This window comes from Pavona decussata, unplaced genomic scaffold (assembly GCF_977016875.1).
Source record: "Pavona decussata unplaced genomic scaffold, jaPavDecu1.1 SCAFFOLD_91, whole genome shotgun sequence".
NCBI lineage: Eukaryota > Metazoa > Cnidaria > Anthozoa > Scleractinia > Agariciidae > Pavona > Pavona decussata.
The window spans coordinates 842,811-905,001 of NW_028145508.1; the positions used below are offsets into that span (position 1 = coordinate 842,811).

At 39.7% G+C, this 62,191-nt stretch overlaps 4 protein-coding genes across 12 annotated transcripts in view; 1 reads left to right on the forward strand and 3 right to left on the reverse strand.

Annotated features, from left to right (window-relative positions):
- The window catches only part of LOC146474095 (uncharacterized), a 30,074-nt gene extending 28,303 nt beyond the window's left edge, over positions 1-1,771 (reverse strand). Inside the window, exons 1-2 of the mRNA XM_085117348.1 lie at positions 1,654-1,771; positions 960-1,323 (exon numbers count right to left, since the gene is read on the reverse strand). Of these exons, the coding sequence (XP_084973474.1) occupies positions 960-1,218 (259 nt within the window). The 5' untranslated portion in view covers positions 1,219-1,323; positions 1,654-1,771. The remainder of the gene's footprint in view (positions 1-959; positions 1,324-1,653) is intronic.
- A 3,794-nt stretch (positions 1,772-5,565) lies between these two features.
- LOC146474096 (major facilitator superfamily domain-containing protein 6-like) lies at positions 5,566-14,991 on the forward strand. The gene is made up of 3 exons (XM_085117349.1): positions 5,566-5,661; positions 8,948-10,628; positions 13,254-14,991. Exons 2-3 carry the CDS (start codon positions 8,960-8,962, stop codon positions 13,499-13,501), a joined length of 1,917 nt encoding a protein of 638 aa, XP_084973475.1. The 5' UTR covers positions 5,566-5,661; positions 8,948-8,959; the 3' UTR covers positions 13,502-14,991.
- A 3,469-nt stretch (positions 14,992-18,460) lies between these two features.
- LOC146474097 (asparagine synthetase [glutamine-hydrolyzing]-like) lies at positions 18,461-24,699 on the reverse strand. 2 transcript variants are annotated; one of them, XM_085117358.1, is made up of 3 exons: positions 24,579-24,699; positions 21,919-22,844; positions 18,461-20,324 (listed from the first exon to the last, which is right to left on the reverse strand). In XM_085117358.1, exons 2-3 carry the CDS (start codon positions 22,829-22,831, stop codon positions 19,564-19,566), a joined length of 1,674 nt encoding a protein of 557 aa, XP_084973484.1. In that variant the 5' UTR covers positions 22,832-22,844; positions 24,579-24,699; the 3' UTR covers positions 18,461-19,563. The 2 variants fall into 2 exon arrangements, with proteins under 2 accessions (XP_084973484.1, XP_084973485.1); XM_085117359.1 differs by having other exon boundaries at positions 18,461-20,320; positions 21,915-22,844.
- A 3,996-nt stretch (positions 24,700-28,695) lies between these two features.
- Positions 28,696-59,286, reverse strand: LOC146474098 (insulin-like growth factor 2 mRNA-binding protein 1). Of its 8 annotated transcripts, XM_085117364.1 has the most exons (19): positions 59,204-59,286; positions 58,446-58,514; positions 51,662-51,745; positions 50,996-51,098; positions 49,164-49,213; positions 48,324-48,360; positions 41,499-41,641; positions 40,564-40,650; positions 40,021-40,063; positions 37,164-37,258; positions 36,537-36,592; positions 36,278-36,344; positions 35,469-35,661; positions 34,545-34,643; positions 34,022-34,096; positions 32,788-32,973; positions 31,846-32,013; positions 31,249-31,362; positions 28,696-30,663 (listed from the first exon to the last, which is right to left on the reverse strand). In XM_085117364.1, the coding sequence occupies exons 5-19, from the start codon at positions 49,193-49,195 to the stop codon at positions 30,586-30,588; spliced, it is 1,473 nt and encodes a 490-aa protein (XP_084973490.1). In that variant the 5' UTR covers positions 49,196-49,213; positions 50,996-51,098; positions 51,662-51,745; positions 58,446-58,514; positions 59,204-59,286; the 3' UTR covers positions 28,696-30,585. The 8 variants fall into 8 exon arrangements, with proteins under 8 accessions (XP_084973490.1, XP_084973491.1, XP_084973488.1 ...); XM_085117365.1 differs by lacking the exons at positions 58,446-58,514; positions 59,204-59,286 and adding an exon at positions 57,842-58,062; XM_085117362.1 differs by lacking the exons at positions 58,446-58,514; positions 59,204-59,286 and adding an exon at positions 57,599-57,760.
- Between the last annotated feature and the right edge of the window lie 2,905 nt (positions 59,287-62,191).

Below are 62,191 nucleotides of genomic sequence, written 5' to 3' on the forward strand. Positions count from 1 at the left end.
GTGTTAATTGTAATTAAGTTTGAATTCTATTTAGTATGATATTTGAAATTTCATTTTTTCTTCTTCACCCGGCCCAATTAGTTAACCAGGGTCTGGAAGGGGGAGTTCTGATCCCGCATTCCCGCTTCTTTTTCACGAGAATCCCCAATCCCGCACTTTTTTTCATCACTATCCCGAATTCCATTTTTTCTTTCCCAAAAAATACATTAAAAAATCATTCTCGCAAGATCTAATTGTAAGATCGGATGTAGGGATTGGCCCTTTCATTGATAATTGCTGCCATTGCTTCCGATGATCTGATGGTTGAACCATGCATGTTCGAGGTTCATGCAGAGTTAATGATTAGCCAATTGTGAAATGTTTAATTGTAAAATACTGTAAATCATTAATCAATGAGTCTGTTGACAGACGTAACACCAGCCTATTACCGGAAACATGCGGTAATAATAATAATAATAATAATAATAATAATAATAATAATAATAATACTTTATTTCTATAGCGCTTCTATCCTATGTTCAAGGTGCTTTACAGTCATGTAAACAACATTTTTGAATTGAATTCAGTTCTGGGAGCCACTATTAGATTCTTGGTTTTCACGAAAGACAGGCAGGCAAAAAATCCTGCATCCAGTACCCAAATTTTGGCGAATCCCGCTTCCCGGGGAGCAGTCAAATCCCGAATCCCGTCAAGATATTTTGTGTTTTCCCGAATCCCGCACCGTAATTGGGTCAAATCCTGGATCCCGAGAATACCCTTCCAGACCCTGGTTAACTACTTGCAGGTGGAAGTATTTTTGTATTAACTTATTTGCTTGTAATATATTTAAGTTTTGTTGCTGTTTGTTCGTTGCTGATATAAAGTAAGTTCACCAAAACAAGCCCTTGCAGAGATGTGTCCATACGTAACAAAATTGATATCAATGATATGATGATAGGGAAAATTGTATCGCAACTTACTCGGGCCGACACTTGCGGGGCCTGGTTTTGTGGATACCAAAAGAGACACCTTTTCTTCCAAAGATTTTAACCTCTCTTGAATCCGAGTCAGAGCAGTTTTGATTTCCTTGTCGTTGCCAAGACTGACTGCGTTGTTATTGCCTTCTACGATGACCGTTTTACCATCTTTCGTTGAGTTAATTTTTGGTTTGTTGGCGTTGACACCCAACAACAAAATCACAAAGAAAACGATGGAATACATCCAAATTCGAACAGCCATATTAGCAAGAAACGTGCCTCAAAGAAGCCTTTTCTCAAAATGATAGTCTTCAGCTGATTCATGAGTCATAGGTACATTCAATGTTTAGATTCAAACGCGTTTTTTCTTGGCGAAAACAAAGAAAGGGAAAGAATTAGGAATAAGCTTAAACTTATTGTAAAGCTTTAATAAGCCTACAAAAACTAGAACTCACTCAACTGTAAGTAAAAGTTAACAGAACCAGTTTTATTCTTATTTCCGACCTGCAAATTCGCCCTAAGACTTACATTCTACAATCGCTTAATATACCCTTATTAAGCTTAAAAGTGTTTTAAAATAATTCCAATTCCAATTTGTTCCTAATTTCCATTGACTTTTCGATCACATCAAAATTTATAAAAAGGCGTACAACCTCGACGGGGATAAACGCTAGGGTCTGTAAAGGAAAAAGCTTACCTTCAATAATACCAATATTCCTGGAGGCTCCTTTCCACAAAAATTGCCAAACAGTTGGGTCCCGTAAATCATATTTTTTCTCCTACTTTCTCGCGCCATTTTGTTTGTGATCTCGTCCCAGGGTCCTCTCTTTGCGGATTGTCACGTGACTACAGCGGACGCAAAACTTTTCGGGCCCGATTTCGGGGCGCTTTTCGGGTCTCGTTTTAAAATAAACTTTTTCCCAGATAATAGTAACGCAATACAACCATTTAACTGAAAAAAAGCATTCCCGAAAACGCATTTCGGGAGCTTTCTAGCACCCGAAAATTATCAGGGGAAAATGACGCGACTTTTCTCGGGTCCGAAATGTTCGCATGCCTTGAGAGACACCAGAAATCGTTTTCGGGAGCTTTACGGGGAGCTTTTCGGACCCGAAAAGTTTTCGGGAGTTTTGAGAAACGCACGCTAGGCCCCAGTTGTTCAAAGCCCGAATCCTGGGTTAACGTCAACTTTGATTCGATTTTAAAATTGCTAATCAGTGAGGAGTCTCTAAACAAATTTTGTTCCTTGCTTTTGACGTAGACTCTAGCTTAAAATAAGCTTTTAAAAACAAACATTTTAAATGAGCGAGATGAAAACATCAGATAACTTTTAATCGGGGATCAGCGTTAATCGGCTTTCGAACAACCGTCTCCAGAGGGCGATGGGATGATCAGGGCCAAGGTGTGGCTAATTGTGAAGAAACTGGGGCTGAATCAATCAGTAACCCTGAAAAATGGAAAATTAGGTTTTATAAAACTACGGAAGCAAGGATCGTAGCCTTAGCTTAGGGGCAAAAGTACAATCTTCTGCAATGGGTAACTGTGTAAATAAGGACCAAAGATCCGTACCGGATCGTGACAGTGTACGCAAAGTTAGAGACGTATATCTCTCGGAAGTCAAACTCTCGAACCACTTACTATAATAGGACTGAGATATGAGACATGAGCTGATATTTCCCCGTCTTTCATCCTCCAATGTTAGGTTGCTTTCTAAAATTTCTTATTGTTACGTTTTTTATTTCTGTTTTCTACACTGTAACGTTAACTATTTTGCCACAGCCTATGTAACAAATGTTTCCGCTTGAGGAATTTGGGCGTTTTTCGCTTTTTGACCGCGCGGATATTGGGACGAGAGAGACTGTGGCTCGCCCGCGCTCGCCTTTCACTTGCCTCCGCTCGCCTGAAAACACAATCGTTGTTGCCGCCATTGTTCCCGCCATTGTTCCTAAAGGCCATATAGGGTCAATTTTAGGTTGTATAAGAAAGCCTATTGTTATCAAAGTTGATCCGCTTTTCTTGATACGCTATCTGGTAAGGATTTTGTGCCTCTTTCTCTCTCCCCTTTCCCCAGTCCTCCCTTTCTTCTCCGACTTTTTATTGCTCTCCCTTTCCCTTCCTGATTACGCCTCATCCACAAAGTACAAGCAGTCGTTCTCATATAAACTAAGTATAAAGAGTGTACTTAGGCTCATCCCGCCGCCCGAACAAAAGGAAATCAGTTTATGCGACAGCTATTGAAAATTCCTCCCTGGGGGTATATCCATGAAACCTTTTGTTATCGTCACTCGGATCACAAGTCTGCATTTTTAAGCCTTATGATTCTCCCTAATTGCTTTCCTGTAAAGAAAGATGAAATATACTCGAATGATTTCTTTGACGAAACTAAAGTAGTTTATGTCACCGAGGACTTTCATTTCAGTACAGTGTCTCAACAATTAGCTACCAAGATCAGGAATTTTCGGAGCTGGAAATTTGGCCGTCTCTCTTAGCTATCAATAATATTTGTTTCTGATTGAGTGAACACGGTAGCATATGAACAATAAATCAATGCCTTTAAAAGGCTTAAGCAAAATATTTAAATTCGTCGCTGGACATCGCGGTGATTAGACAAAACTGACTCAGTCTTTCTTTCGGATCTGTCATCTCTGAGCTGAGTTCCAAATTCTACTGGATTATCAGGTAAGATTTCACTAACACATCATCCGAGCGCTTTGGGACACGATCTCTAACCATCTCTTGCATGGAGAGCACATTTTCACTCAGTCCACTCCAATAGCTACAAACTGAATGCCTCCATGTTTAACCACAGTAAAGGTCATGCTTTTTCTGCAAGTACCAGGAAAGAACAAAATCCTTAATAAGTTAGTTTAAGTTTGTTCACATCGGTACCAACCTTCAAAGCCGAATATATCGAATTTGCGCCTCCATCAATGCAGCGGCAGGACATAACGCCTGCTTTCTTTGTCCTCTATGAGGAGAACCTTTTTCAAGCACATAACGCGCCCTCCCCAAAACCTCCTGCATTGCAAATGTACTATCACTGCGTGGAAAATGATTTGCGCAAAATATATTTCAGCATACGCGCCATAAGGAAAAATGACAAAATAATAGTAACGATTTGCTATCTTCAGAATTGGCACGAAAACGCCACTAAGCAGAGAAGTGTTTCATGCCTAGTAATTGGACGTAAATAAGTTGTTTTCACACATATCTCGCAAGTACAGTAAAACTGTGTCCATCCATTCATTCTCCGAAAAAAATTACTTCTGTTTCTTTCTCAAATTCTGTTTTAGATATGATTAAATGATAACATGATGTGGATATCTGCATTGCCATGAATAATATAATAGAGCATGTACATGTATGTAATTTATTTGGTTGGGATGTTTTATAAAACGTCGGCTTGAGGTCGAACAGCGGAAGCCTGAAAAGATCGGGGCTAAAAATCCAGCAAGAACAGTGACTATTGGTAAGATTTAAATTTCCCTAACCTTTTAACTTTGTTTTAAAAAAGTACATAGACATAAACTATACTACTTCGCAGCTACCGAGCATTGAAGCGGAAATTAACAGCTCTTCCACTCTTGCTTGTTGGATGCGAGATGATTACGGGAACCAGCTCGGCGCGCTTTCTAAATTCAGTATTAATTGTAGTCTCCTCCCGCAATTTTTGGCAACTAAACCGGCAAAACGGACCTGTTCCACTTTGATGCCTTTTTACGCCATGTTGACCAGCACAATCATTGTGCTGAAAAAAGCCTTTCAAAAGCCTATCCGGTAAGGATTTCGCGCCGGCAGAAAAGCTATGTGGTATAAATATTCAGTGCTTGAGAAAAGTATTGGACAATAACAACATTCGTCCTCAGAGCTACCCTCCCTACCCCTACGGTAACCTCAGCAACTGGCTTCAACTGAGCTGTAAAACTGAAAAGAAAATTTGGAAAAAGGTAAGCTACTCTGTAATTGTGCCTTTCCTTCAAAACCGTTAATATCTTTAAATAAACAATAATACTTTATTCAAATTCAAATCAACTTGAAAAGGAGAATCTTCAGGTTATCCCTATTTAAAGGTTGCATGTTATAGCTCGGTATTCTGATGATAAGTTTATCATTGATGTTATTTCTAACAAAGACTCACTTTGGTAGCTCGATATTCAACCGAGATATTCAGTTCAAGTGAAAGCTCAGCCCACCAGACAAACACAAGAAGATCAATTTATGTAGAAGGTTATTGAAAATTCCTCCCAGGCCAATACATCCATGGAACCTTTTGTTTTTCTCACTTGCGTCACCGATCTGCATTTTTAGGCTTCAAATTCTCCTTAATTACTCGGCTTCTGTAAGGAAAACTGCAAAATGTACGAATGATTTCTTTGACAAAACTAAACTTGTTTATGTTCCTAAAGACATTCAGTGTATCTCAACTGAAAAGCTGACAACGTCGGTAAATTTCAGGGGAGAAAACCTCGGCATGACAGCCTTTCCTATCAATAATATTTGTTTCCGATTGAATGAATACGGTAGTTGATGAACAATGACTTTAAAAGACTTAAAGAAAGCTATTTAAATTACTCCGTCTCTTTCGCATATTTAATGTATGGTCCGGGTGATTAGACAAAGCATTCAGTCCTTCCTTCGCATCTCCCATCTCTAAAATACCTGAGTCGAATTCCATCTTCTCTGAAGTCCATAACTCGATTAGCAGGTAAGATTTCGTTTACTAAGGTATATGCTGAAATATTTTGCGCGAATTCATTTGTCCTGGCGTGGTGATAGTACATTTGTAATCCACGATGTTTTGGGCAGAGCCCGTTATGCCGCCGATTAACATGTGTGAGAGAATTGGAAAGGTTCTCCTCATAGAGGGGAAAATTGAGCATCACCATGCATCAGTAATTTATTTGGTTGGGAAGATGTTTAATAATGAACTGTATAAAACGCTTGAGGTCGCACAACGCGCACGAGAGGTTGAAATCCCTGGGCTAAAACACAAGCAGCAACAGTGACGGTGGTTTATATATTCCCCTGGCCCTTTAACATCGTTTTAAAAACATTCATTTGCTCAAGATCTCCCTTAATTGCCTTCCTGTAGGCGAAATGAAATAAAATGCGCGAATGGATTCATCGAACGAATGGAAAGTAGTTTACGTCTCTGAAGACTTTTATTTCAGTGTATCTCAAAATAAGTCTCCAAGATTTGGAAATTTTGGGGGAGAAAACCTGGGCATGACGGCCTTAGCTATTTGTTTTCGTTTGAGTGGGCAAGGTAGTAGAAGAACAATAACTTTAAAAGACATGAGCAAGTTATTTAAATTCGTTGCTGTCGCATATTTAATGTATAATGGGGGAGATTAGACAAAACATTCAGTCTTTCTTTTAGGATCTCTCAACTTGACGTGAGTTCCATCTTTTTTGTAATTCCGTAACTGTTTAGATTTCATTTACACATCCGCGCGTTTTGGGAGACAATCCTTTACCATCTCTTGAAAAGAATCTTTTAACTTTCCACTCCAATAACTTCAAAGTGAATGCGCCCAGTTGTCACCAAAGAGAAGCTTGTGCTTCTCCTCAAGACCGAGATGCTTCTCCTCAAGACCGAGAAAGAACAAATCCTTTATAGTGTTTAAGTTGGTTGACGTAACCAGTACCATACATAGAACTTAAGGCAATGGTTATGAAGTCTGACAAAACTTCTTTGTTATATGCGTGTTTTTATTAGCCGTTTTTGGCCTTGACCGTGCCCAAACCACAATAGATTTTGAAATCTGTTGGAACAACTGAACAATAGAAACGTTCTTCAGTTAGTAAGATATTCAGTTAAACTGTAATGTGAATGGTTAAAACAAAGAATTGTGTACGGTCGCGGCCCTTCCAACATAAATTGCAGCATAATTGTTTCCATGGCAAGGTTTCATAACCTCAATATTATTTATCTTTTTGTTATAGCTTGACAGATGTGCTAGATTATTATTTCTCCAATTTCAGTACTGAATTGTCCCGTAACGATAGCACATTTGCAATACATCGTGTTTTAAGCAGAGCGCGTTATGCGTGTTACGCTTGGTGAGGTTCTTCCCATACAGGGGATTATTATAAACTGGATCATTGTATAGTACAATTCTAGGAATTTGATTAGCTTAGCGGCCACGGTATATGCATGAGCCATTATACCATGCCAAAGAAATAGCGAGCATTAAATTGTCTTCTGGTTGTTCTTGCGAAGCGAAATCGGCGAGATCTAGCAAAAATTCTTCATAACAAACGCTTGTTGGAGATGAGATGATTATACCATTCGGCGCCGACGCGCCTCGCTGGCTATCTACCATCTCATATTCTAATGCGCGCTCGTGGAATAATTGTTAATTATCCCATTACCCAGAAATAGCGGCCAATAAACCGCCTTCTTGTCTTTTTAGCAACTGATCTAGCCATATTACATTGTCAGACTCAGTTCAGATGAAACAATCCACTCACGCTTGTTGTCTCCATGATTATAGCCAACTCGTGCTCAATCAAATAATCGTTGGACCGTGAGGGTGGGTCGATACCAGATTTTTAAATCGATCCGACACGAGTATGATATTTAACGATATTTGGCAGTTTTTCGATATCAATATTCGATACCGATGTTGTGACGTCATGATCAAAGACGTTTCCGTGATCCCATTCTAGAAACAGTCTTTATTGTCCGTAAAACCGCCATTCAACAACAAACACACATCCCCAGCAACACTGTTTCAACTTTAATTTGCGATACTTCCTTCAAGCTCAGTGCAACACGAGCGGAATCGAAAGGCATCTAAACAGAGGATATTTTCTTGCAAGCATCGATATCTTCAGGAAACCTCAGTATCGATTATATCGAGTACTAGGTCAATTGGTATCGGCCCATCGTTATTGCGCCCTAAGGCCTGGAAAATCAGTGTGGCGCATAATTATTTTGATGGCTGTGAAGACCCATTGCAAAGGGAACAGTGTGATTGGCATTTTAAATTGAATTCATCTTGATCCATTATTATTTTAAAACATCGTTGGTAAAGTCAAAGATAATAACAAATTTCAATGAACAGCTGAACGGCTTCACAAACTTCCTTTCACGTTTCTCTCTTACTCAATGTTAATTAGTTCACAAATAAAAGGGCTAGTGAACGTGGTTAATACAGGATAGGTTCGAAACTTGTTTCATTTCGAGTGAGTTTCGTTCGACATTGTCGCGGTTTTAGATTAGGTATCTCTGGCGACGCCCCAATTCAAACAAACTGTAGACAGTTGAAAGTTTTGGTTAAAACTTTCGTACCAAAGATTTGAATAACTTTCCCGTTGAACGAAATGTAAGATAAGATGTAGTTTCTGAGCAGACTGGCAAAGTAATTAATATTCGATTTTAAAAAGGATTGTAAAAAAGCGATCTCTTTATCATCACAAAAACACAAAGTCAGTACTTGTATTTTCAACGAAGTTCTACATCGTTTGTGCACACTAGAAAAATTGGCAGTCGTATGGTCTCCATGCGAACAATTCTAGAAAGTTTGCGATCGTGGGAGAGCTCCTTTCATCGTAAACTTGTCGAAGAGACCCAAATTTAATTATTCCAGCGACACTAACCATCACTACGAATGCAAATATTTCTTTTTCTTCTTAAAATAATTATTTCAAGGACTGAACCAGTTACGGTCGTCTGGGCAATGAAGCATAAAGACAAACATCTTGCATAATTATAGTTGGCGGGATAACCAGAAAAATTATCACGCAATATCAACGTATGAAAGGCAATATTTTATTTTAAGCTTATGCCATTCTGCCGAACTGTTCAACTGACCTCAACATATTGTAGTCTTTTAATATCTCGCACGAGCGTTTGGCATTCCCGGCAAAGTGGAAAGATTTCGTGCGGGTGTAATTGCTTATAATAATTGCAGTATACAGTCTAATTCAAAATATTACATTCAAATAATTACTGAGCGCATTTTACAACAACTGACTGATTTCAGGAGGCAATACTGATGGAGAGTGAAGAAGCGATGACAGAGTCGGCAGAAGCGGTCGAGAAGCCAAAGAAAGCAAGAGACAAAAAGAACAAGAAAAGGCGAGGGCAGCAGTCAAGTCTCTTCAAATGTTTTTTTGAGGCAGACTACCTTGTGTTCAAGGGATTTTGTTTCTTCATCTATGGCGCCTATGGTGGTTTTATTCCTTATCTTCCTCTGTATTTTAAACAGCTGTTTTTACGTGCAAGCCACGCCGGGCTAATCGTCGGTATTCGACCGCTAATACAGTGTGTTGGTGCTCCTTTCTGGGGGGTTTTAGCGGACCGCTTCCACGCCGGAAAAGTCATATTTCTAGGTAGTATAATAGCATGGATTGTCAAGGCATTCCTTCTGTTGGCCGTTCGACCGAAGCATCAATACTGCATTGAAATGTACACAAACCAGTCAGGGAACGTTAGTTATGTGTATGCTTATGATCTGTGGGATAGTGAAGCGGAGATAGAACCTGAATGGGTTGTTCTTCCTCTTCATCGTCCTGTTATCGTGGCGAAAAACAAAATCGCTGTGGTTGACAAGACCGCTGAAGAACCAGAGCCCGACCCTCTACCAGAACAGGTGCTTAAGCAAGGCGGGCCTATTATTGATAGCGCCAAAAGCAAGGAAGGAGAAAAACAACCAAAAGAAGATCATCAAGCAGATAATACGACTGCAAAAGACAATCGATCAATTCGCAAAGGTAGAACGAGAAACCTTTCCAAAAGGACTCAGAAAATAACGCCAAAGGAGGTTAAGAAAGACGAAGCAATAGAAACGACACCAAAGGCTAAAATAGAGAAACTCAGTGAAAGCTTAGATCTCAGAATAGAGCACCAAGTTTCCATTTACAGCGAGGAATTAAATGCACCGGTAAAATTCATCACCGAAATTGACCAAAACGAAATTGACTATATGTTCGTCTTGTTCATGTTTATTATTATCATTGGGGAATTTTTCGAGTCCCCAACTTACACACTATCGGATGCATCCCTTCTAAAGCGGCTCGGGGAGGACAGAGAATACTACGGCAGAATTCGTATGTGGGGTTCTCTGGGCTGGGCAGTAGCAGCGGCGATGGTTGGGCTAATTGTAAGCTCTTCCACATTCAAACTCTGCGAAGTACTGCAGAACAATTACATTATCGCATTTTATGTTTTTGTTGGTTTTGTTGCCGCCGCGTTTGTCAATGCGTTATGGTTCCGCTTCACCTACGATGAGGAAAAACAGTTTGAGGACATAGGAAAGGTGGCACCCATGCTTGTTAGCCTCCGGCACCTATCGTTCCTGCTGGCCACGCTATACACCGGCTTCTGTTACGGCATTCTGGTGCACTTTGTAAACTGGTTTATCGACGATTTGGGCGGCTCTAGTGCCATTATGGGAGCTGCAGGAGCCGCCAGAGAAATAGCAGCTTTAATCATGTTTGCCTTCAGCGCCGCAGCCCTGAAAGCGCTTGGAAACGTCAACATGATGGTGTTCTGTCTCATGTCTTACATCATCTGCTTTATCTGTTACTCTATCCTTGAGGATCCGTGGATGGCTGTGGCTTTGGAAGTTCTAGATGGAGGCACGTATGGACTGGTGTGGTCGACATGTGTTAACTACATGAGCGGTGTAGGATACCAACTTGGTGTGATTGAAACTACTCAAGGTAAGAGAGCAGGGATGAATTTTGGCACATGAGCAAATATTTTCAAAAACGTCCCACAGTTTCGCTAGTTCTTTTTTCTTTCAATAGGCCTGGTCGGTGCAGAGATCAGCGAGAAAAACTTAAAGGCTAGTTTTCAAACCTTCGAGTATCTTTCGTCAATTTTTTTTCTTAGACCAAAGGGGCTGTACTCAGCTTGATAGTCTCTAAAAGGAGTAAAAGCGAACCCCCGACCAGTATAAGAATCAGTCATGCCCCAGGCCTCTCCATTAAATGAAAACAAAAAGAAATAAGAGAAAGAAAGCCGAAGAAAGGGTACGAGAATCTAAGCCCTCAACCGCCGATCTGAGAGAGATGTACAGTTGACTCCCGATAATTCGAACCAAAGTCGATTTCCAATGGATTTCCCGTCCATACATTGACTGCAATTTTTGCTTAAACTCGAACCTCCGGCCCCGCTAACTCGAAGCAATTTTCCTTTCCCTTCAGGTCATTTTCTACTTGATATAATTTACGGCCCACGATAACTCGAACCATGTTTGTCAAGACGTGGCAAGTCAAAACAAACCGTCACTGTAGTCCAAAACACTACATTTTAAATTTTGAGGAAGCCTTCGCATTCTCTGCCTTTTTTGCATTAACAAAAGGAGTCAATCCAGTTTAAGTTCGCAGTACCTTAGTCTTCAGTCCTGTTGCTTTGCTTTATTTTGTTGTGAACGTTACGTTCTGATTAACAATTTAGAAATATTGTTCAATTTTCACTCGACTTCTCTACAATTAAATTTGATTAAAATGTACAGTGAATGAATAGACTAATAGAAATGCAGAGTAAACACCGCTTTTTCCTTAGTTCTGGTCGTTTGTTCTCAAAAAAACTCCAGATAACTCCAACTTTTTTGAATTGCCGTTGAAAGTTGGAGTTATCGGGAGTCGATAGTATTCAGCATTGAATGATTTATTCATATAAAGCCAGCAACATGTTACAAGGGTTATGGACGTCGCACATCATGCCACCGATCACGCGGTTTAAAGGTCGTCATTCTTTCTGTTCTGCCTAGCAACGACGAGAATTGTGAGCATAATAGGACTTCAGCAGCAGAAACTTTAATTCTGGTAGAATCCGGGCAGAGTAGGACATTTTCGAGCAAAACGTGAGCAGAATTTGGGGGCGGAGAACGAGTCAAGGTAGACATCCCTTGCTACTAGAGACAGAGGACAAAGCAATTGATAAAATACGGTCGTGCCAGGCTGTTAGTTCCAGTTCCAATTGTAACATAAGCGCATTTTTTTATTTAGGTACAAAAGCGTAGCTCATTTTTTTTAAAAATGAGCGGAAAAATACAAACTTAACAAATCGACGGCCATGGTATATGAGCAATTATACCATGGCCGAGAAATGGCGACCATTAAATTGCCTTCTGGTCGTTCTTGCACAGCGAAATCAGTAAGATCCTGCAATATTTCTCGGTGTTTATTAATAAAACAATTATTCCATTTGCGCTTGTTCTCATATCCAACGCGCGCTCGTGGAATAATTGTTAAATAGACCATGAAATGACGTCAAAAAATTTTCAAAACTCAAGTGGAACCACGAGCCGCAGGCGAGTGGTTTCACTGCCAAGTTTTGGACATTTTATGGCGTCATTTTATGGTCTATAAGATAGCAGTGGCGTTTTCCGATCAAACCGGGCCAACCAAGAAGAATGGTTCTTAACATTTTTTATTCGGATCCTTTCATCAATTGCCCAATGCCCCCATCAGTAAGTGAAAATCTTCTGAAGAGAAGCAGGCAAATTTCGAACCGACTGGTGTGATCGGTCAAAGTGGACCTCCTTCAAAGGTAGTCCTTTTTTTCCGGAAATTTTCCGTTCGGAACGAATCGTTCCATTTGATTTCCAACCGAATTGAAATTTCCGGAATTTTTGGCATAATGGAAGTACCCAGAGTTCTCGCTAAGTGCCTCGTCTGTTTTACGCGTCCCATACTAATTTTAAAATGCGTCTCAGACGGCGAATTATTCGTCTTCCAGGATAAAGACGTACGGTGTGAATGTCTCGTTTCGGTCGTTTTCGTTTGTTTTTGGCACTATCCTTCCACTTATGTCCAGAAATGCACCTAACCCTGAATTTGAGTGCTTCATATAAAACAGGCCTTTTTGTCGTTTTCATATGACTTCATGCTTGACAGAATTATATGTGTTTTGCTGAGAATTAAGGTTAGGGGACACTTTGTGATGTCTATCATACAGCTCACGAATCTCATTAGCGTGCATTTCTGGACATACGGGGGTAAACTGGTCCGAGTATCTGTGTTTGCTATACTTTAAACAGCTTCAAACAGACTCAAAAGACTTGAATGAAATCCCAGGTTAAAATGGATTATGTTGTACCGGAAATAATTTTATCGCTGAACACTGAACAGTTTTGTGCTTGTTATTCCTGCTATCGACTTGTTTTAAGAGAATTTGTCCTCGTCCATGTTACACTTCACTTTGGTATAAAGCTTTTTACACGTTATATTTATTTTTCTTCAGAAATAAAGGATAACACATTTCAAAAAAAAAAAAATTCTGAGTACTGAATACCAGCTAACACTGAATTTCTTTCTTTCTTTCTCCTTTTTTTTCAGGGATTCTCCAAGGTATATTCTGGGGCTTCGGAAATGGCGGGGGTACGATGATTAGTGGAGCTCTTATTGAAGTTTACGGCGTCTTTAACACTTTCCGCGCCTTTGCCATAGCGGGAACTGCCGTTCTAATTATTCTCGTGATATCACAGTACACAGCTGGCCTGCTGGAACAAAGACGGCAACATGGATCATATGACATGTTATCAGATAGTGATGAATCGAAAAGTGAAGACTCTGAGCCGAATTAAGATTAATGGAACATCATTGTATGAAAATATATTTTCGGAATAAGAATATGAGCGAATAATAGGAACATTTCATGAGTTAGAGACACATGAAAACGACCGATTCATTGGGATTTTCCGCCGAAGTTCGCAATAACAGCAAATTAAAAATATTCGTAACAAATTCATGGTCTGCACTGAAACAGTAGGATAAATACATGGACTTTATTTTAAAATATGTAAAAACCTTCAGTACCGCTAAAAACTACTATAAAGAGATCCGATTGTCGATAGAGAGGCCTAACGACCTTGCTAACGACTTAATAGTGCGGCGATCATTTAAGTTGTACAATTTTGAATTTTGTTTTCGCAACATAAAGACAAAGCATGTTCCCTCGGATTTTAGCCAGCAATTGAGAATTGAGATTATCAATGGCTTTATTTCATTGCAGTCTTTCATTTTCTTTCCCTCCCTCGTCGCGTCTCCTCGTGAATGCCGATGATTTCCGAGCGCGCTCGTGTTTTTTTCTCGGCTCTGTAAGAGACCACGTGTTGTCTAGTCGTGTACCCATGCCACAGCCCGCGTCCCGCTAGCTACAGCTCAAATAAAAGGCGGGAAAGGCGCTGTTCTAAGTTCGGTCGTTGCGCATGCCATAAGCAGTTCTTTCCGTCGAGCGCGGCGCGGTGTTGGGGAATTGTGCCTTACATGGTCAAGGTGTCCAACGCTCAGGGATGTAGTATGAAATTTCCAACCTCTAAAGACTAAGGTGAAGGGTAGGAAAAATTGAGAACTGACAGCCACCTTCTTTGGCATATATAAATCAGATTATAAATGTGACCTTATTATTCTTGTCTGCAAAACAGCTATTGTAGATATTATTCCTCTAAGAGTCACCAATTGTTGTATATGGCAAAATAAATATTGTATTGTATTGTATTGTATTTGTTTACTAAAAATGGGTTAAATTAAGTTTTTTTTTTTATCCCAGATGAACAGGTTTTTCATAGAATCACTCAAGCGGCTTATCACACAGTATTACGGAGAGCTTCGTAACTTTCACAGCCAAAAACTGGCGATACATTGGGAGAAAAAACAATAAGAAATTAACCTCTTACATCGTTGTTTCGGTGGGGTTTAAAAACCCGTAAAAATCGTGCAAATTTGGGAGACAAAATTTATTGCCGATAGAATTTCCGCAACATTGGGTAAATCACATGTAAAATTTGCCAAAATGTATATAATTTCGTACGGTTAGGGTATGCAAAATGGAAACGTCACAGAAAAGTGAACAGGCTATAAAATTGGAAACTTTTTTACATCTGGAAAAATTGGGTCGACCGAGCGCAGATGGGATCGAAACATTTTATTGGAATAGGAACTTTGGGGTGGCTTTAATATGTATTATAATACAGGAGTATTTCGTTTAAAGTTTATTTTTGTTTTGATTTTTCTGGAGACTTCTTTTATAACTAGTCAGATAAACGAAGTGAATAAAGGTGTGCTCATTAATAGATTCTCGTTTTTTGGAAAAGAAACTCATCTCCCCTGAATGAAGGTTCGCCAGCGAGAACCACTACCTTGAGCAGCTTAACACGTCATTCCCGGCGGACTCAGAACCACTGGGAGTATCTTACAGGAAAATTCTCACGGCCATGCATTTCGGAAGAGCCGAAGTCCACTTCTCTTGAATACCGTACCGACCCACAGTAATCAGTTTACAACTGGCTATTTCCGGTACTTCTAACAATACAAATGATTGCTGCTGCGTAGCACCCTGTTCTATTGTGGTGAGAAAAGTAAATGCCACGGATCATGAACGTTTCAGTGCTTAAACTGCTCGTCACGCAATCTTCCCCTCAGGGAGGAACGATTGCGTGACAAACCAAAAAATACTTTTGGCGCGGCCGCCTGTAACCCCTTCATCACTGGAACAAATTCAAGAGTACCAAGAACCAAAAAATTTACATTATTTTATTTATCTTGAACTTCCTCGAAGTCTGGTGTCTGAGGCTGGTGAATTTGAGGTCACTTTCAATGGTCTTCTCCAGGGTTTCTCTACTGCTAGGAAACTTTGGTGGGGACTGAAGCCATGTCAGTTCCCCCGATTTGGGGGTAAAAAGTCTTTAGTCTTTTGGGCATAACTCCAACACACCAGATCCTGTTTTTAACCAGTCAGGAATACGTTTTTTGATGAACTCTAAATAATTAGTATCTTATAATAGGTTAGCGTTGAAATTCCAATATGATGTCCCATAATGTTGTTTTTCTATGTTCTTAAAGTGTCGAACAATTGCTGAGTGATCAGAGTCAATATCGACGGAATTATGTCTGCTTTTTCTACCTCTTCTTGATAAGTGTCACTCGCTTAGCCAGTTGTCTAGTCTTCTTTGTATGAAAGTGCTTTTTTGCCGCCATGTAAATTAAAGCGTTTGCATTCAGGGTTTCTTTAATACCCTCCAAATATCCACTAAATGAAATCCGACGTGATTTGAGGTCAAATTGTCCCTCACAAACACTAACACCCCACATCTGTGATTGAGAAAAACATCTTACCTCTCCATTGAGTATTGGTATTGTAGGTTTCTTGAAGGAATATGATGTCTGCGTTTTGTTTGTTGAGAGAAAAAGCGCTTTCCTCTTAGAAGAACGAATCCCTCGAACATTGAAAAATAATAAACTAAAGTCAACGTGGTCTTTTTTTGAAGGATTATAACATACAATGTCTACATAACTTCTCAAAACGCGCAAATAACGAAATAATACCAAATCAATAATACTAACACATAACCAGTTAATAAAACAAAGAAACACAACACAATGACATTTGACAGAATGTCAGTTTAGGCAACAGAAAGGTTAGTTTCTCAAAGGCCCGAAGAGTCTTCGGGCCTTTCGGTTTTTCTACTTTGTTTTCTACTAATCGGTGGTAATTTTTCGGGCAAACTAGTATAGCAAATCTTGTAGAGTTTTCAGCGGTTTGGCTTTCAGAATTTAAAAAAAAAACCCTCAAATTTTTGGTAATAAGCATTGTGCATAATATTTTTTTCACCGATCCCGAAATGTTTTCGGTAGGCTAGTCTGGAGAAAGGATCACCTGGCCAGATTTCAAGGGCGTTCCAAGTCACTGAATCTCACACCCCTTCCCCCACCCCACAGCCCAAGGCAAATTGACCTAAGTACACCCTGTTTGCTGAGAGGTGCGAGTCGGAAGTATTGGAAAGAGCCCCTAAAAAGGGCAGTTCCTTTCTAGATTAGAACGGTGGGCGGGCTCATCACACCGCCAGGACCAAGCTTGACGAGATTGGAGTGAGTGAACCAAAGTGGGAGCTTGGAGCTTGGATTAGTTACCATGGTAACTACCGAATAGTGTGAATTAACACTGGGCATAGGAAACCACTATGTAGAGGCACCCTTTCTATTCCTACTTTCTCTCAACCTTTCAGCAGGTGAGGAGGGTTGATCGTCCTTTCCCGAGGGGGGTGAATAGGTCTACGGATCGGCGGATTTGGTAAATATTTTAGCCCGGATTCTGGATTCAGAGCAAAATTTTAACGGATCTGCGGATCCTATGATCACAGTGGATCGCGGTTTTATCCAGTTTTGGGGCCCGGATTTTGGATTTTGGTGGTTAGGAAGTTCAAGTTTGCTCTTTTTTCTCGTATCTGCAAGATTTTGTTTCGATACAGACGTTGGTTACATAAATATTTCGTTGATAGTCATCCTCAACGCTAAAACACAATATCACGCAAGGCAACTCCAACAACTGAAGTCGCTTTGTATCTCGCGTATCATCTAACGCGGCAAACAATTTGCGGATTCGGATTTAGTTAATTTTTTAAGCGGATCGACGGATTCAGCCATTAATTTTAGTGGATCGGCGGATTTACATACCCCTATTCACCCCCTCTTTCCCATCCACCCTCGCGCACCCTTTTCACTGCAGACTGGGTTACTAGTCATCACGCAATCTTTCCTCCCCAAAGTTGGGCCTGGGGAGGAAAGGTTGTGTGACGCGCTACAAGAGCGTCCGCGAGGGTAGCCTGCAGAACAGGGGTTACTAGTTTTGCGTAACGCCTGTTCTGCAGGCTACCGCGAGGGAGGCTAACTTGCTCCATGCAGTCTTCCGGAGCTCCATTTCCTCCTTTACCTTCTCGTGTTAGCTTTCTTATCTTCACGGGCTGTAAGCAGCCTGCATAAGTTAAATGGGCTCCTGGTCACAGAAATATTCGTTTGTGGGCGTTTGATGAGTTTTTCGCCTCCAGCACTTCTAACAAGTGACGTTGCGTTTTCCGGTTTTGCGTTGAAACAGCAAAAACGATACCAGTCCACAAATTTAACTTCGGAAAGGTGCAACAAGCACCATAATCAAACCGCTCTCTCGGGTCCAGTATTCCTCCTCGAGAGAGGACAGAGCGGAGCAGCACAGGTTCGTTTCCTCCGACAGCAGCTGTTGATCGACCGACGGTAGGCACTTGATATATAGTAATTGTTGTCTCCAACAATTTTGGTAATTATCCCAACTTTTAATTGTAATTACCCGACCCACGGTTGGTACGTTGTATATGGTAACTTGGAAGTACTTGCCAAGCCTTCTCTAAGGAACCTTATAAAATTGTTTCAGGGACGGCCCATTATGCTTCATTCGACCCCACAATGTGATCAAAATCATGAATAAATACTGCAGCCACACTCCACCAGCTTTAACAGTGATCAGCATCAAATTTCTCTTCGTGATATCAATGCTTATTCAACCCCTGAGGGCATGAGAATTGAGGACATGATCACCCAAGGTGGATTTTCTTGATATATTTTTACAGTACTTTTATAGGAAAAGTGTGAGAACAAGATAGGAGATGAACTTGAAATTGTTTCCATAGGGAAAAAAAACCTCTAGAAGAATACGCGATGGAAGTAAGCTGCTAATATTACCTTTGAATACAAAAATTACTACATCTACATCATGTAAACTCCGATACATAACATTGTTTTAACATGTATTAAACGGTCAATTTATTTCTTACACTGTTTATAACTTAACATTAACTTAGCGTCCAGTAAAATACATTATATTTAGGGTGTTTTGGACATACATTGGTAACGTAAAAGCAAGCGTCAGACTGAGAAAAGACAATTATTATATTATGTCATGTTCAGTACAATGAGCAAATGACTTAGTCCACAGTTGAAATAAACAGGGCAAAAAACCCTGAGAGAAATTTCATTAGGCATGCTTCATTCCATCAAATTTATCACATGAAGCCCCCTGCTGGGGGGAGTATATTGATGATGGAGAGGTGCAAAAGACCCTTTTGGGTTTGAAGGTAACACTTGGAGGCTGCTTGGCAGACCTTTCTTTTCAAGTGTGGGGGGGGGGGGGGGGGGGAGGGGGGAATTTTGGCATGGTCTTTTTTTAGGGTTTTATACAAAGAAGGGTTACATTCCAAGGCATAGAAAATTTTTGGGTCCAGTTTTAGTCTAAGTGGACTTTGTTTGGGCTCATTCCTGGGGAGGGGGGGAGACTTCCCTATTTGGCATATAGGTGAGGTGTGCTGCTGGATAGGGTACAATTTTTGGCCCCTCTGCCCTGTATCTAAATAGAGTCTTAACCCTTTAAGCCCTAACAGTGATCAGCATCAAATTTCAGCATCATCATTATTAAATTTCTCTTTGTAATATCAATACTTATTCAATCCCTGACGGCATGAAAATTAAGGATTTGATTAACAAAGGCGAATTTTCTTGATATTTTGATAACTTCTCCCCAGTACTTTCATAAGAAAATTATGGGGACAAGATAGGAGAATTTTCTTTTTGATCATAGGGGTTAAATGGTTAAAATAGAAGGTGCTGTCCTACACAGGGTAGGCATTTAGGATTATTTTTGTCCTAAACAGGGTCAGGGTTTAAAGCCCCCAGTGGCACCACTATACCCAAATATGGGTCAAGTACCCCCCCCCCCTACTCTTCCCAGGGCTCATTGACACCTTCCTGTCACTAATATACTTAATCCCCCCACACACACCCCCTCAATCTGGGACAAGAACTATCTTTTCTCAGGCAAACACACTTGCTGTAACTTGTCAGTCTATTCTTTGTAATGCTCCAAGGTTCTGGCTGATGGGTCTGTTGCATTAGTCCACCTTGGCATCCACAAGTAAGGAATAAAATGGCTCTGGCCTGGAAAGAGCTCTTCAAAGATCTGTCTGTAGAAGAAGCCTTCTTTGGTCTTGGGGGTGTTGTATGGGTAGAGTTCTGCTGCGTTAGCCATCGCCTCGTCAGGAACTTGGTTCTTGACATGCGCCTGCAAGAGCTCAAACCATGACTGCCCTGGTTTGGTAGATGACACTCCGTCAGAGAATGCCTCCTTTGCTCGCCACAGAATCTCCTGGGGTAGGGCATCCGTGTCATCAAAGGAAGCTCGCAGGAGCCACTTCTCAATGCCATCCTTTGGTTGACGGATCTTTGGATCTAGCGACAGGAAATAGGATGTAAAATGAACATCCAGGAAAGGAACTCGGATTTCCAACCCATGGGCTGCTGTGGAGCGATCACCTCGCAGAACATCATAGAGATATAGATCTTGTAACAGTCTGTGAGATTCTTCATCGGCTTCCTCTGGGCTTGGAGCCTTGTGGAAATAGATGTACCCCTGGCACAGTTCGTCTGAACCTTCACCAGAATAGATGACGACTGTGTCTGTTTCTGTGCTGATGTACTTGCTCACAAGATACATTCCCACAGAGGCACGGATGGTTGTGATGTCCCAAGTCTCTAGGGCATAGATGACGTCACGTAATGTTTGGATCCCTTCCTCAGCTGTGAAGATGACCTCATGGTGTTCACTGCCTGAGAGAAAAAATACATATGCAAGAATTCATCATTACAGTCGTGCAGTTCTATAGAAAGAAAAAAGGACTAGAATAATACCTGCCAACCTTACAAAGTCAGAAATAGGGATTACACACCCCCCCCCCCCCCCCACCAGTGAAAGGAAACATTTTGTCCCGCACTGCTGGTGAGCCATGTCACTGCTCTAACAGCAACAATATTACAAGTAACAAACCTTTTTACTGATATCATGCAAATTGCAAGCACAGCAAAACAGTATCAAACTACCTTTCTGACTTAACCTATTCAATTAGTTCAATTGGCCCGAAGAAAAAATTTAACAATCCAACGAGACATATGGTAAGAATAATTGAGGCCCCTGATAAGCCTTATTTTTTTTTATTTATTTTTTTTATGATAACAATTTTTATTTGCCTTACATGACAGCACATTTACAATACTGACCCTACTAACATTTCTTACAATACTTACAATACTAACCACAATAACTATATCTACATCATTAACAATACTTACTTTACTTACAATACTAAAATAACTTACAATGACCATGCTACATGGAAGAAAAAAAATACACTTATTTAAGTCTAGAAAGGAAATTAATTGTTAATAGGTAGAAACAACAATAATAGTAATACGGGATGGTGTGATAGAAGTGCGACCACGTCAGACTGTGCCAGAAATAAATTTTTTTTGAGATGAAGGGTTGCCATTTGTTGTTAAATACAGTAATAGTGTTGTTTTTGGTTGCTATAAATTGTTCCGTGAGAGCTTTCTCACGTAGTTGTATTTTATAAAGCTCGAAGTCTAAGGATTTCTCGTTTAAGAAGGACTTATATATGAAATATTTCGCCACCAGTAGTGCGAGATTTGTTAAACCTTTAAACTTGCAAGAGCGAAAATAACCGTACAGGATTGACTCGTTTGGTAGATTGAGATTTACATTTGTCATTATAAACCACCATGCGCGAAAGGATTTCCAAAAATGTTGGACAAAAGGACAGTCAACCAGCATGTGCTGTAAAGTATGTGTGTCAAGATTGCATAGGTAGCACGTGTTGCTGGTAGCCTTTTTAGCTTTCATAAGTTTATCCTTGGTGTAGACGATGTTATGATTTATCTCAAATTGAAACAGTGCTAGTTTGACTTCCTTTGTCATGTCAAAGGGGCATCGATAAAGTTTTGAGAGCTCCGAGGCTCTGACGCCTTGGCTTAACACTCCTTCCTGCGTATTGGGGGTATGAATTTGTTTTTGCCAAAAATTTTATGGAGCGATGCATTTGTGATGCTTTTGAGGCTATCGTACCAATAGAGATTGGAGTTCTGCTTATTATAAGCCTTTATGGCTTTCTGTTTACATTTGGAAGCACAAAAATCGGGAAAATTCCCGATTAAATCAGGACCATTGGTAGGTATGCTGGGACCTCATAAATTACTAAAAGTCAAAAAGTCGAATTATGCAATTTTTCATGGATTACACTGTACATGTATACCATCAGATGCGATTTGAGGCCTATTACATGAAATCACAGCAACGCATAATATCAGAAGCCCTGAGTCTATAACTCGAAGCCATATAATATTAACTTACCAATGTGCTTTGCTACTTTACGTGCTGCTGCTACATCTGTACTCCCTTCCATTCCAATTGAGAAGGTCTGAATGGGGTAGTCAATCCCACTCTCCTTTGCAAGTTTGGTGAGATAGGATGCCACCAAACTGGAATCCAGGCCACCTGAAAGCAGACAGCCAATCCTACGTTCAGCCATAAGGCGCTTACGCACAGCTTCGGTGAATACTTCACGGATGTTTTCCATGACGTCTGGCGAGTCGGGCTTCACGTTGGTTTCAAACACTGGCATCTTTCCTATCTCTGTGTAGGCCTTTTGCTCAATAAAAGTAGTTTGTCCATCAGGTGACAAGCTGTATGATGCATACTGCCCAGGAGGGAAAGGTTTTATGACAATTTTATCACCATTTTTCTCAAAGTTTTTGACGAACGGAACAAGAGCCTTGGCTTCTGAACTCAGAGCCAAAATTCCCTTGTTCTTCCCGGCGACAGACAGAGTGAACATTGGACGGATCCCAAAAGTATCTCTGCCAATGTGCACTTGTTTTTTTGCAGTATCAATGAGACAAAATGCAAAAACACCATCCAACATCTGTGCCATCTTCTCTGCTCCAAACTTGTCGTAAAGATGAAGCATGACTTCGCCATCGCATTTTGTGAAGAAGTCAAAGTCGTATTGCTTTCCCACTTCCTTATGGTTGTAAATCTCGCCATTGTATATAAGGTACAGGTGCGGCAGGGCCTTGATTCTCATTGGTTGCATACCGTGGAGATCATCAACAATAGCTAGACGATGAAATGCCAAACAACAGTTTTGGAAGTGAGGAATCGTCTCCATGCGGAAGACATCAGGTCCTCTTCCGCAGATTTTCATGGCATAACTGGCGTACTTTGAGTACTCTGGGATTCCAAATATTGCCCAGATGCCACACATGTTGACTTCTTACCTGACATCAAAACATTAAAAACAGTGAATGTCACTGACCAATATATTTTACTAATGACAGTAACGGCTTATTTTCTCATACCAATTTATTGGCGGATTAGTAGGTTTAATCGCATGGGCAATTTATATGTTACAATTTGATGGCCAATGTTCCTTTAGAGCAGGGTGAAAAATTGGCCCAATTACAAAAATCTATAGCACTGCAACAGATTTTTACAAGTTCTGCCGATTTTCCGCAGCTCACTATTTTCTATGTCAAATTGAGCAAAACCAGCCCGGTTAATTGGCATGTGTAAATAAACCTTAAATTTCACAGTGTAAGTTAGTACGAGGACTAATATCTGAGTCTAAATATTGAGCTTGATTATAAATCTTGTTACACATCTGCAGACGTCAATGTTGAACGTGACTGAAAGTAAAATACATAACTGCTTCACAAATATTACGAGTTAAATCACACAGTAAAAATTAAGAGGGGCGCAGGCTTGACTCCGTCACCTGCTCACACATCTGAAGATATGACGACAGTACCCTTAACTTGTATGGTTTATCCTATAGTTCCAGGAAGCCTATAGTTTATAAGCCCCCGGCTTCTATATAGGCTTCCTTACCTTTATCACATTTGATCTTGTAAATAAATAAGAAGGAATATTGTAGCAGTAGGAATATTGTGTATCATCTTTAATGTATTTATGTTGTTGTATTTCTGGTAAATGGCAAAATAAATGAATGAATGAATGAATGAATGAATGAATGAATGAATGAATGAATGAATGAATGAAGGAAGGAAGGAACGAATGAACGAACGACAAACGAACGAACGAATGAATGAACTAACATGGGTGATATAGTGTACTAGTTTTAAAATAATTTTTATTTTTAAAATGTAAATGTTTACCCCTTTTAATTTCATCAATGTAAAGGCACAAAACAGTGTTAAAGTACATAGGATAGGATAACATCTGTAGAAATACTCTGGAAACAACTCTAGACCTGTAGTTAAGGTTCACCACCAACACCCCCCTCCCCACCCCCCTTCCTACCACCACATTGCAAAAAATGTAATTCATCCCGAATTTCTTTAAAAATGGAATAACATCAGAACAAATAATTTCGAAAACCCATTTCAAAAATTGCTAACTGGTTTCCAGCGAGAACGTCAGAATGACTTGTAGAAGGTGAGAATGTCCTCTGCGTTTACCACGACCACCTTTGTACCCCTCGTGAAAGAGCAAGAAGATTATCGACTGTACCCGACGCGCCATATTGGGGGTAAAACAGTAAGAGCTAGGACAATTTTCTGAAAGTGTGTTAAGCCACGAAATGAAATTCCACTGCAACCCGCTGGGGAATTTGAAATTTCAAACTTGTCTCAGTCTTTCTATGTTGAACCTGCTCAATATGATTCTTCGGCAACCGATTCGTAAACAAGTTTTAAGTGTCTTAAGAGTTTTGTCTAGTGGGATTCGCTTTAAGTCTTAAATACAGACCAAAAGCGCTAGCCTAGCCGAGGTGACAACACATTGTACATTATTTCAGGTACTTGTATACGTGGCACAAAGCTACACACATGAGAGAAGCTTGAATACCGAATCATCAGCTTTGCGTGCGAATCAAAAACTATGGAGACACGCCACCGGCTTTCCGCAGACAAAGGAAGCGTTTCAACGGCGTCTTAAACTTCTGTTCGCATATTCTATGCTAGGTTTTCGTACTGAAAATGCAATAAACTTACCAAATTGACTCCAAATAACAGCGACACCAAAAAAAGCCCTCCGTCGCTTCCACCAAATAGCGGAAAAGGAAGAATGTTTTGACTGACGCAATACTATCCATGCTGCGCACGTGAAAACAAGCATGGCATCACATGATTGGTCGAGACCCAAAATCATCTTTTGGACTCTCCAGGATTCGTTCGAGGGCGTTCGGCTCGGGGGACAATATTCACGAAATTTAATGATCCGATACGGCGTGTTTGTAGCAGTTTTTTCAGTCATGTGACTGTGATAACTGTTTTATTTTGTGTTTAAAGAACTATCAAGTATCGTATTTCAACTGTCGGTACGAAGTCATGCGAAGTCTGTAACAAAAGTCACGCAAAACGCCTACTCTACTAACACAGAAATAGTGTGACAGGAAATTCAGTAGCCTGCAAAGCAAGTGTTTCCGTGAAGATTTCTGCTTTCTGTATTTTAGATGCGCGCGAAAGCGAAAACACTGCGCAGGCGAAGGAGAGTTTACGGTTTTCACGCAACGCTTGGGGGGCGGGGGAGGGTTAAAATTCCGACTAAAACGACAAAAAAACCTTTGGCGCCATACATACGTATGTAGCTTATGTAGTATGATTTTTAAAGACGGCCTCCAAGAATAGCAGCCTGTATTGTTTTAAATTTTATTATTTTATAATTGTTATCGGCCTCTTTCCGTCTCTTGAGTTGATGGGATGCGCCTTGTTGCAGAACTACGTCTGTGGTGACTATATATGGCAATCACTGCCTAAGTACAGTTGACGCAGATGAAACTACGAAAGCCGAGACTTCCGACTTCTAATTTCGACTTCGGACTTCGGACTTCTGACTTCCGACTTCCGACTTCCGACTTCCAACTCTTTTTTTAAAATTTTTAATTTTTGATTTTTTTTTAATTTTTAATTTTTTTTTTTTTAGTTAACTCTCGTGAGCAGCACACAGCAACAGATTTTGCAACTTCTTTATTATCTCCTACCGGTTTCGTCTGATAACACAGACTTCGTCAGTGAGTTAGAACAAGACACTGCGGGAACATATTTTATACCTAATCATTGTAGTACAAATCACGTTCCAACAAGGGTGTGAACAGCGAAAAAACACCCAAAAAGCATTCCTTGCAGTATATGACGGAAATCCTGCGTGACGCTGAAAATGCGCAATGTTTAATTTTGGGGCTCACGGATTTAACGTTAAATCTTAACGTTAAATCTTTAATAGAAAAAGCTACCTCCAAAGACACGGGGCCGCAATGGGTACAAAGATGGCAGTATCCTTTGCCAATATTTTCATGGCAGAGATCGAAACAGAAATAATTGGCCGTAGTGCTACAAAACCGCTTACATGGAAGAGATACATCACGGATGATGCCTTCTCTCTATGGAACGTAAGCAAAAATGAAATCCAAACTTTTATAGAGCTAGCCAACAACTATCATGCGACCATAAAATTCACGGCTGAAATTTCAGATATTGAAATCACTTTCCTTGACACATGTGTATTCAAGGGCGAAAGTTAAAAAAAGAATCAAAGCTTGACGTGCGCACGCACTTCGAACCGACAGAAACGTTCCCGTACACGCATTTTTCTTCTTGCCACCCTCCAGGCGTCAGGAAAGGCTTTATCAAAGGCGAAGCCTTAAGACTTCTCAGAACAAACTCTTCAAAAACAAAATTTGAAGAAAACATCACTCTATTCAAACAGAGACTACGCAACAGAGGTTACCCCGATAACCTTATAGATAAAACTCTCTCAGAAGTCAATTTCAGCGAAAGAATGTTGGCACCACCAAACAAACAAAAAACGCGCAAAAACATTTTGCCGTTTGTTACGTCACTAGAGTTTATTTCAAAAACAAAACTAAATAAAATTTTAAAAAAATTAAAACATCAGGGCTCCTGAAAACATAAAAAAATTAAAAAATTTAAAAAAAAAGTTGGAAGTCGGAAGTTGGAAGTTGGAAGTCGTAAGTCGGAAGACGGAAGTCGGACGTCGGAAGTCGGAAGTCGGAAGTCGGAATTCGGAAGTCAGAAGTCAGAAGTCGGAAGTTGGAAGTCGTAAGTCGTAAGTCGTAAGTCGGAAGTCAGAAGTCGGAAGTCGGAAGTCGGAAGTCGGAAGTCAGAAGTCCGAAGTCGGAAGTCGGAAGTCGGAAGTCCCTCCTCGGCTTTCGTATGAAACAGAGTCATACTGTGGTGTTTTAGCTATCCATCTACTTTAAGTAGATAGATAGTTGATAATGAAGTTAATAAGCTGATTGATACCGTGTATAAATAAAGTAAAGTTAAATTCTTAAATAGGGCAGTCCCCTCCCCCCCCCCCCCCCACCCCCGCCTCGGGACTGGACTCAGTACTACTGCATACTGAGCACTGCAAGGTCATTGGTCAGGGCCGGGCGAAAATTGGTGTGGAAGAAAGTTTTCATTTTTGTCCCGCTGACTTGTCCCGTGTCGTCTGTATGTAAGGGACTTAATTTTAAAAGCAACATCAACGGCAATCGTTGAGCGCCAAGGAATGTATAAATAAGGTTAGTAAGTTAAACTTCTTTTCAATTATTTCACTCGTTCAACTTGTACAATGTGGACTGACTATTGATGGAAACAGTGCTCAAAATCACGAGGAGATTGTAATTTGTTTACTTTCTAAAAAAAAAAAAAATCTAGAATTGGTCATTTCCTGTTGGTGTTTTGCAAAGGAAGGCGAACAAATGTGCCAAAATTATAACGCACGTGCAGAGCCTTTGGTTTGTACGTTGAGCGTATTTAATCTCAAAAGACTTTTTTCGCTGTTGCCATAGTGACTGTTTGGGCGATAATGATGCGAGCTCCCTTATCACGCTTATGTCCTAACGAGAGAGGACAATGGACGAGTGAGTGTAAAAAATCTCCTGCGATAATGAGTGGGAATTCGTTTCGGTGCGAACGCTTGACGCCGAAAGGCACAAACCACTCCCAGTCCTTTGTAGATGGTTCAATTTTACCATCCTAAATTTCTCCTTGGAATATCAATGCTTATTCAATCCCCGAGGTCATTCACCCAAGGTGAATTTCTTGATAAGTATCGAGACAAGATAGAAGAATTTGTTCTTTGATATTAGGGGTTAAAGGTCAACAGCCCGGGGATTTGCATTGCGACTGTTCTTCCTTGGGACTCAGTCTTTAAATGCTTCGTTTTACAGAAGCATCAAAATATTTACGTTTGTAGGTAAAGAAATCCTCAAGTTTTACAACAATTACGAGATAACTTCTGAAGAAAATATTCGTAAAGACCGCTTCAAAAAGTCCCCACCCCCAGCCGGAGGGGCCGGCTTGGTTCTGGGGGATGGTAACAATACAGTGCGCTGCTTCGTGAGCGGTGAAGAACATTCAGGGAAAGCCTGTGGCCGTTCCACAGACCTTTCGGCAGAAGAACGAGGTAGAGCATTGTTTCTTGGCTATCGGCGAGGAACAGGTGGAGCAAAGGCGGGTGCAAGGTTGGTTTTGGGAATAGGATCACGTTCATGGCCTGACTTTCAGATGGTAAACTCTAACCACTGAGATATGAAGACTGCTGGGTCTCGAGCATCCTAAACCATATATGTAAAGGTGGGTGTATGTGAACTGTGCAAGTCAAAATTTTGTATGCTCGAGGTCTTTTGTGCGAAACGAGAGAACAAGTACCGAGAGCGGGCGGGAAGATTTTCAAGTTACTGTAAAAACAACACGAAAGAGACAGGTTCAAAATAATTTAATCTGGAGAAAAATATGGGCGTATATGGTCCATTAAATTCCAGATACGTATCAAGAGGAGTAGTGTACAGTACAGACAGTAGTATCAAGGCTACCAAGTGTAGAGTCCCTCAGCCAGCTTTGGAACACTGGTCATCTCAACTACACAGTAGTCATAAATACATACATTCAATAACAATCCCACCCAACAAACCCATAATCATTTCACTGTGCGAATCAGAAAACCAGAACACTTTTAAGTTTACCCCCAGAAAAGCAAGACAACAAGTTTGCACGCGGCCGTGCAAGCAAAAGATGACTCCATCACCCAAGGTAACATTGATTCAGCTAGAAAGCCGATAATAGACCCATTCGACTAACACAATGTTGTACCCAAAAAAGCCTCAGCAATCAGCGAAACAAACTCCGCGTCACAGAGTCGACACACTGGTTCCTGACCTCTCTTGTAATCTAACCTCAGATGCGATTGGCTAACACAATTGACAGGTTTTCAATCCAATTCACGGTTATCTGATTCGCACAGCAAGTCTTTCTACGCCTTAATTTGAGTTTGGAGTAGACGATACCAACGACAAATTCTTTGATTAAGAAACGGAATAGGAATCGACGAATAAATTCGGTCTAGTTCAGGAAAAAAAAAAGGAGTTTACATATTGCCGAAATATGGACAGTTCGGAGTTGACTGGATTAAACAAAGCAACTCCACAACCTTTCTGGATTTGCTCTGCAGTCTACACAAGAGAAAAGTTTAAATACGTGACAATATTCTCTCAAACTCAAACTAGAGTAAAATTTAACCACCATGCTGAGATATACGTTATCAACTGCTGTTCTGTGAACTATCAACAAATCAATAGAGAAGCTTAGCACCGAAAAAGACTGCTTAATAAGGAAGCACCCTACACGGGGAAGCTCAGAAGCTGTCATGATCAAATAAGAAGACACAAAAAAAATACTCTTCCCAATCAGAGGACGGAGCAAAGGCAACAATAGGCATGCTTAGTAAAATTCCACTTAAAAATTACAATCTTAGTACACAAATCTACCGAATGTTAACACTAATGCAAACAAAAGAAAGTGCCTAAGAAAGCACAAAGCAACTTAAATAATATTAAAAACTATTGGCGTGGTTTTCGGACAACTAAGTCCTAGGTCATCCCAATTTACACAGAGGGGCTCAACGCAGACTTGGTACCCAAACATGTGAAAAGGTGGGCACTTCCCCTCGACATAGGTGCCGAGTAATGCTATGTCAACATGTCACAAAAGTTGTCTGAAAAGGACCTCGCATTACGTCAAGATAAGAAACCTTTCCTGAACAACATTTCAATCACACACAGTTGTCGAAAATTCTACACTGGAAGAATTCAGAAATATGACTTTCTACTTGTTTCAGGCACCATCTAGCATGTGTGCATTGCACAAAATTGTTCAAGCAAGCGTGGGTACCAAAGCCTGGCCATAGCACAGGGTAACAACTACAGTATCTGTTTTAAAACAGCTGCATGCAATAAAACTACAATCAAGTGAGTAATGGCTGCCACATGTTTTTCATTGAATCAGTTTTTCCTGACAGTGTCATAACAAGGTATTGGGGTTGGGGATCAAAGGGATGTGGTGGGAATCACAGGTAAACACCCTGGAGAACCTGGGGTCCACTTCTCAAAACCCCTAAAAAGGTTTCAGTCCCGAGAAGTAGTTTTCAAATCTGTTTTGTACTGCTTGAGGACAGTCTTTCATGCAAACTAGCCCAGTACGTTTGGTTCCCTAATCATGTGAAGTTGAAAATCAAATTTCTGGTAATGAACATCGTGCACGTTAAGTAGTTTTTTGGGCCTGAAATGTTCTTGGGAGTTTTGAGAAATGCACGCCTGGCATCACAAGGAATGACGGGTTCAAAACTGGACTGGGAAATTTTTAAAGGATCCGAATTTGGTGTAGAAAAAAACTGGTAATAGTAGTAAAATAGTAAACCTTGTAACAGCCTAGTCATGTACAATCTTGCGGCTGAAAATGCTTCTAAGCAATGCAGTGTCCAATAGAATTATCACAAAGATGCTCGGTGCTTTACTGGGCAAGAGATGCGTGAGTAGCAAGTACCAACAATACACCTGGCACGCCACAATACCATAATAGAATTTGGAATAATACACATCGGTGAATGGGTTCAACAGATACAAGAGGCTATGAGCAGAAGTCAGTTAACCAGATTGATGAGAACTTCATTTGTCACAGGCATCTATACATGTATCCTAGAAGAACTTTTTGGTTTTCAGCTGTAGTGCGTCTGCCTTCTTGGGGGTGGCGATTGACAACGACATATAGCATCGAGAATTTGCATCTGGGCACGCTGAGAAAAGAAAGAACGGATAGCATTTAGTCATTCTTCCATGACGTACGTCTTGTAAAAGAAGAGAGAACCGCATTTGACCTTTGTGTAAATATGGGCAAGAAGTCTAGTGTTAAGCTGAACCCAAGAGACAGCCACACGTCCCTACACACGACAGCCACCACTCTCATAAAACTCCTAAAACTGACAGAACAGGTGGAATGTTATGCTCTTTGCCCTAGCTGAAGCAAGGAATCTAACTTTTTATAGCTTAAAATATATTACGCTGCAGCCTCCGTTCTTTCTTAGCGGAGAGTAATCATTACTAAATTTACTTTCATCTGCACATTTTGAAAGTAACTTTATCGATAATAATCCTGGACCCAGTTGTTCAAAGCCCGATTAAAAGATTTTGTCCCTATGTTTTGCCTTAGATTTTTCTTTACCATTAGCTTAAAACAAGCCTTTGAAATCATTTTTAATGAGCGAGATGAAAACCTTGGTTAACTTATAATCGTGGATTAGAGTTAATCAGCTTTCAAACAACCCGGCCCTGGAAGACACAACGCATGTTGTTTACACTCACGTGATAACACAGTTACTTACCTGACCACTGGCAAAGCTTTCTTCAATAACTATGACAGCTTCCTTGGTTTCAGAAGTTTCATTACTTGATGCGACTTTTATACGCACTCCTGTTTGTTTTTGCAGTTCTTTCACCTACCAAGAACAAAAATATTATGCTCTTCACCAAAGTAACATTTCACCTCTTCAGGCGAGTGGCTGTAACCATTTTTCCATAAAAAAAGAACACATTTAAGTTGACTACCCTGCAAGGCAGAGCTGCAGCAATCCTTTGCCTACTTTTTCAAAATCTAAATGAAACCTGCAACTAACCCTTTAACCCCTAATATCAAAGAACAAACTCCTATCTTGCCTGTCTCAATACTTTTCTTATAAAAGTAATATTAAGAAGGGAGAAGCAATATTAAGAAAATTCATTCACCTTGGGTGATCATATCCTTAATTCTCATGACCTCAGGGGTTGAATAAGCCTTGATATTACAAGGAGAAATTTGATGCTGATCACTGTTAAGGCTTGAAGGGTTAATACCTCATTTCTCAGGTGTTACATCAAACTATTGCAACAAACATAATTGTAATTTCTCTTTCCAGGGGACATGTGATGATCACTATACTTACATTATGGCCTTCCCTGCCAATAAATCTTCCTATTACGTTGGGCTGGTCCTTGCTTCCACCCTTCAAAGGTATGAAAATTTCTGTTTTCAATTTTAGCTCACCAACATTCTCCCCCGAGTTGGTTTTATAACCTTCTTCGGCGAGTTTACAATAGACACAGTGTTGAGCCTGAAAAACAGAAGGAAAACGGACAAATTAAGATCAAGGTAAATTTCATCATCCACGTACAAAATAATACCTCTCTCTCCATATTCATAGGGTCACTTCAAAGTAAAGAGCACTTTCAGATTACATGTACATTGATCAACAAAGCAACTACACAGTCGCCTATTTACTAAGGATCACGGTATTTTGCAAAATGAAATGAAACAAACTCATGAATGAACTTGCAAAGTTGAAGATATCAACTGTCACACCAGTCTGATTTTTAACCCATTCCCTAAATATTCCTAGCTTTCATTTTATTTTGTTTCTTCTGTTTTGCAAAATAATAATATTATAACAAGCTTTTAATAGAGGATGGTTTCCATGTGATCAACAGCGATTGCAAGCAATCCTACATTCATATAAATATAAATCATTATTTTCTGTACAAGGTAAAGAAGTTCTATTTACGAAAGAAATTAATATTCATCTACTCAAACCTCCAAAGTCAACACCTGCAAACACCTTTCTAAAGCTACCACCATCAAAGCAATTTGGGTAGGCATTACAAAACCGTTTAACTAAGCCCTAATACCCTAACTGTGCTCCATACATTTCCTATAGTATTAGTTGGAAGAATTTGTTCAACGATCAAGGCATTTTAACCTTGGTAATTCTTTTCCTTTGTTTTCAAGATCTTTCTGTTGCCTCAAGGAGCAATTTTGTAAGGAGAAAAAATTGGGTAATTTTTAACGGCGTTGAAAATGGTGCAAGAGCTACAAAATTAATAATACTCACGAAGTACTGTTGCAAAGGTGTGCCGATGATCTCAATGTATCTCTCAGGAGCTTCGCGATCCTTGGGAAAGACATGGATTTTACTGGCTCCACTAAACTTCTTTATGTGGGCAAGGTTAGAGGCCTGTTTACCAATCAAAGGACCAGCAAATTTGGAGGGGAATGAAAGGTGAACTTTGACTTGCATCTGAAAACAAGGAAAAAGTAAATTAGAAATCCCCATTTCTTTACATTTAATAAAAGAAGCCCACAGTTATATCCAAGACTTGCACTGGTTTACTGTTGCACATGCAAAGGTATTACATGTCATGCACTGATTTAGAAATAAAAAAGATATCACTTTTTTGCTGTCTTTCCACATTACTGTGCACATTGCAAGCAGCCTAACCATTAGACATACCAGCTAACTCATACCCCCTTCCCCACTCCAACAAGACAGAAGGGAAGAAGGGAAGATGTAGCCGCTTCCCCTACATTTTTCCTGTGTGACAATGATTTCAAAAAAAAATTCCAGCTTTGCTAGATAACCTGTGACGTATTCTACAAGGTAAGGTTCATATTCTTGGAGCCTTTGACATACAAACCCATCTTTGATTAAACTCAAGATTGAAATTCATTGGATAAGTTCAGAAATTGTAAGTAGATCTGTGCATAGACCTAATTTAAAAATCGCCCAACTTACTTCATTCAGGGTTAAACTATTCTTTTGCTTCTTAAACTGAAAAACGAGGTTAGTTGGGCCTATTTGAATGCAAACAAGCCATTTTGTGTAGGGTCTATATGGTGGAACTTAACACTGCTGTCTTCCGTTGACATTTTATAATTTCTAACCAAAGAAAGGTGAAAAACATTTTCAGTCCAACATGGCTATCAGTGCACTCTAACCAAACTTCCCCAACTTCCCTGCTGAAAAGCAGCTTGCACTTATGAAAAATCCTATTGAAATCACCAGAGAAAAACCTTATAGGGGTGCATGTCCAAGGGTTAATGCCAAGTGTCACTTTAGAAAAATGTCTTAAATACGACAGCCATAAGCACACAAGACCTGCAGTATAAGAGTCATGTGTAAATACGCTTAGTTTAAGCGAGACAGCTCACCAGCTAGTTTTCAGGTATTACACATGAAAATAAGATTAAAAACAATTTTTTGGTTCAAAACAGTGGTTTCATGTATTTTGTAATAAATACTATTCTCAACTGAGATATTGATACTAAAGATAAACGGACAGAATTACCTGTGCAAGATGCATATACCCGTGGAAGCTGCTTCCAAATGCTCCTTGGAACCAGTTTGGAATGAAGGGATTGTTCTGCAATAATAATCAAAACACTTACATGTACTAAGATGTGGCTGACTTTTCTTTCCCAGAATTATAATCCCTGTTCCTACATTGTGACAACTGAGGAGTACTTTCCTTTGTGGCTGACCCAAAATCTACAGCAGTTCAGAAGAAAATATCTTTCCAATAACAAAAATGACCAGAACTATGAATCCCAATTTGTAAAAAAAAAAAAAGTGTCATTTTCATGAAAAAACAGTAACTGACTGAACCTTGCCAAGACATGGTGACAGCAAAGCCTGCCTAACTTGACGACAATGATTACAATAAAACAGTAAATGTAAAAGTCATTTATTTAATGTCAATACCACGGGCAGTGCTTGTGAAATCTCACGGCTCATGATAAAGTGTTTAACAATAATCCAGATCGAATTGAAATTTGACAAGTCCTGATACAAACAGAAATGTCTCTACTCACAGGTTGAGGACTTTGAGAGTGTGCTCCCATTGGAAGCCATGGCGCCTGCTGAGGTTGCATATAAAATTGTTGAGGATTTGGACGGCGATGCTGATGAGCCTGGAAAGTAAAACTCAATACAGTTACAAACCTGACAAGGATTTAACCATAACTGCAGATCATGATGTATACAGAGTTTACTGTTATATCAGGAAAATGCAAAGCACTAGGATAACTTTCAAAAGCAGAGGGAGTCAATGAAGAATTTCTCGTGGCCCACTTCTGCTGGTTTTTATCCACCACTGTAGCCAAAGTGTTAATCCTGAGGACCTGAGAGTTGTAAAACTTTACATTTGCATTGTAAGGGCTAAGTCATGGAAATATACAGAACCTTTTCTTAATATTCTTACAAATAACCTGCACACTAAATTATGAGCAAATTGTTGCGTAAAAAAAGAGAAACCCTTTTACCAGTTTTTATGGTACAGTCAACTCCCTTTATTGCAGACACCCTTGGGACCACAAGTTAGTATCCTCAAGAGCAAGAGTCCCTATTAAATAGCGAGAATTTATTTCAGTCAAACATCTGTAATCTATTTTTCCCAGGGACTTAGCTGCTCTCCGTTTTATCGGGGTATCTGTAATTGCGAGGTGTCCGCAAGGCAAGAGTTGACTGGAGTGGGAATGTTCTGACAGTTTTGGGAAATTCTTCACAAACTCCAAATCCCCACATCTTCCTAGAAAAAAATCCACCTAGACGGATACATGTTGGTGCCCAATTATTGGAAAACAAGTCAGCCAAATTCATTGAATCTGTTAAAAGAAAACTCAACTGAAACCAAGCCTCTTTCACGCCCAATTTTTTTTCAAATTTCTGGCTATTGGGCTTCTTAACATTGGCAAATATGGAGCAATAAAGACCAAACGATAGTGGTAGATACAAACCTGCCCCATGACATTATGAAGACAAGCGAAAGCTTTAGCGCTAACCAAACTTTCTGCTTCACTACATTTTGAAAGGGCTTCCTCTTCGGGTTGACTGAGCGAGGTTTCTTCATCTAGCGTTAACTGTTCTTGTGGGAGTTTATACTGTATTGTTATTACCCTGTCCATTTGATTTAAAGGGTTGTAGTCCTCCCTGTAAAACAAAATATAAAATAATTAAACTAGCATTCCAGCAAAAATTCACCAAGCCAATGCAACATGGCCTAAAATTTATTCCCAAAACATTTCACTGTATTTTTCTGGTGTCCAATTATCATTTCAGTGAAAATTCTATAAACAAGGGCAGTTGTTTTACTTAAAAGTTGTGTTCTTTCACTACCCTTTACACTGTACTGTTGCCTGCATCTTTAGAAATAGTGCCTGGAAAAGAATTTCACTAACCACCCACTCTCACAACAGGAATTAGAACTTTTTTCGCCAAAAGTTGACTTTTCAAGCACTTTTGAGGGACAAACTCGATTATTCAGGTTGCTACTCAGTAAAAAAGTGTGCATTTTTTTTTTTGTACAAACTTTTTTATAGACACCGTCATCTCAGGGAAACTTTGCTCTATAATGAAAGCAAATTACAGGAATTAAAGATCAGTCTTTAAGTTCAAGTTCAAGGTGTATAAGAAAATTTGACAGCGTGTTATCAGAGCTAACATATGCAGAACATTGCCTTTACATTAACAAGAAAGTATCTAAACGGCATACATGGAAAGACTAAAACATGAACGTGTCAAAAGAACTGATATGGGAAGAACTTACTTCAGTGCTCTAACTGAAGAAACTGTTGTTTTATCAGTAATCTGGATGAGATTGCAGTGGCCTTTTCCTGCAAGATCAAAGCAATAGTGTTGACAAAACAAACTTGACAATCTGCATGCAACAGTTTCCAGAGTTTGCTACAGGATCAAGTACATTACATGAAGGTCCTAACCTTACTTAGAAGAAAATACATTAGACACAAGAGCAAGCTTTTATACAGCTTGCTCCCATTACACATGAAGATGATGCAATTACTTACCGATCACTAGTCCAGCGACACAACTGTGAACCAAAATACGCATCTGGACCACTTGGCTACAAAACAGAAAACAGCAAATGGCGCTGAATGTACAAACACTACTTGGGGGGAGGGGGGCAGGGGGAGAGAAAGGGCTGCTACGAAAAATACTTTGAAAGGGAAGGAGAGGCATCAACAAACAATCACTACCACAAATCAGACTACCAGAAAACATGTTATTCTTTGTCCTCTTACAAGGCCTGTGGCCATCTTGACAGGTAATTTGTGGCCTTCCAGTGTTCCTTTACGTACACTTTTACTTTCAACATCAGATAACTATTCATCTCGTTTCCCCCGAAATAGTTTTTTTGGGCCATTTACTGTATTACAGATTAAAGTTGAATACAACATGAAACAAACAAGAACAAATATTTTTTTTTACTACAAAATGTTTTTTGGGGGAAATGATATTATTTTAGTGTCTGCTGGAAGTCTGTAGATTTGGGGGATCACAGAAAAGAAATATGTTTGAGTAGGACAGGAGAAGGTGGGTTGGCTGCCCAAAACATACATCCCCATACCTAGGCCCACAAGATAAATTATGAACACTCCCTTACCAATCAAGTAACCAGCTTACATTACGCCTACCTTCTCTTCGCAGGATCAGTCTCTGAACGCATTGTTCTGTGAATGCTAAGGTTAGCTTCAGTACATTGTGCTGGTGTTCCAACAATCTCTACAACCTAAACAGAAAGTAATGAAAGAGTTCCTCCAGTGCCCTACAAGACATACGGAAACTTGAGCCAAAAATGCAGAAAGGTTGCTTAAGTAGAGACGCTAGTTCTCCCAGTTTTGACCACACTGGTCACCATGGCAAGTAGAAAATAAAATTGTGATTAAACTCCTTCAAGAAAATATGACAATTCAACCAAGAAATGACTTATTAGTTTCATTCATGAACAATCTAATTAATATGAGGAATGCATGTCGGTCAAGTTTTTTTTTTCTCATTACAGCATGCATGATATATGAAAAGACTAAAATCAGTAGCCAGCACTGTAGACTTGAGCTTGAAACTTTCTACAGCTAATTACCCATTCAATAGTAAAAACTAGTAATAATCAAAGATTAGGGAGTGCATTCGATGGTCTAAATTCCAGGCTCTCTCTCCTTTGCCAAGTTGGTGAGGATGTCATCTTCCCCTGCAAAATCTGTGAGCCAGATATGCATCCCAAGATCCATTCATCCGTTGCTCGACTGTCCCATACAATCTCGACTCCAATCTGTATTAGGAGCAGGGTCCGAAATTAACTTTTTTAGGCAGGCGCCAAGAGGCGACTGAAATTTTTTTTTCAGTTGCCAAATGGAATCAAAGGCTCCTGTGAGCCAACTCGTGAATGCAGATGACACATAGTAATTGCAATTTAGACGGCTACGGAAACTTCCTCAAAAGCTAAAAGAAATTATATCTTTGCCCGATTATGTAACGAAAAATGACCATTCTTGTACTATTAAAATGATTGTCAAATTATTCTGTACAGATTGAATAAGCCGATTATTCTGATGCGCCGATTAAAAAATATCACGTGTTTTTTTTATTCAAAGTTTATAGGAGCACGCCATGTGCAGCTACGTCATGCAAATTCGTGTGATAGTCCGCGGGTACTGGATTTCGCGATCGGGCTAGTGGATTCTAACCATCACTTGCCCGATGGGCAAGTGAAGTTTTTTTGGGAATTAAAATTACAAAATTACTGTAGGGCAAGCCGATCTCACAAAGGGAAATATGTTCAACAAAGTATCGCATTACGATTCATGCCCGACATAAATGCGTGAAATTTTTCCTTTGGAGTTCAGTCCACGCAATCCTCAAGTAAAAATAATGAACTATGACAAGCTCTTGCTAAATAAGAATTATTTATCGACCGCGTCCTTTTGCTTTCCCATAAATTACCAGTTGTAAATTTCGAAAATGAAACATTTTTTCCCTTTGAAACCTCTATGAAAGCTGACAAGATCTTAAAAGTGTTCATTTCACCAGAAATTTGCATAATTTTGTTTACGACGTCAATGATGCGTGACATGGCACGTTCTGCTTTCGCGTGAAAACTGACAAATTAAATTATTTTTAATTCTTGAAAGAAACCGCACTTCGTAGAAAAAAACGAAAAAATCCTATAACTTTGCTCAGATTCAACGAAAAATCCCCATTCTTACACTAAAATGATTGTCAAATTATTCTCTACAGAATGAATGAGAGAATTCTGACGCGTCGTGAAACAAATTTTCACGTTTTTTTTTTTTCACTAATTGAGTTTACGACCCCGGACTTTCTGAAAAACTGAAAAAACTTGAAACTTTGCTCAGATTGAACGAAAAATCGCCATTCTTGCACTAAATGATCGTCAAATTATTCTCTACATATTGAATAAGAATTTCCTGATGCGCCATGAACAACAAATGTTCGTGTGTTTTTTTCCACTAATTGAATTTAAAACTCATTCACTGCGCACGCCCGAAAGTTAACGACAAAACCGACTGATCGACTGATCGACCAAGTCGAGAGTCAGCTATCGCTATAACTCGTTCATTGCGCATGCGCGCATTCACGAGTTAAAAATGAGGTTGCCAAAAAGCAGGAAAAAAAAAGTGTCAATAAAATTTTTCCTTCGCAGCGAAACACAAACCAAAATTTTGGGTTGCCAGATGGAAAATTCTGGTCGCCAATCTATCTTTTAAGAATTAGAACGAAGAGAACGCGTTTGCCGGGGGCCGCAATGGCGATTTATACACCTACCACTGAAAAACCACGACGAACGAATTGAATGCCAGCTATATACGCAGCTGCTAAATGTTTTAAGTCAACTTACCTTTTCTTGTCTCTACCTTTTGGAGAAGAAATATACCCGATTTAAAACAAAACTGCCGGTTGGTTCTTTGCTCTATGTTTAAAAAGATCTTTCCTTTCGCGTTCTGTTCTGTCAAGACGATCGACGGATCGCCATGTTGTTCGCACCAGGCCACAACCGTGCAGCATTTCTCGTTCAAAAAACATGGCGGCGAAGCTTCGCACTGCTCGAGCAGTGAAGCGTTGTGATAGATTTATAATAATAGGAAAATCGGTTTTATACTTTAAAAGTAGTGGAAAGGTAAAAAGCAAGTGACCAATTGGCGGGCGGCTTTGAATTTTATTTTTATCGATTTGGCTGAAAATCAAAGTTATTGTTTGTATAATGATCGTGGCATGAAAGAGTTAATCGCCCGCTGGCGACTAGTTGTGAAATTCTGGTCGCCAGTGCAAATTTTTTAGTCGCATTGGCGACCAGGAAAGCGCAATTTCGGACCCTGATTAGGAGTAGATTCTTTCTGCGTCGAACACAGTCAAGTCTTGCCAAGCACATTGGATGTTTCCAATGTAGCCACTTGGACAAATAATGTGGAAGAATTTACACTAAGATTTGATAGAAATGAATCAAAGAGATGAAAAGAGCTGCCAACTCCAAACCTTTTCCAAGGGACTCTTGTCATCCTTCTTGTGTACAGTGATGCTGAAAAAATTAAAGATGTTATTCAATACTAAAATAAAAGTTCAAGCAAGGAGGAGGATAAGCAGTTGAATTGCCAAGGGTATGTTTTGTCTTGTATTACAATGTGTCACTGAGAAAAAAGAATATATTGGTAACCATAATTTCATATCTGGGATTAAAATGTCACCAAAAGGTTTGGCAGTGTAAAATTATTATCTTGAGTTAAGGACAGGAACGTATTGTAAGTTGTTTTGTTGCAGTGGGACATTTTCAAGTGTGTAAGTGCAAAACAGTTTCAAAATAATTTACAGCTGCATAATCAAAAGGTATTCAAGTCAAATCTTTGCACTAGGAACAAGCCGTTCCTTGGTGAAATTTGTGCTGCAAATTCGACATACTTCTGCAGACTTTATGCACTAATACATTGTATCTTTAAATTTTTGTTTATACTGCAAAGCCACATTCTTAAAAATTGTTGAGACATATCTCCTATAATTTAAGAAAAAATATCATGCACTTACTCTGTTCCTGTTCTATCAGTAAGATCTTTGATTTTCTTTCCCTCTTTTCCAATAATGGCGCCTACCATGGTGGGTGGTACAAGAACTCTGACAAAAATACAACAACAAACTTGCACATTACTCCATCTTTTTAGCAGCTTTAAGGGACCATGTAAACTGTTTTAAGCATTACTTTTAAAATGAAAAACACACTGCAATCACAGATGTATAAACCTCAAAATAAACCTAATGGGCAAGGTCTTGTTCCAGTGTTTTACCTGGGTTTCAAAAGATATGTGCCCATCCAAATTGGCCTGTTGTGACTGCTTCAAAAAACTGCCAATTGATGAGTTTGGGAATTGTATTCAGAGACTAAAGTGTGAGTTGTCTATTTGTACAACACACGGGGTTGTTTATTACCAATAATTATTACATGTAATTTTGTGATCTACTGAAAAATTGTGTAGCTCTAAAGGGGTTAAAGTCACTAAGAGTGCACCCTTTGCATGCTCAACCTTAGTGAAACAAATGGGCAGGAAAGAAAGTGATCTGAAGATAACTTTTTACAAACTGAAAACTGAAACTAATGTTGTGTGAAATTGGCCGAATTTTGTGATCTGATGGATCCATCTGATGGATCTTCTCTGGTTTAAAAAGAGAACCAAGAAACATCCACGTGGCCCCAGTTGTTCAAGAGTGGATAACTTTATCCGGCAGATAAAATGTATTGTTTGGAGTATATTTTATCTGCTGGATAGGAATTTATCACTGAATAGAGTTATCCCCTCTTTGAACAACTGGGACCTGGTTGACACTACAGCTATACTTCAGGGCATAAAAACAATTGATGCACATACTAATCAATTCATTCATTTACAGACCAAAATTTGATAAGCCATGATACTAGACAATATTATAATTATGAAGTCTTTGTGGCAACACATGTATGCCTGTACCTGATAAAGTAATCATGATTTTCTTTATGCTGTCTGTTGCGGGCTGGTCGTTGTTTCCCTGATCTTGACCCATTTCTTCTTCCATTGTCAGGAGACTGAGAGTTCCTTACATCTGACAATTCATCATCTCCCATGTAAGAGAACTAACAAAATCCTCCAGTCAGCATGCATGTATTCATAGAGCAAACCCATTGGTAATCCGTTCTTTAGTTAAACCCAGGTAATTTACCATTTGCACACCAATTTGATAATCTGCCAGTGTTAATCAAGGACTCTAGGCTCAAATGTAATATCTAACCCAAGACCTGGTGAGAGCTCAGATAGCACATATCAATATTCACACTATGCCAACATTACATAACTCACAGATCACAATGGCAATTTAAACAGCAGCTTTTCCTCATACCCATAAAGTTTAAATTTTTACCTGAAGATAAGATTTGAATGATTTTGATAAAACATTTTTGGCCAGGGAACTAAGATGACTTTTCTCACTTCGATTTAAAGTCATGACTTAAAATATGCCATTTATTTAGAGTGCTAGGATACCAAAGTGCCTACAAAATATGTAACCAAGATAATTTAAAAGATGGAGAGCAGAAAAAATAAAAACTTAAAAAAATCCACCATGTAAAGAAAGGTATTTCTTTCACCATGTCAGATGGCCAAATACTTAATAGAAAAGGGCTTAACAAATGATGGACAGATTTTACAAAATTTTGTCTCAAATAAACAGTATTACTTTGCACAGCTACTGTTTCAACTTGTAACACATTCAAATGTCTACCAACTCTTCAAACTAAAAACAACCAGTCACTTCCTGTTCCATGTTAAGAAATGCAGCGCAATGTCACTACGGCCCAAGCTTACCCTAGCCATCAGTTGTCCAAAAATATTCCGAGAAAAAATGTTAGTTAGTGTCACACAAAGAATCAAAACCTCAATCAACTGTTGCTTCAGAGTGAGTGATATTTTAACATGTGTCTAAAGTTCGAGTAGTAAATATTTAATGCATTATTGTCTTCACATCTGTGACTGACTTGGCTCTGAAGACTAACAACTTCCTCTCAAGCTTGTTAAGGGAACCTCGAGTGACTCTGTTAATTTACTGTAACCGTGCAACACAATGATCATGCAGGAATAAGCCTGACATCAGATTGCTCTTTCATTTTCAACAATTCACATAGAGAAACCAAAACTTATCAATATTTTATGCTTTCCAATAAAATTCACAGAAGTAACTTGGAAAAAGGGAACATCAAACTTCTCAAGTCAAATTTAACAACAAAAAAAATACACACTTTGTAAGACATGTTTTTCATCTATAGCTTCTTATCGTATATCTTCAGCCCATTATGTTTTACATAGCAAGGTTTCAGTGCTGGTTGTAAAGAAAGTTATCATTCAAAATTAAGGTCACATTTTCTAATGAGCAGCATTACTTGACAGTTCACCCAAGTTTCAAGTCAAGAGTTACATGAAAGAAAACTTGATTCCTTAAACTATTTCAAAAAAGACAGATTTTCAGGCTAAATAGTGACAGTTGGATGCTCTTATTTAGACTTGTTTATTCCTCACAACAGGTGATTCATGGTGGCTACATTTTTGAAAGGGAGTGAACAAGATAAACAAGGGAACAATGTACATATCAAATGGACACAACTGAGCTTGATTTAGTAACAAGAGAAGAAAAAAAAGACAGATTTGATCAGCACTTAAACATCTGAAATTAATTTCAGTTAGCAGAAATTAAAAAAAAAAAAAGCAATGAATTGAAACAAGACTAAGAGTGAACAATGAAAAGTTCACAGGTGTCTTAGACACTTCTAGAACAATGAAACACTGGTGAATAATTAACTAAAAAATCTTAATTAAGACACATTTCATAGATCAACATTAGTTTAACTTGAGGTCATCTTGAATAGACATGCAATATATTGGTGCTAAAGCCATGATAAAGTCAGCTAGCTTCAAAGGAAGTTTCGGACTTCTTTTCAGACCACTAAAACAAGTTAAATCAAACCAGCATGGTAAAAAGAATGCGATAAAAAATAAAAATCTACAAATTGGCTAATTACTCCATTATTAAACAAAACAGTTTATAATCACTGAACAGTTAAGCTGGAAGCAAAGTTTGATTCTGGGAGTTCATTGGTGAAGTTGCAATGATGATAAAAACAGACAGTTCCATTGTCATACCAATAGGGGCAAATTCAAATAACATCAAATGTAACCAGTTTAAAAAGCCTTACTACTATAATCATTATTATAATTTTCAATGCAGCTGCTCTGCTGAAGAACATAAAATGATAACAGATATTTGGACTGCAAAACCTTGACAACCATTATTTATTTACTATCTCCTCCAAGCTAAGGATTAGTTACAATTCAAGTAATTCTAACTAACATAATCAAACATCACTTATCTCAATTCCACAAGCTGCAACTTACCCTTGGTAGACAAAAAAAAAACAGACAAAGCTAGAAGCTTGACATTTTTTGCAAAGAAAAAAATCTGACTTCTCATATCGTTCTTAAGATCATGCACTTGTAAAAGAACATACCATTAAAACAAGAAAAGAATCAAATGCTGATTTCCCCCACTAAGAATGAAGCTGCATCCATATCTGTGGCTCCTTTGATTGGACATGAGTACTTAGCAATTAATCCACGAGCGCGGGTTGGATATGAGATGAGAGATAGCCAACGACGCGCGTAGCGCCGAGTTGGAAATAATCATCTCATATCCAACAAGCGCAAGTGGAATAATTGTTTTATTAAAAACAATCAATAAATATGCAAGATATTACTGATTTCGCTGTGCAAGAACACTAACCAGAAGACAATTTAATGATCGCCATTTCTTGGCATGGTATAGTGGCTCATATACCATGGCCGCTAAGCCAATCAAATCCCTCGAATTGCATTATAAAATGATTCAGTTTTTAATAAAACCCTTTACCTAACAACAATGAATGGTTGATAACATACTGCCAGCATTGACTGGAGACTCCATATACCATTAAATTCTATTCTGACTACAAGACCAGGGCTTACATCTTATTTAAATGACTACATGTATTTCAGGGCATTATTTTCAGGGCAGTTGTGTTTTGAAAGAAGGGAGATGTGGAAACAAGCTTAAGACAGCGTGAAACACTAAGTTAACAGCCTAAAATGGTCAGCACTCAAGGTCTATGGGCTTACATATTACCATAGGCTTATCATCAGAATTATATCATCTATATTATATACTCTTTCATTTGCACTGCGTGTACATACATGTTTCATATCTATTCATTTATTTATTCTTCAAGGGTACATTATGAACTCAGAACACAACTAGAGCCCAGTTGGTTTGATAGCTCAGTTGGTAGAGCACTGCACCAGCATCGCAGAGGTCATGGATTCAAATCCTGCTCAAGGCCAAATTTTTCAGGCTTTTTCGCAACAGTCTGGCTGTATTAAAATAGAAAACTGCGAGAATCTTTTCTTCTATATAATCTTTCAACCGCAGTGCATATAAATGTTTCATATCAGAATTATCTCTGCAAGTTCTGGGGGACTTGTCGTTAAGCAGGTTTAATTTTAGAATGGCTTACATTCGGAATTCTACAGTAACATACAGAGCCAGTACAAAACAAAACTGAAAAAGTCCCATAACAGGGTTCAAATAAAATATCACATTTTTAAATTGATGCAGGCTTCAATAAATTAATGCACAATTCAGCAAGTACACTATACACTATCAGCAATCCATCACGCCTAAATGCGCCACCATTATAACAACGCTGTCAAACCACAAATACCATGTCGCTATCACTGCCTGAGGAACAGACACCATTCAGTCAACTCCTGCCTTGCAGACACCTCGCTATTGAGGAATTTGAAGTCCCAAAACACATGAATTACCAAAAATGATCACCCTTACAGATATTTGCTGTTGTGGACACTGAATAATTAAGGTCCCACAGGAGTCCAATTTAGTAAGAGTTGACTGTTTTGTGCCAACACATAAATCAGCTTTCCCCAAAACTACAACTGAGGTATGGTTGCAGAAAAATCATGTGAAAAACATAACGCCACTCAGATCTGAAAAGAGTGATTCCAATGAGCCTTTAATATCTAATTAAATGGTAATAGTATCTGAAACAAAAACTGAAGACAAATCCCAAATTTTACTTTGCCAAAGGTAATTCAACAAAGCAGTACCACTACCTAAAACACGAATGGTCTCACTACAGAGAAAATTGACACAAATGGTCAAACCTATATCTGGTCAGACAACAGATTATTGAACAGGTAAAGGACCGACTTTAATAGTGTGTACACCAGGTATGGCTACCTTTAGTCTAGGAGAAACCAGCCCACAAGGAAAACAGGTAGTAAACTAATCCTACCATGCCTGCCGTCTTTAAGTCACTTTTGAGACAAACTCAGCATACCAGTAACTAACCAAATTCACTACATTTTGTGTCTATATCCACAATATCCAGCTTCTACTAACAACCCTGGTGAGCTCCAATGGTTAAAATTAATCTTGCACGCATGTATGAAATGCACAAACCTGATTAAGCCATTTCCGGGTTCCTTTGAACCACGTTATGAAAGCAATCAAGGCTGTGTTCATAGCTTTTTGTTACGAAAATTAGTTTTCATTTAAGCAAAACGAATTTTCACATGAAAATTGAAGTTCAAAGCAACTTGCAACTGGTCTATTCGTTACTTTTCAACCGCTATATAGCAACAGCATAAAAAAATCTGTTTCCTCCTAATGTCTCTACCTAACTAACTGGGCCTTGTAGAATTTTCTCTTCTGATGAGTTGGTCTGCAATTTTGACTGAACTGTAAACAAATTCAACCAATCAGAATGGTAGTTGATGATTTTGTCTGTCACAAAGGCTACTGCAGATCTGGCAACTAACACTCTTAACAGGGACATAAAATTACCTACAAAATGCTATCTTGACCAAATAATTACTCTATCCATTTCTATAATTGCATGGACACGCTGACAAAACAGGTCACACCAACATAGTTCTTGACAGACTTTCCCTACCCACCCACTCACCCTATACAATATTCTACCTTCCGTTAATATGTCATGGGTAGTACATTGTCAGTAGTAAAAGTCCAAGAAAGTTGGTAATATGTGATAGAGGAAACATAAGTGGTTAGACGAACTATGAAACTGCCACAATGTTTCTCTCAAATTTTTCACCATCACTTCTGTTTCAAAAACATTGATACTCACTATATTTCCAGTGTAGTCAATCTTGTTCCAAAAGCCACAGTTACAAATCAATATCATTTGGGTTTGTATTATTATTTTAGCAGAACCATATGCCAAAAATAACATGACCTTCAATCCTGATAAACTTCCTTTGACCTCCCAGAAATAGACAGGGTTTTAAATATTGTTAATTTTGTCGTCTTGCTTAGTATCTGGCTCCAAATAGTGCTGCAGGCATCATTCTTTCCAGTCGACATTTTTCACTCTCTCTTAAGGGTAACGGAACCATGGTACCTATGCTCTACAAGCAATGGTTTTGTGGTCGCTCGACATGCTGGTGGGTGAAAAAGTAACCCTTGCAAACATTAGTCTGAATTTCCTTTTGTCGTGCGTATTGTCACGTCATCACTAGAGAGATTTAGCATTTAGGGCATATGGCAAGCATGAGATTTGCGTTAATGTTTTCTTGAAAAAATTAGTACCCAGATGAGAACAATGCAAAATAATTCTGACCCTTTTTTAATGTTCACACAAAACTACTCAATTTTACTGAGAAACTGAGGGTTAACACGGTCACGTGGTCATTTCTGCCATTTGCCGTTTGAAGAAAATGTAATTCTAGGTCTCGCAACCGTCCCCCTTTTCCTGCGAGTTTAAACATATCTTGACAATGCTGTGAAAATAAAGCACTTTGGCCGCTACCACTCCTTTTTTCTCGTCACGGTTGACGACAAAGAAAAACTGGACATTTTCTAATTTTCCTGTCCAGTAATATTCAACGATGACCATCTCACATCACCCTGTCTGAATGCACAGCATCAACTCATGGGACGTCATTCACAAACTTACATGCAATGCAGTACGAGACTACGAGTTAGTTATAGTCTCTGTACTTGGTGGCAATCCTAGCTTCTGCTGACCAGTTGGTGGTTATATAGGACCATTACAAGCCACTAATTCATGTTTTCACCTGACTATTATTGATACTGATTTGTCTGCTACATGGTTAACTAAGCTAGTATGACCTAGACCCTTCAAGAGCTGCTTATAATGGATTAGATTTATATTGGCATGCATTGTCTATGAAGTCTATGAATGAGTAGAATAACTACTATTACTAATCAAAAATTACAAAGTCAGGCAGCAAGATTTGTAACTGCACAGCTACGGGATGAATCGTTCACAACTACATCTACCATCCTCAGGCAATTATGCTCATTCTCGCCAATCCTGTAATCAATGTGGCCAGAGTTACCACATTTAATAGCAGAGTAAACTACTCCAAATATGCCCCAAAAACATCTACAAAAATAGGATAGCCCAAGATAAAATTTTACCCCTCAAAACTACACATTACATATACCCCAATGTACCACCGACTGCAAAACCACCACATTTAATCGCTAAACGCCACGTGTTAGTAATGAAACATCATGAATTTTTATGTATCACAACAAGTCAAGTCTAGACAATATTCCATCTTATCTTTGTTTTGTATTGTGATGCACGCCACCATGCATGCATTAGGAACATCACAAATAAAGCAAACTGAGGTAGAAGAAAGCAGTCTTTGAAGTTAAAACACAGGTACCTGATTTCCTACTTGTTCCAAACCTGGTCCAACGGCCCTAGACACCAAACCAAAGCAAACCAGAGTCAGGCACGTGACTCTCAACAGCAAAAGATTGTAAACTAACAATATTAAAGTAACAAACTGAGATAAAGGAAACTTTTACACAATGCACTACTTATGCAAATGACGCCATACGTGTACAGAAACAAAATGTTTGAAGAGGCACGGAAAACCACTTTGTTTTTGCTACACAAATGGGGTATATGCGGGCCTTTGATAGGTAAACTTAACTGCTATCGTCTCCAAGGCAAAACTTCCAAACTATATCCAACAGGTAATGCAAATCAAAGGCAAATGGCAGGGATGTACAAGGCTAATAATTGCTTTATAGTTGTGTGTGTTTTAAATGTACCTTGTATTTGTGGCACACATTACCAAACCGGTTTCATACAGTGACGCGAAAGAACCAGACAGAAAAAAAAGAGGACAAAGGGATGAACTTTCTAGTGTATTGACATATAACATAGGTCACAAAAAGTAAAGATAAACACACACGGCGTTTTTATCTACACATAAAAAAAACTATACGTCCAGACTATTATTTACACAAAAACCTCTGAGCACCCAAGTGTTACAAGCTGACTTGACCTTAAAGTATATTCGGTAATATCTCCAAAAAAACAACTTATCGATTGAAGGAAAGACTTTACAACGACGGCTGCGCTTAAATGTCTATAAGTAAGCAGCTACATAACACATTAAATATTGTTTAGTCTCCGCTGAATGCAAATAACGCTAGTGGTAGGTTATTTAAAAAGCATTCCACTTTAAACACACATATAGACGGAAATAGCTTACCCTTGTGGCTCTTCACGTCCGGAGTAGTCCATGACAAAGGCTATTTTTAGCTGAAAGGTCAGGGAAAGCCCCGCAAAATTACGGTTAGTCACGTGACCGACAAAGAAATGACAACATGTAAACAAGAACTTCAGCACGTGCAATCACACGTGCAAATTAGGTTTTTCGAGGCAACTTCCGCCATAACGAGGTAGCTTTATTTTTGCTCTTCTTGCTACTTTAGATATAAGTAACGAAGGCACCAAAGTTTGGCTAAACAATTAATTTTCCTTGACAGGAGTCTAAATTTTCGTCCTGCAAAAAAAGCAAATCGGAACAATATCGCTGTCACTTAGAAATAAATGTATCTACACTGTATTGTCAAACTCTAACAACGATAACATTTTAACCTTAGCTAGAGTGCTTTATAGTCCACGCATCACACAAATTTTAACCAAAACAGGAAACTTTGTTTTGTTTTAAATACATTGCTTTAAAAGATTGCTATAGAGGTTAATCATTGGAACAAATCTTCTTAAAGTACAAGCTTTTGGCTGTCTAGACACGCCTGACGCCAAACCCGAACCCTGCTGACCTACAATAATTACTATATCAAGCTCATGAAATGTTTAAATAAGCTTGCATGGGAAAATGCTCACAGCAGATCTAACAGCTGAATTACAACAGTCAGACATCTTAGGCAACAACTTGGGTTGGAAGCCCTTTTTAATTTTGTTTCTAACTGTGTAGCAAGTTATTGATCAAAGTATGAAGAAGAGATGTCTTCATTAGAAAATATCAATCCCATTCACAAATAATCATCGACCAAAAGTGTTACAAATTATTCTACAACTACCCGCATAAAAACAGACGTAAATGTCAGCCTCTTTGAAGAACGTTGTACAATCACCAAGTTTTACTTAAAAGCCCTGCAGTTTTACGCAAACGGGGGCACATTTACAAATTTTCACGACGCAATGTACTGGATTTTGTATGGGGAAAATATGCTGAAAGGAAAGCCATTACAGGAAATGCTTCCATAAAGAAAAAAAGACATCTTGTTGGTTTCAAAACAGGAACGGGCTCGAGTCACGATAACGCTAAAAAGAGTTTGGTTTCACTTGAGGAAGAAACAGGGATTCACTTTTTAACTCTCAGTTCAAAAACCTCCCTTGTTCATGTGTTATCGTCGAAGCCAAGTAAAGTAACCAAAAGCGTATTTTAATGGCCAATAGCGTGAAAGACCGACGTTGTTCGTTTCACATTTTTTTTATCAAGTCAGCGTCAAAAAGCCAGTTCCAAACCAACAAGTGTTTCGCTTTCTTCTGCTAGACGGTCAAAGACTAAAACACTTTAAACTCTGAGTCTCTTCGTCTTCGTTTCAAATCACAGCACACATCGTGCAACAAGTCGAGAGCTAAACTTGCACTACATGAAGCGTCAAACGCAAGCCGAAGGAGAAGCGATACACGCAAGGTCTTAGAAAGATTGTAAATGCCATTTTGCGCTGTAAATCGAAGGAAGCATTTGTTTGAGTAGCAACGTTAACGCTCTAACTTCATTATCATGCGAGAGGTGTGCAATTTCTTTCCAACTTGTCCAAATTTCGTTCAAGGGGGACACACAGGCTGAAGAGCTGGAACGACATTGCACGAAGGTGAATGCAATTTTTTCAATAAGCTGCAAGGAAGTACGGTTTTGTACAAGTTACCTACAGATTGGCTCGTCCAACGAGATCAAACGACGCTGATACAACCCACCCAGTACAATGAAGGATCAAGTAGTATTAACGGCGATTTGTTTGCATTTTTTAACTAAAAGGAGGTCGCAAGATAACTTTGTTAAGTACTCACCTAAAATAAGAAGGTTAAAATCCACGATATAGGGTGGCTTTCGACGAAAGTTATCCTATGATATGGAGGGCTATATTCTACTCTACTATGGCCGACGTGAGACCTAGCAAATAAAATGTCAGTTGATAATCGTTAGCGAAGACGTACAGCTTTCACAAAGTGAGACACTGGGTGTAAATATTATTAATTCAACGTTTGATAAACCAGCAAGCAAAATTTCCTGAATTATAGACTAAATACGGGGGAAGAAACACACTCGCTACCATCTTTGCACGCATGAAATCGAGATGCTCGTCTGCAAGCCTTGTCAGCTGCGTGGAATTTTTGTGCCAAGACCCGATTGCACGAAAACTGTGTTGGCGCTTTTCTGTGCAAACAAGGTGTCGAGCTTACAACACATGGATAAAGTACTACCTGTGAAACGGGCAGTACAAAAACCAGCTGAAGCCACGTTCAAAAGGAAAATATTTTGGATCAACTCTGGCCTTGTTCGGCGACTGTTGTAAAATATCTCGCGTACTACAATAGAGTTTTGTGTGTTCGTAGTTCGGCCGATGAAGAGTTCAAAAACGCTCAACAAAGACTTGTGTTGGGATTTAGCTGCCGCCAAAAACCTTTGGAAAGCGGACAGCTGAAATTTGGTTCCCTGCCAAACGGTTTACTTACACGGTAGCAACTTCTTACTCCATTCACTGAAGCTCAGCTTCCCGTCTTCCACCGCAGCGCAACGCAAAGCCCGCCTCAACTGGCCTAGCATCAAAATAAGAAACAAATGTCAGAACCTGTACGGCTTCAACAAATTACAACTAACCAATAACTTCAAAACACCTCACACAGCTGGAAGCTGGAGAAATTACAAATACCGTGAAGTAAAAAGCTCCTAGTTTATGCGAAATCCTGACCTCCAAAAGCTTCAAGCGTAGCAAAGCCAAGGCCACGTGCCGCCGGTGTAACAAGATCACGTGACCCCGTGACATATGTCATTTGACAGGTTGTGCAATCACATATCCTGCTACCTCATTGGTCAGAATTGAACACGTGACGTGTAGAATCTTCAAGAAACCGTGAAATGCTATTCATGATGTGACAATTATTCAAGTGAGCAACGCGTTTAAACAATATAGCGGAAATTTATTCAGCCTTTTTACCACAACGAAAAACCACAAGTGCAAATTGCAATTGTTGAAGCTCTCTTTAAAGTTACATGCAAAATCTATTTTGAAGAGCTCTAAATTTACGACGAGGAGCTCGGACAGCTCGTTTTTGAGATGTTTTGATTAGCTGCGATCCAATCAGGACGCTGGATGTGTTCTTGTGTTTCGCTTTATTAATCAGGTAAAGATTGCCACACAAAGGGCGGCGATTTCGCAATAGTTCAGCACATGCCGCAAGAATTCGACCTGTCTCAATAAATTCAGATTTACAAGATAGCTCACTCCACAATTTGTCTTCACTGGCAAAAAAATGAAAAAAAAAAAAAAAAAGACGAAACAAAACAAAAACAAAACTTCACCCATTATGGAAGTGTCACTCTTTAGCCTGGCAGTATGCGGTACTAATTGCGGACACTGTTTAATTTATAAACAGGTATGTGGTATAGAACGTCCTCAGAATAGAGCTTTTGTTATCCGTTCTAAAGTGAATGCGACTAACACTTGATTATTTACTGCTTCATAAACTCATCTTGACTTTAAATCTTAGTAAAACAGAAATAAATTTACCGGATTCAAAGTTTCCGATAAAATATCTTATGCGAAATTCCGTACTTCTCTGTACATAGTCTCCCCGACTTATCTTATCCTCGATCAATGTTTTAAAGAAACTTAATCACTTGATGGTCATCGGTTACGTCTCTTTAAAAGCTTTATACTCAAGATTGGCATAGACTGGCGAGCTGATGGTTTATGATATTGAGTTGCCGGAAACCTGTACTCGGAAGTGCATTCTCCCACACTATTAAACGCACTTTTGTCGCAGTTTGGAGTGAACACTGACTTTTTCGTGTCAGTTTAACATCAGAACTTCAGAGTCAGTAGTGGAAATGATAACGCGACCCACTGTGAAAAACTAAAGTTTTACGTTAGCTCCGAGAAAAATAAAGCACTGATTTCATACTTATTCCCCAACATTAAAAATAAATTTTTAAGTACTCCAAAACAAGACGAGAATAGCATTTGCCTTCCTATCAGGTTTCTGTTCTTCGTAATAGTGTTCCTCGGAATATTCCTAGACTTTTATTGACTAATGCAATTCTTGTACTGACGCTATGTTCTAAACGATCCTACGTTCCTTATGAAAACATGATCATACGTTCCTACTGATGCTATGAACATTCCTCAGCTCATCTTACGTTTGCTATTACTGATTCTGTGTTCCTACTGTTCCAATATTCTACTCATTCCACTGTTCCTACAAATCCTGTCTTCCTTCTATGTTCCTACTGCTCCTATGTTCCTAATCATGTTTTTGTAGCTATTTCTCTTCTTAGAAGAGAAATAGCTACTATGTCATCGAGGTGTAAGTCCGTAACTGGTCCAATCTTCGGATTGTGTTCGTTACCCGAAGTTGAGTCGAGTTCAGCACGACAGGTTGGCGAGATCTCAGTCGGCTTTATTCGTAGATCATACGTTCCCACTGCTCCTACGTTCCTGCTGATGCTATGTTCCTTTTGCTCCTATGTTCCTGCTGATGCTGTGTTCCTACTGTTCCTATGTTCCTACTGATGCTATGTTCCCACTGCTCCTATGTTCATACTGCTCTTATCTTCCTACTTCTCCTATGTTCCTACTGCTCCTATCTTCCTACTGCTCCTATGTTCCTACTGATGCTATGTTCCTACTGCTCTTATGTTCCTACTGCTCCTATCTTCCTACTGCTCCTATGTTCCTACTGATGCTTTGTTCCTACTGCTCCTATGTTCCTACTGATGCTATGTTCTCATTGCCCCTATGTTCCTACTGATGCTATGTTCCCATTGCTCCAGTGTTCCTACTGATGCTATGTTCCCATTGCTCCTATGTTCCTACTGATGCTATGTTCCCATTGCCCCTATGTTCCTACTGATGCTATGTTCCCATTGCTCCTGTGTTCCTACTGCTGCTACTTCCCATTGCTCCTATGTTCCTACTGCTGCTATGTTCCCATTGCTCCTGTGTTCCTACTGATGCTATGTTCCCATTGCTCCTATGTTCCTACTGATGCTTTGTTCCTATTGCTCCTATGTTCCTACTGATGCTTTGTTCCCATTGCTCCTATGTTCCTACTGATGCTATGTTCCCATTGCTCCTGTGTTCCTACTGATGCTATGTTCCCATTGCTCCTATGTTCCTACTGATGCTTTGTTCCTATTGCTCCTATGTTCCTACTGATGCTATGTTCCCATTGCTCCTATGTTCCTACTGATGCTTTGTTCCTATTGCTCCTATGTTCCTACTGATGCTATGTTCCCATTGCTCCTATGTTCCTACTGATGCTATGTTCCCATTGCTCCTGTGTTCCTACTGATGCTATGTTCCCATTGCTCCTATGTTCCTGCTGCTGCTATGTTCCCATTGCTCCTATGTTCCTACTGATGCTATGTTCCCATTGCCCCTATGTTCCTACTGATGCTATGTTCCCATTGCTCCTGTGTTCCTACTGATGCTATGTTCCCATTGCTCCTATGTTCCTACTGATGCTATGTTCCCATTGCTCCTATGTTCCTACTGATGCTATGTTCCCATTGCTCCTGTGTTCCTACTGATGCTATGTTCCCATTGCTCCTATGTTCCTACTGATGCTATGTTCCCATTGCTCCTGTGTTCCTACTGATGCTATGTTCCCATTGCTCCTATGTTCCTGCTGATGCTATGTTCCTATAGCTCCTATGTTCCTGCTGATGCTATGTCCCTATTGCTCCTATGTTCCTACTGATGCTTTGTTCCTATTGCTCCTATGTTCCTACTGCTGCTATGTTGTCATTGCTCCTATGTTCCTGCTGATCCTATGTTCCCATTGCTCCTATGTTCCTGCTGATGCTATGTTCCCACTGCTCCTATGTTCATACTGATGCTATCTTCCTACTGCTCATATCTTCCTACTGATGCTATGTTCCTCCCACTGTTCCTATGTTCCCATTGCCTCTATGTTCCTACTGATGCTTTGTTCCTATTGCTCCTATGTTCCTACTGATGCTATGTTCCCATTGCTCCTATGTTCCTACTGATGCTATGTTCCCATTGCTCCTGTGTTCCTACTGATGCTATGTTCCCATTGCTCCTATGTTCCTACTGATGCTTTGTTCCTATTGCTCCTATGTTCTTACTGATGCTATGTTCCCATTGCTCCTATGTTCCTACTGATGCTTGGTTCCTATTGCCCCTATGTTCCTACTGCTGCTATGTTCCCATTGCTCCTATGTTCATACTGATGCTATCTTCCTACTGCTCATATCTTCCTACTGATGCTATGTTCCTCCCACTGTTCCTATGTTCCCATTGCCTCTATGTTCCTACTGATGCTATGTTCCCATTGCTCCTATGTTCCTACTGATGCTATGTTCCCATTGCTCCTATGTTCCTACTGCTGCTATGTTCCCATTGCTCCTGTGTTCCTACTGATGCTATGTTCCCATTGCTCCTATGTTCCTACTGATGCTTTGTTCCTATTGCTCCTATGTTCCTACTGATGCTATGTTCCCATTGCTCCTATGTTCCTACTGATGCTTGGTTCCTATAGCTCCTATGTTCCTGCTGATCCTATGTTCCCATTGCTCCTATGTTCCTGCTGATGCTATGTTCCCACTGCTCCTATGTTCATACTGATGCTATCTTCCTACTGCTCTTATATTCCTACTGATGCTTTGTTCCTCCCACTGTTCCTATGTTCCCATTGCCTCTATGTTCCTACTGATGCTTTGTTCCTATTGCTCTTATGTTCCTACTGATGCTATGTTCCCATTGCTCCTATGTTCCTACTGATGTTATGTTCCCATTGCCCCTATGTTTTTACTGATGCTATTTTCCATTGCTACTATGTTCCTGCTGATGCTATGTTCCTATTACTCCTATATTCCCACTGTTCCTATGCTCCTACTGCTCCTATGTCCCTGCTGATGCTATGTTCCTATTGCTCCCATGTTTCCACTGTTCCTATGCTCCTACTGCTCCTATGTTCCCACTGTTCCTATGCTCCTACTGCTCCTATGTTCCTGCTGATGCCATGTTCCCATTGCCCCTATGTTCCTACTGATGCTATGTTTTTACTGCTCCTATGTCCCTGCTGATGTTATGTTCCTATTGCTCCCATGTTCCCACTGTTCCTATGCTCCTACTGCTCCTATGTTCCTGCTGATACTATGTTCCCATTGCCCCTATGTTCTTACTTATGCTTTGTTCCTAATGCTCCTATGTTCCTACTGATGCTATGTTCCTACTGCTCCTATGTTCCCACTGCTCCTATGCTCCTACTGATGCTTTGTTCTTACTGATGCTATGTTCCTACTGCTCCTATGTTCCCACTGCTGCTATCTTCCTACTTATGCTTTGTTCTTACTGATGCTATGTTCCTACTGCCCCTATGTTCCTACTGATTCTATGTTTCTATTGCTCCTATGTTCCTGCTGATGCTATGTTCCCATTGCTCCTATGTTTCCACTGCTCCTATGTTTCTACTGCTCCTTTCTTCTTAGTGCTCCTATCTTCCTACTGCTCCTTTTTTCCTACTGCTCCTATCTTCCTGCTGTTGCTATGTTCCCACTGCTGCTATGTTCCTGCTGCTCCTATCTTCCTACTGATGCTATGTTCCTATTGCTCCTATGTTCCTGCTGATGCTATGTTCCCATTGCTCCTATGTTTCCACTGCTCCTATCTTTCTACTGTTCCTATCTTTCTGCTGATGCTATGTTCCCACTGCTCCTATGTTCCTACTGCTCCTATCTTCCTGCTGATGCTATGTTCCCATTGCTCCTATGTTCCTACTGCTCCTATCTTTCTACTGCTCCTATGTTCCTACTGCTCCTATCTTTCTACCGCTCCTATCTTCCTGTTGTTGCTATATTCCCACTGCTCCTATGTTCCTACTGATGCCATGCCCCTACTGCTCCTATGCTCCTGCTGATGCTATGTTCCTACTGTTCCTATGCTCCTGCTGTTGCTATGGTCCCACTGCTCCTATGTTCCTGCTGATGTTCTTCCTATCAGCTCCTATGTTGATGCTAATGGTATGTTCCTCAGTATTTCTCTTATGCTCCCAGGGATCTTATGTTCCTGGTTCTCCTATGTTCCTACTGACCCTGCGTTCTTATTGACGCCATGTTCCTACTGTTCCTTTTTCTTCATATGCAATCTTCCTTCTTATTCTATTTTCCTACTGATCGTGATACTATGTTCGTACTGATATTTGAAAAATTCCTTCTTACCCTTCGTTCCTATAAAGACTATTCCCTATTGCTCCCATGCTCCCACTATCTACTAATGCTATATTCCCAGCGATCCTGTTGAATTGGTCATTGATCTCAGTGATATGCCGCGCCGCGTTGCTAACTGTTTCTAAGTTCCTTCAGTATTCTCACTGAATCCTATGTTTGTAGATCCCATATCTGTTCTGTCACTAAAAGTCACTTACCCATAACGTGTTCCACTATTCCTTCAGTACGTGCGTACTCAATGAACCGAACACTGCATGTTTAACAATGAATGTTGGCGAGGGATGTCGACTTGCACGTAAAAGTAAAGAGATTATAGCAAAGTATAATAGTGATGTACAGTAGCTTTACTGATCTTTCAATACCCCTATACTGGTTTTATCCGGTTGGTCTGGATCAAAGTGACAACCAGGCATAAAAAGCAATTATATTTCACAACCCACCTGTTCGCTCGCCCGTCCGGTCGGCCGAGTTAACATGACATAGCTTTCGACCACAAGTCGGAAACGGTTCGGAACACGGTTGTGGCGAGGCTGAACCGGCAGAGCTTAATTCTCAATCTTTATTTTTCTGGGAGATGATTACTTCGTCCATTTCTCGGTTGTTTTGGAGTGTTGAAAAGGGAAATTGAAAACAGACTGAACTTTTCAAATCGTCTCGCATGTTAAGGATCAATGCAAGTAAATATAAACGTGACCACAAACGGAAACGGAAGCAGCCTCTAAGTGTATGAATCATGATGAATAGATTTGCTGACAGAGGATGCCAAATATATTAGCAGTAAAATATTAATGAACCTTTTTACATCGGCTAACACGTACGGTGAAACATATGCTTTATATGTATAAATTATAAAATAATTCTACGTGACAACAATTGTCCCAAATAAGTGACAAACCAAACATAATAAGGCAGTTTATAGAAGACCACAATCTGAACGGTAAACTTCGCGGTTTAATATGCCAAAAAATGTTAGTCTGCGCTCACGTACAAAGCAGACTCGCTTGAACTGAGTTTAGAGAGAGCTGCCTTTTAATTTTAAGTTACCGTATGTTGTCAAATCGTTTTCGGGGTATCCTATTTTTTAACCAGGCCCTCGAAGACTCCACCGACGATCTGCAAAAAAATCGAACATGCAAAACTTTATCATCCCAAGATATATTTTCTGCGAAGCAGATTTCACCAGAAATTATCATGCGAAACCACCAATTGAGAACACAACAGCTATTCAAATCCATTTGTTTCAAAAACTCTTTGTGTCCGCTTCTAGTCAGGAAAATATTGACAATATCAGCATTTAATATATGCTGTTACGGTTTCGTCTTTCATGAAACCAATTGCAATGTACTTTTTTAGAAGTTTTAATTTTTCGATAGCCGACCGACACAGAAATGGTAACTTCTGTATCAATATTTACTGAATCGCAAAAGTAAATTTTGATCCGCACTCCCTCGAAGAAATGCAAATTTTCAAAGTGAAATCTCCGAAACATTTTTATCTAAACCGTGACCGAGAAAACTGTTTTAGAAGTACTTTATTCCTGTATGGAGTGGTTCTGACGAGAAGTCTTTGAATGAAATCCTAAAGTGTGACCATTCAAATGAATGCTATCGGACAGTACTTTCCTGTTGCACTAATCTGTTTTCCGTGCTGTGCAAGGTATCCTAAACTGCCACTATTCAAATGAACGCGTACCCTGAAGCGGTACTTTGATTGCGATGATGCGGTTAGTAACAGCATTAATTCTGAAAAACGAAATTTTGGAAATTGTCTCCAGTTTCTATGATATGAAAATTTGTCCTCACCTCTTCAAAGCTGCCTTCACCTGGCTCGAATGAAAAGGACGCCAAGTTCATATAATTTCATTACCAAAGAAGTAAGTTCAATTGAACAAGCTTGAAGGATTCATGAATTTTAAAGGCAAGCCAAGTGTAGGTCAAGGGTACGCTTACAAAGATATGTTTTCAGCGAACATGACAGTTCTGACAGTTGATACACAAAAAAAAGGATAACCTTTATTGTGTGGCAGTTGATGATGAGGAGGTCACGACAGATTTCTATTTTTAACATGGAAGTTGCTTCCAGCATTGATTTGCGCCAACATTTTTCTTGGCATAATTCTGCAAAACGGCGCGGGTACATCATATTTGTGGACAACTATGATCGGAGTTAATCCGATGTGATAAAACAGACTAAAAAAACTGGCACTTTCGAAGTGCCGAGTTGAAAGTGTGCCCGCGAGCAGAGAATGTCATAGGCTGGTAGCAGAGAACAAGGGCTGCGAGCTCGACGAGACCGAAAACGGTCAAAACGAGAAAAAAAAAAACAAACAAAGAAGAAAAGATTGGGGAAGAGGCGGGTCTTCCTACGCTCGTTCGCTTCAATTTTGCTCCATTCCTTGCTGTGCAGTCCTCGCTAAATTTGTACAAAAAGACTGGGTAATACACAAAGGAACTAAAACCAATTTCGAACCCCCAAAATGTTAGTTATCTAACTAGACTGACCAAAACTAGAGGGTATACTAAAAATAGCAGTTTCTGTGGGGCGGAATGCAAGACTTGTTCTGTACATATGGTGACTTGTAGGTACTTGTAGAAACAATCTAAAGCCAGGGACGTTAAAGTGACGGGTCTTCTCGTCAGAAATTTTGAAACGAAGTTTTCTTTCTTTTAGTTACGAACTCCAACGTAACAAGCAGACTCATTTTCCCATCGAATGACCCAGCCAAGCACCATGCAAAATAATTCTAATGCGCTCTTTTTATATCTAAATACCCCAAGCTACGAATTTTTACCCCTAAAAAGTACGGCGAGCTTTTTTCAGTATTAGAGTACGACATCCGGCCACCCCACCCATCCCCCCGCCCCCATCACTCCCCTGATTAGGCTTCCGCCGCTCTCTCGGGTCCAGTATTCCTCTTCATTCGGACTGGTCTAAAAAAAACCACTGAGCATGCGTGGCCAGTTCCACCATTAGTTCGTGTCAAACCTCCCTTTAACCAAGCCGGTGGTGTAAATATTTCGATAACAAGCACATGCTTAGTGACAGGGACAGTTCTTGCACTTTGTTTGCTTAGGAGAGAGTCCATTGTTGTCGGTGGTCATTATTTTTGGTTCCGCAACAACTCAGAGGCATCGGCCAACATGTCATGCGCAAAAGGGAGAGAATGAGTCAGCGGTTCCTTTACACGCAGGTGCAGTTACATCGATTTTTCTAGCCATTCAGCGGTTTTTAAGACCCGAGCAGCCGCTGTTCGGGCAAATGTTCCAGTCATCGAGCTTCAGAGAGGGTTAGCCCTTAATCAGAGCGAATCAAGAAATTGCGGGTTGTATGTGATTTATATAGTAAGCAGCAGATCGCTAGAGCTACGGCGTGGTCCTTGGTCAATTCAGTTCTTTGTAGCTACGCGATTTTCACGTACTCGCAGGGCCGCTGTTGCCAAAGTGTAAAGAGCCGTACTGTAAACATCACGGTGATGTTCTTAAATGACTGACCCTTCCTCAATAAACTATTTCACATTGAATGGCTCGTCGATAGTGTAGTCAGAATACATCGATTGGAGGGGTGCCGAGATTGTTGGTAAAGAAATGGTTCTAAGGCGAAGAAAAGTTAATGTTTGTTCAGGCTACTAAGATCTACGGAAATAAACTTTTCGTGAAGACATAGGTTACATTTCTTGTTAATGTTATTATCGGGTTTGAACTTTTTGAGTACTTTCCATTTAATTAGAAATGTTTTGTTTGCGTCCGTCAGGGTCCATATATTGTTCAGATAGTTCCGTTGCATTGCGTCTGTTGGCGTTTCGGAAGAATGTGTTGTGCCAATCCCACGTACGATTCAGTTGTTGTTACCGTCGTTCGCTTGGAGGCATTTACCATCAAGTGGGCATTCTGCTTTCTTCCTGCAGTTGCAGCTCGGGTCATGATTTTGGTTTGGGGTTGTCGCTACATTTGAGAGTATCTGTTTTTTTATGTGATGCGACGATGGTTTTCATGTTTGGCATGCATGAGTAGCTGAGTTGTAGTGTCTGTCTGTTTAAGACCTTGTTTATTAGGTGGTTCTTGGGGAAGCATTTGTCGACGATGGATAAAAATTTCTGTACAATTGACAATTTCTAATTCTCCTTTTTAGTATACACTGACATAAACACTCTAATATCAACTTATCCATGTAAGCTCAAATTCTTTTACTCAGATGTATCAACGATATGAAACATGATTTAGCCAAACAAAGCTCAGTGAGCAGGCTAGGGCACAAATTGAAGAAGTTTGTAGACAAAACGGTTTCCTTCTTGAACAAATTTAAAAACTGATGACAAAATTGCAAGTACGTTCGCATGATTTGTCGTGCGTGATGTATTCCTTGGCCCGCCAACTTTTCTACACGTGCCCTCTTTCGCGTTTCCTAATAAAAATGCTCCGCGCGATAACCCATGAAGGGTCAGGATTTTTCCGGCGGAGGAATCAAACACGAGAATCAGTCCTGCGACACGATAGCGATCGCGTCACCGATTACATCTCTATAAAGTCAAATTGGAAAATTAAGTCTTATTGTGGTCGCCCAAATCAAAGCTAGTAAAAAACTGTCTCTCTTTTCCCCTCTTCCTCAGCGTGCACTTGCGATCGATCGTTCATGGCGACATGACCATTCTTCTTCTGTAAAACATTCGCGTTGCTTTCGGTGAGGTCTGCATTCGAATCTTTGGAATTCTTTGAATTTTCTGAGCATTCTGCAGCGTCTTGCGAGGTTCCTAAAGAAAGCTGCAAAACGTCACTACACTTTTCTGTTTCGAT

What these genes read in the sequence shown, in the direction of transcription:
- LOC146474096 (XM_085117349.1), top strand. Translation starts at nt 8,960, where the DNA reads ATGGAGAGTGAAGAAGCGATGACAGAGTCGGCAGAAGCGGTCGAGAAG. An exon ending in TGTGATTGAAACTACTCAAG is followed by an intron (nt 10,629 to 13,253) that starts GTAAGAGAGCAG and finishes CTTTTTTTTCAG; the next exon opens with GGATTCTCCAAGGTATATTC.
- LOC146474097 (XM_085117358.1), bottom strand. Translation starts at nt 22,831, where the DNA reads ATGTGTGGCATCTGGGCAATATTTGGAATCCCAGAGTACTCAAAGTAC. An exon ending in TAAAGTAGCAAAGCACATTG is followed by an intron (nt 20,325 to 21,918) that starts GTAAGTTAATAT and finishes TTTTTCTCTCAG; the next exon opens with GCAGTGAACACCATGAGGTC.
- LOC146474098 (XM_085117360.1), bottom strand. Translation starts at nt 42,009, where the DNA reads ATGACTTTAAATCGAAGTGAGAAAAGTCATCTTAGTTCCCTGGCCAAA. An exon ending in TTCATAATGTCATGGGGCAG is followed by an intron (nt 34,644 to 35,468) that starts GTTTGTATCTAC and finishes TTTACTTTCCAG; the next exon opens with GCTCATCAGCATCGCCGTCC. An exon ending in CACCTTTGCAACAGTACTTC is followed by an intron (nt 32,014 to 32,787) that starts GTGAGTATTATT and finishes TCTGTTTTTCAG; the next exon opens with GCTCAACACTGTGTCTATTG.